The sequence below is a fragment of the Anomaloglossus baeobatrachus genome, chromosome 1 (genome assembly GCF_048569485.1).
Source record: "Anomaloglossus baeobatrachus isolate aAnoBae1 chromosome 1, aAnoBae1.hap1, whole genome shotgun sequence".
Taxonomy (NCBI): domain Eukaryota; kingdom Metazoa; phylum Chordata; class Amphibia; order Anura; family Aromobatidae; genus Anomaloglossus; species Anomaloglossus baeobatrachus.
Genome location: NC_134353.1, coordinates 238,861,712 through 238,933,800, shown reverse-complemented (window position 1 = coordinate 238,933,800; position 72,089 = coordinate 238,861,712).

The following is a 72,089-nucleotide window of genomic DNA, read 5'->3' as shown; positions in this document are numbered from 1 at the left end:
TGCAAAGATATTTGCAGCACCTCTGCCTGCATTGCACACTCAAACTCATTGTTACTAAGCCATTATACTAACAAACACTGCTGCCAGTTTAAGGGCCGTAGTTGCATTGTCAGTGATAATTATTGTTGTTTATTCTGCTGTCAATAAAGATAGACCACCGCTGCAATCTACACCACCTCTCAATTTTTACTACCACATTTTAAGTGCACAATCTTGTCGCAATCAAAATGAGTGGCAAAATGACAGATGCTGGTGGAAAGGGTATGAGGTGTGTTGGAAAAGGAAAAAAAGGGTTTGTCTGTGGGGAAGGTGGCAAAGCTCCATTAACATCTGCTGAAGATAGACCATCTTCCAGCAAAAGTAAGATGTCTACTACTCACCGTGGAAAATCCGATGTGCTCCCTTTTTTACGGACACGGACAACTGGAACAAAGGTAGATGATGGCCAAAAAAGGAAAATGCTTGAATGGATCTCAAGTGGTCCAACAAGTGCCCTCTCCGCCACCTCAACTACCGCATCCAAAAAACACCAGTCCTCTGAGTTGTCATCCCAATCAAACTTGCTTTCTCCCAGCTCTGAAGTCTCCATCCGCCCTGCACAGTATGGTGGAACTGAGATGGCTGAGTCTGCAGAGCTGTTCAGTCACACTATAGCCTGGGAATCAGAGGTCTGCTCCCAAGCCACAGTGAGTACAGACCAGGAAATGGTCTGCAGTGATGCCCAGAACCTTTGTGACTCTGATTCAGGCCGTGAGGACCAAGTTTCTCAGCATAATGTTGACCCTTTGTCACAAACTGTAACACCTGTGGTTATAGACAATGAGGAACATACTGATGAAGATGAGACACAGATACCCGATTGGGATGACAACTTAAATATTCGGTCAGGGCAAGAAGAGGCTCAGTCTGAGGGGGAGGGGAGTGCAAACACAACAATTGATGATGAAGTTCTAGATCCAACCTACTGTCAACCCACAGTCAGGCACTCGAGGAGGTCAACAGAGGTGGTGGAGGAGGATGCAACTGATGACGAAGTTACCTTGTGCCTTCCTGGACAGAGTCGGAGCACTGGTAGCATGTGTACAACTGCATCCTCAGCCACCACTCTGCCTCTGAGCACTAGTCGGGGTGGATCAGCAGGTCGCATGCCCTCTAAGCCTTGCCTAGCCTGGTCCTTTTTTGACATAGCAAAAGATCGCCCAAATTATGTGATCTGTAAAATTTGTCATGATTCTGTTAGTAGAGGTCAAAACCTCAGCAGTTTGACAACTTCTTCCATGAATCGTCACATGAATAAATATCATATGTCCCGGTGGAAAGCTCACCGTGCTGCAATGCGGCCTAGCGGAGCGAACCATCCACCGCCTGCCTCTTCTAGTGCATCCGCGCGCTCTTCATCTTCTAGGACTGTGGGGACAGCTGTCACACCTGGTTTTCCACGCACAACTTCCACCACTGTAACCACAACAGGCAGTTTGCTTGGTAGGTCGTCAGTTGGTTTGGAAGGGGAAACAAGTGCGTGTGTGCAGCTCTCTCAGACATCGATAGCACCAACGTTGGATGAAGGCAACATCATGTCTACACCTGCACTTTCCTCACAAAGCTGCATTTTTCCAGGGACACCCTACTCAACACCGTCTACACACAGCAGCCAGATCTCTGTCCCTCAGATGTGGACAAATAAAAGGCCATTTTCTGCGACCCATGACAAAGCTAAGAGGTTATTATGGGGAGATAAGGTACGCACACTAGTGACTATGTAAGGGGAATACATGAAATAGCAGAAACTGCTGTGTGAATACTGACTTGAAAAATCCAATAGCTATATGTAAGAGTGAAAATGTGAAAAAATGGAATCTGCATTACTGCCATGAACATATGAATCAAGAGAAATTTAGCTACTGAATTGATCAATGCAATAGAGCCCCAACACTACGCCAAAGTATTTCTCTACGTTTGGCTCCCTAGCTTGTGTGTGTCCTCTCATGCAGTTAAAAAACTTACCGTGTATGGGAAGCTGAGACCCAGGCTATTTATGCGTATGATATGGATTGGCAATAGGTGCGGTTGGGGAGGGTTCACAAACGGAAAACTACTAACAAATAAGGAATAACGTTTGGAACACCATTCTAAGTCTGAACTGGGTGCAAAAACCTAAAAAAACATCACTATGGGGAGATAAGGTGTGCACACCAGTGACTATGTAAGGGGAATACATGAAATAGCAGAAACTGGTGTGTGAATACTGACTTGAAAAATCCAATAGCTATATGTAAGAGTGAAAATGTGAAAAAATGGAATCTGCATTACTGCCATGAACATATGAATCAAGAGAAATTTAGCTACTGAATTGATCAATGCAATAGAGCCCCAACACTACGCCAAAGTATTTCTCTACGTTGGGGTCCCTAGCTTGTGTGTGTCCTCTCATGCAGTTAAAAAACTTACCGTGTATGGGAAGCTGAGACCCAGGCTATTTATGCGTATGATATGGATTGGCAATAGGTGTGGTTGGGGAGGGTTCACAAACGAAAAACTACTAACAAATAAGGAATAACGTTTGGAACACCATTCTAAGTCTGAACTGGGTGCAAAAACCTAAAAAAACATCACTATGGGGTTTTAGGTTTTTGCACCCAGTTCAGACTTAGAATGGTGTTCCAAACGTACACTGAATCGCATTAGCAATAGTGGAGCACATTTTCTAATGGGGATAGCACTAAACAAATGTTAAGTAATTAAACAACTAAATACAAACAATTCTACTCACACTTACTTTTGCTCACACTTTGCTCACTCACGCTCACAATGAAGAAGAAAGGCTAAAAGTCTTCCTTCCGGCTGTAACGGCCAAAACCCGGTTCTCCTTGAGCTCGCGGTGACTCTTCACTTATCCCAGAAGGCACTGGGAATATGCAAATTATCCTCGCAAGACTCCTTCCCTGGCTTTCAGAAGTCTTCCTTCCGGCTGTAACAGCCAAAACCCGGTTCTCCTTGAGCTCGCGGTGACTCTTCACTTATCCCAGAAGGCACTGGGAATATGCAAATCATCCTCGCAAGACTCCTTCCCTGGCTTTCAGAAGTCTTCCTTCCGGCTGTAACGGCCAAAACCCGGTTCTCCTTGAGCTCGCGGTGACTCTTCACTTATCCCAGAAGGCACTGGGAATATGCAAATTATCCTCGCAAGACTCCTTCCCTGGCTTTCAGAAGTCTTCCTTCCGGCTGTAACGGCCAAAACCCAGTTCTCCTTGAGCTCGCGGTGACTCTTCACTTATCCCAGAAGGCACTGGGAATATGCAAATTATCCTCGCAAGACTCCTTCCCTGGCTTTCAGAAGTCTTCCTTCCGGCTGTAACGGCCAAAACCCGGTTCTCCTTGAGCTCGCAGTGACTCTTCACTTATCCCAGAAGGCACTGGGAATATGCAAATTATCCTCGCAAGACTCCTTCCCTGGCTTTCAGAAGTCTTCCTTCCGGCTGTAACGGCCAAAACCCAGTTCTCCTTGAGCTCGCAGTGACTCTTCACTTATCCCAGAAGGCACTGGGAATATGCAAATTATGCTCGCAAGACTCCTTCACTGGCTTTCAGAAGTCTTCCTTCCGGCTGTAATGGCCAAAACCCGGTTCTCCTTGAGCTCGCGGTGACTCTTCACTTATCCCAGAAGGCACTGGGAATATGCAAATTATCCTCACAAGACTCCTTCCCTGGCTTTCAGAAGTCTTCCTTCCGGCTGTAACGGCCAAAACCCAGTTCTCCTTGAGCTCGCGGTGACTCTTCACTTATCCCAGAAGGCATTGGGAATATGCAAATTATCCTCGCAAGACTCCTTCCCTGGCTTTCAGAAGTTTTTCTTCCGGCTGTAACGGCCAAATCCCGGTTCTCCTTGAGCTCGCGGTGACTCTTCACTTATCCCAGAAGGCACTAGGAATATGCAAATTATCCTCGCAAGACTCCTTCCCTGGCTTTTCTACATAGGCTCCTAATTTCAGGAGCTCCAAAGTAATTGGACAAAATTACTTTACCATAAAAAAAATGTTCATTTTGAATCATTCATAGAGATTCATTTGCAGGCAATGACTGCCTGAAGTTTGAAAGCCATGGATATCTCTAAACATTGGTCTTCCTCTTTGCAATGCTTTGCCAGGCCTTTACTTAACCTGACTTCAGTTGTTGCTTGTTTGTGGGTCTTTCTGCCTTACGTTTTGTCTTAAGCATGTGAAATACATGCTCCATGGAATTCAGATCTGGTGACAGACTCGACCATTGCAGAGTATTCCACTTCTTGGCCTTAAAAGTCTCCTGGTTTGCTTTTGCTGTATGTTTTGGGTCATTGTCCATCTGTACTGTGAAGCGCTGTCCAATCAACCTTGTTGCACTTGGTGGAATCTGAGCAGAAACTTTAGCCTTGCACAGCAGAATTCATCCAACTGCTTTGTCTTTAGTCACATCATCAATGTCATTGGAAGCCATGCATGCCCATGCCCTCAAACTGCCTCGATCATGTTTTATATTGGATGTGGTGTGCTTTGGATCATGAGCTGCTCCAATCCTTCTTCATACTTTCTTGTTCCCTTCATTCTAGTACAGGTTAATTTTCTTGTCATCTGTCCACAGAATGCTTTTCCAGAACTGGGCTGGCTTCTTTAGGCTAAGTCTAATCTGGTCTCTCTATTTTCTGATGGATATATTTACTTTTTTTTTTCAGCCCAATGATGATTTATTTTTCCTCCATTGAGAGCTCCTTTTACCGCATGATTTGGGTTCACAACTACAGCTTCTAAATGCAAACGTCACACCAGGAATCAGCTTCAGACCTTTTAACGGCTTAATTTATGATGGATGAATAGCATATGCAGCTCATTAAAGAGCTTTTGAGATAACTGTACCATTACTTTTGGTCCCTTGAAAAAGAGGCAGCTACATGTTAAGCTGGTGTCACACACAGCGACAACGACAACGACGTCGCTGCTACGTCACCATTTTCTGTGACATTGCAGCGACGTCCCGTCGCTGTGTGTGACATCCAGCAACGACCTGGCCCCTGCTGTGAGGTCGCCGGTCGTTGCTGAATGTCCAGCTTCATTTTTTGGTCGTCACTCTCCCGCTGTGACACACACATCGCTGTGTGTGACAGCGAGAGAGCGACGAAATGAAGCGAGCAGGGAGCAGGAGCCGGCGTCTGGCAGCTGCGGTAAGCTGTAACCAGCGTAAACATCGGGAAACCAAGGGAAGACCTTTCCCTGGTTACCCGATATTTACCTTCGTTACCAGCCTCCGCTCTTGCTGCCAGTGCCGGCTCCTGCTCTGTGCACATGTGGCTGCAGTACACATCGGGTAATTAACCCGATGTATACTGTAGCAAGGAGAGCAAGGAGCCAGCGCTAAGCAGTGCGCGCGGCTCCCTACTCTCTGCACTGACATGTAGCTGCAGCACACATCGGGTTAATTAACCCGATGTGTACTGTACCTAGGAGAGCAAGGAGCCAGCGCTAAGCGCGGCTCCCTGCTCTCTGCACATGTAGCACAGCGACGTTATGATCGCTGCTTCTGCTGTGTTTGACAGCTAAGCAGCGATCATAACAGCGACTTACAAGGTCGCTGTTACGTCACCGAAAATGGTGACGTAACAGCGACGTCGTTGTTGCTGTCGCTTAGTGTGAACCCAGCTTTAAAGAGCTTTAATTCTTAACCTTTTACTCAAATTAGGATGTGAATACCCTCAAATTAAAACTGAGAATATGCACTTAAAAATACATATTGATTGCATAACTGTGTATTGAATATCTTTTGGTAAACAGGTTAACAGGTTGACTATGTTCACACGCAAGTGAGGATAACTCAGTACTTTGACGGTTAAGGGGAATGGCAATTAGTCTGTACTCTGGCTCCTTCAGTCTAGGGCTTCTCATTCAAGGGTCAGTCTCTAGCACTCTCATTATTCTTGTCCGATGCCTAAAATAACATTTGAAAATCACTCTATCTCCAGTCTGGTCTCTCTTTCTCCCTCCTGTCACAAGTCACCCAATGCATATGGCCTCTACAGCCTGTAGACTATGCATACATCAGTCCTTACTACGAACTAGGTCTTCACTCCACTTCTCCTTCTGCTATCTGAGGGACTGTCTACTTTCCATATATATTAACCCCTCCCATAGTGGGCTGGTCCAAACAATTGTTAGTGACCCTACAGTCTATCAGCTTCCTAAAAAGTACTCTGCAAGACATTACCATACACAATAATTACCGTACACTATACCTTACATTATACATTTCACAGCAACACATTACAATTCACATAACAAAAAATTCACAAAAGACACAGGACATTATTCACATTACACTACATTAACAATTTGATGATGCAATGGGTGTCTTCAGGGGAAGGAATGCAACAGCCATAGTACACCACTCTTACACCTACACTTACAGATCTGTTTGTGTGTATGGATATCGGTAGATCTGTCTGTCTATGCACGCAGAGAAAAATCCCCAGAGAACAGCCATTTGGACTCCTAGGTTCAGTATACCATACAAAAAACATTAATAATTATTAGGTAGTTACAAAGTACGTCCTCGAGTCCTAAAATTAATTTTAAAGCTTTATGTATTAGTGTAGCAGGCTAGAAACAAAATTTTAGATTTATGAAGTAAACCTAAAAGTTTTGTTTGGTTGCCAAAATGTGATAAAACAGATTGCAAAGAAAAAATGAATGTGTTTTTATTTCCAACAGGTATATTAGTGTGTCTGCTCTTGGTATTATCCTCTGTTTCAGCCAATTTAAAGCAAATAAAAATAAATATAAAATGCATGCAACATGGCACGTAACCAGCTAAGACTAAATTATTTTCCAATATCACTTAGAAACAAGAGAAATAAAATCATCATTTTATAAAACAGTTAATTTGCGACTTTACCCTGCTTTTCAGTTTAATTTAATTAAAATGCATTTTTTCATGTTCCTAAATGGTAAGTCATAGCCAAAAGTGTTGGCACCCTTGAAATTGTTCCAGAAAATGAAGAATTTCTTCTGGAAAATCATTGCAATTACACATTTTTTTATACACGTTTATTTCCTTTGTGTAATTGCAATAATTTTCTGGGACAAATTCTTCATTTTCTGGAACAATTTCAATAGTGACAACACTTGTGTCCATAACTGAATGCATATATCTAAGACAAAAAATAGTTTGGGTTGCTAATTTTATCAATTTTTATTATAAATAACTCTTTTTGTACCTGGAAAAATAAACATTATTTATTTTGTTTGATAAATTGTATATCTTTTCATATATTTTTCTAGGGGAAAATAAAAGGGAACTGTCCTTTCAAGAAACTTTGCATTAATCAATAGTTGATAGGAATACAGGAAGCATTTCTTCTCTCCCCCTGCTTTTTAAACATGTTATTTATTCATAGAAAAAGCTCAATTCTGTCTTTGTAAAAACAAGTCAGTATACCAGCATAGTGAGGTGTCTTATTGCAGTTTTATTACATATTATGGAGAAACGTGGAAGGAAGGAGGAGCAGTGAGAAAACAGGCAGAGCTTTTACCTCACCACAGAGCTTCATCTACTTCTACACTGCTCATGCCTGCTGTATAATTTTCTCTATGCTGCTTTTCCTTCTGTCTGTGACCTTGTCAAGTCTGGTGGTTCTGTCCCTGAGCAGGCCCATCACGCTCCTTCGTATGCTCTGGATACCTGACAGGTCACTTGTCACCCTTCGCTGGCTACAAAGAGCGGGATTTTAGCATTGAGGTAAACCGCTGAGTTTGCACGAGTGCCTAATCTGACCGAGCAGCTCGTACCTGGGGGGTTGCTTTGAGGTGGGACACCACTGCTTCCAGCGATGGTATCACTCAGGGGCCCTGGGACATCGGGTCCCCTGGTGTGAGTTGTTGCCAGCGGATATGGGATACTGTATCCTCTGACACAGTAACATAGTGGGAGGATCCCTCCATTCCACTCTTCTCCTCTCTTTCTGATGTTCTGTGGACAGAGGGTGGAGGATGGGGTTGCCTCAGCGAGTCACATGAGTTCAGGAAGGAAAATTTAAACCTGCAATCTGCCTTCCTTAGGTGCTCATTAAGCGTACTTTCACACTTGCGTTCAGCAGAGTCCGTCACTATGGAGAATAGCGCAGTCCGTTAACGCACTGCGCTATTCTCCATAGACTTGTATGAACGACGCACTGTAACGCAAGTGTCAGCGTTGCATCCGCTGGACGACGCAGCGTCGTTATTTTGATGCTGCGCCGGGTGGGAGGAACGCAGCATGTAACATTTTTTTGAGCAGCGCAATCCATTGTATTTCCCTGCGCATGCCCTCTCTGGCTCCCTGCACCCATAACAAAGGTAAATATCGGGTAACCAAGCAAAGTGCTTTGCCGATATTTACCCTCGCTACATGTGCAGGGATCCCGACACTTCCCCGCTTGGCTCCGCCCTTCCCACACTCCACTCCACATGTATGTACATACACACATACACACACACACATATACATACACACACGCACACTCACCTGTCCTCAGCGCCATGGCCTTGCTCGGCTCCACCCACTCCTCACTGCGCCCCCCACACACATTCTCGGCGGCCGAGCGATCAGCTGATCACCCGGCGGCCGGCTACTGTGAGTGATCAGCTGATCACCCGGCGGCCGGCTACTGTGAGCGATCAGCTGATCACCCGGCGACCGGCTGCTGTGAGCGATCAGCTGATCACCCGGTGGCCGGCTACTGGGAGTAATCAGCTGATCACCCGGCGGCCGGCTACTGGGAGCGATCAGTTGATCACCCAGCGACCGGCTGCTGTGAATAGTCTGCCGCCAGTAAACTGTAAAAAAAAAAAAAATCAAAACGGATTACGTTGTTTTGAAGCATCCGTTGCATCTGTTGTGCCACTATATGCAATACATCCGTTGCATCCGTCACACAACACAATGCAACGGATACCGTTCAACCCAAGTGTATAACTAGCTTAATTCAGCTGTGTCAGGTAATTTGGCTTTTTTTGTTTGTGCTGGTTCTCTGAGGTTTTCCTCTTGCTCTTCTGCTGTAGGTTATAGCTTATCTTTGTTTTCAGATGGGTTAAGCTCCCTTTTGGCTTTATGCTGTGTTATCAACCTTAGGTTTTGTTTCCTTTTCTGTTTATTTATTTTCTTGATGTGCTTGTCCCACCTGCCAGTGTCTGCCTGGTCACCAGCCACCGCACTGTTTGCTGCCTGGGAAGGGTTCTGTTAAAGTCCCCCCTTGCCAGGACCGTCAGGCGGGTGAAGGATATTCCCGGCCCTTAAGGGTGTGCAGTAGTACAATGGCTTGCACCAAGAATGACCACCACACTGCACTTGCTAGTGTGCAATAGGTCTTGTCCTATCATCCCGCATTACAGACCTAAGGTATAAAAAGAAGACATACATTCTCATCTGCACTGATGTATATGGGCAAGATAATTACAGCTAGTCTCTATCCACCAGCTCAGAGCAAATTGCAAATTAAAAGTAGCACTTGCAGGGGTGAAAACGGATGAAAATGCAGTATACAAGGTATATAATGGCCAGAAATTGTGTTATTTCTTACTAGAAGGTTGCCCGATTCTAACGTATCGGGTAGTCTAGAATGTGTATGTAGGGTAGCAGATTAAATAATAATATAATCAGCAAGTCTTGAATAATGATGGTTCATTTCTTGCTCGTTGGTCTCCCGCTGTGCAGCACGCATCGACGTATTTGACAGTGAGAGACCAACGATCTGAATGGGCAGGGAGCCGGCGTACACTGGTATCCATGTTACACAATTGGGTAACTATGCAAAGCACTTTGCTTAGTTACCCGATGTGTACCATGGTTACCAGCGTACGCCGGCTCAAGCACACATGTGCCGCGAGCTGGGGGTAAGGTGGTAACCATGGTACACATTGGGTAACTAACGAAAGTGCTTTCCATAGTTACAGGATTGTGTACCATTTGTTACCAGCGTATGTCGGTAAGCTGATAATCATGGTACACATTGGGTAACTGCAAAGCGACAGTGCTGGTTTATTTTTTGCTTGTTGGTCTCCTGCTGTGCAGCACGCATCGGCGTGTTTGACAGTGGGAGACCAATGATCTGAATGGGCAGAGAGCCGGGGTAAGCTAGTAACCATGGTACACATCGGGTAACTATGCAAAGTGGTTTCCATAGTTACTCAATGTGTACACTGGTTAACAGCGTACGCCGGCTCCGGCACACGTGTGCCGAGAGTCGGGGTAAGCTAGTAACCATGTTACACATTGGGTAACTAAGCAAAGCGGTTTCTATAGTTACCCGATGTGTACCATGGTTACCAGCATACGCCGGCTCCGGCACACGTGTGTCGGGAGCCGGGGTAAGCTAGTGATTTCACACATCCGGCTTTTCTTGACTTTGTCGGATGCTGCGTGCCCCAGAGAAAATATGGGTCTTTTTAATAAAAATATTCTCTAGATTTACTTCTCTCCAGCGATGTTGTCTCCGGCTCTGCTGCCTCCCGCTCCTTATCGCCGCTCATTATACTCACTGAATAATCAGTGCCCTGAGGAGCTGGAAGCAGGAACAGCGCTGGGGACTTCAGTGCCGGGGACCGCATCGCTGGGTGAGTGTACAGCAGAGTATGTGTGTGTGTGTGTACATGCATGTGCGCTATGTGTGTAAGCGCATGGTGTATCCATGTGTCTGCTGTGTGTGTGTGTATACATGCATGTGCGCTATGTGTGTATGCGCAAAGTGTATCTATGTGTGTCTGCTATGTGTGTATATGTGCTCAGTGTGTGTGTGTGTGTATACATGCATGTGCGCTGTGTGTATGCGCTCGGTGTATCCATGTGTGTCTGCTGTGTGTGTGTATACATGCATGTGCGCTATGTGTGTATGCGCTTGGTGTATCTATGTGTGTCTGCTATGTGTGTATATGTGCTCAGTGTGTGTGTATACATGCATGTGCGCTGTGTGTATGCGCTCGGTGTATCTATGTGTGTCTGCTGTGTGTGTGTATATACATGCATGTGCGCTGTGTGTATGCGTCCAGTGTATCCATGTTTGTCTGCTATGTGTGTATATGTGCTCAGTGTGTGTGTGTATACATGCATGTGCGCTGTGTGTATGCGCCCAGTGTATCCATGTGTGTCTGCTATGTGTGTATATGTGCTCAGTGTGTGTGTATACATGCATGTGTGCTGTGTGTATGCGTCGGTGTATCCATGTGTGTCTGCTATGTGTGTGTGTGTGTAACCGTACACTGTACAGGACAGTGGCTGCGCCGCAACTTCCTGGTCACATGAAAACACGTGATCGGAGGTTGTCGCGCGGCAACTGTAGTGTACACAGTGCACGGGAGCGCGCCGGATGCGACAAAGTGGAGAAAAGGTAAGCGACAGTGCTGACGTGTGTCGGGAGCCGGGGTAAGCTAGTAACCATCTTACACATCGGTAACTAAGGAAAGCGGTTTCAATAGTTACCCGATGTGTACTATGGATACCAGCCTCCGGCACACGTGTGCTAGTGGCTTTTCTCCACTTTGTCTTGCGGTGTGGGCTTCGGGTGCTGGAGCAGTCACCTGGGCGTCGGACGTCTCCGTGTGGGTTCGGGGAATGCGTGCGGGGGGACGGGGCCAGGGCGAGCATCCAATGCGTGATGGGGCAGGGCCTGGCCAAGCGGCCAATGCGTGCAGGGTGCCGGGGCGAGCGGCCAATCCATGGGGGGGCAGGGCCAGGGCGAGCCGAGTGGCCAATCCGTGCTGGGGGGGCGGGGCCATGCTGAGTCCAGCGGCCAATCCACTGGTTGTCACCGTAAGGACACAATTTTGGAGCAAGACAGACAGACAGACAGAATAAGGCAATTATATATATAGATGCTTACACACAGAAACGTTTGTATCGGAAAGTTGCATAAAAATTCCCTCTAAGAAAAGTGACAATTTTACATTATAAACCAAAGAGGCTTGGATGGTTAATGGAAACTAAATATCTCTTAAATAAGTCTTGTTACAATGTTGTATAGTTACAAATATATAATACCATTTTTTTATTATTTGTTGCTTTTTATTGTTAGCATTCTTATTAAAATGTATGTTGTATTCAGAGATTTTTGCAAGAAAACTTTAACACTATCATTTAAAATTATATAATTCTTTCAGGATTAGCCCACTTGTGACTAAATATTGTACTCTTCTTAAAGTGTATCTTACACATGCATATCTAATGCTTTTCATTTATATGTGACACATTGGATTAAAATAGTTGGACTCTTTCAATTATATGATGACTGAACAAAATTGAAAACAAAATTTTTTAATGCACGGAAAACTTAAAAAATTAATAAAAAGAGGGTGAAGAAAACAACTTCGCTAAAGACAGCCACCATGGAAAACAGCTAACTACTTTTCTTCTGGTTATCAACCAATTACCGTCCCTCTTAGCAGGCAGACTTCACTTACGTGGCCATGATCTTCAGCCTGGTACCCCCCTCATGACGTTGTTAAGCCTTGTGATAAGGCATTGCACAATGCCATGACATGTCACATTGTGATATCATGATGTCTAAGGCGGGCTTTGCACGCTGCGACATCGCAAGCCGATGCTGCGATGCCGAGCGCGATAGTCCCCGCCCCCGTCGCAGCAGCGATATCCTTGTGATAGCTGCTGTAGTGAACATTATCGCTACGGCAGCTTCACATGGACTCACCTGTCCTGCGACCGTCGCTCTGGCCGGCGACCTGCCTCCTGATTAAGGGGGCGGGTCGTGCGGTGTCACTGCGACGTCACATGGCAGGCGGCCAATAGGAGCGGAGGGGCGGAGATGAGCGGGATGTAAACATCCCTCCCACCTCTGTCCTTCCGCATATCCTACGGAAGCCGCGGTGACGCCGGTAGGAGATGTTCCTCGCTCCTGCGACTTCACACACAGCGATGTGTGCTGCCGCAGGAGCGAGGAACAACATCGGACTGTCGCGTCAGCGTAATTATGGATTACGCCGACGCTGAACCGATGATACGATTACGACGCTTTTGCGCTCATTAATCGTATCATCGAGCCTTTACACACTACGATGTCGCATGCGATGCCGGAAGTACGTCATTTTCAATTTGACCCCACCGACATCGCACCTGCGATGTCATAGTGTGCAAAGCCCGCCTTAGAGCCTAGTAACAAACAGGGGCACCAAGGCTAAAAGGAGATGCCGAGCCAAGATGCTTCAAAAATGAAGTCCGGCTGCAAGAAAGGTCTGGGTTAGAGGTGAGAACTGAGTATCATAAAAAAATACACATCTCTGTTACACGTCGTGGCTCTCTTGTTGCAAGGAATGAGGTGGTCCCCCATTCCTTGTCTGCCACGAGCCTTTCTGCTCAGCAGTGCCAAAGGTCTGGGAGACTGCGCAGTCTGCAGGAGTTGCCTCCTCAGAGACACAGCAGAAGGGTGACACCTAGTGGCTCTCCCCTTGCAAGGAATGGAGCAGTCTCCCATCCCTTGCCTGCCACGAGCTCTCCTGCTCAGCATCACAGAGGCTCTGGGAGGTTGCGCAGTGTGCAAAGAATAGATGCTCAGGGAAGCAGCAAGACTTCCCATGTCTCTGCACATTGTGAAACCGAGGATCCCGCCTTTATGACCCAGAGGCAGGAGGATGAGCATGTGCTCCACGTGACGTCTTCTGATTCGCTCACTGATATTACACGGCCCCATGACGAGGCTGGTGATGTGCTGAATCCTGACTGGCTGGGCCAGGACGTCACGAACCCTGATTGGGTCACGCCCGTCTCGCGCCCGCCCTTGGGTGGAGCTACACCTCCTTAAAAGCTCCCCCTGCCATCATGGCGGTGCGCGACCGTCCTTCTATGTTTGGATGTCTGGCAGCGTGCTGCCACGCCACTGCTCAGGCATTATTGTCTTTTGGGGGCTTGGCCCTTGCTGCTCCGGCAGTATCTCCTTCGGCAGGCCGTGTTCCTGCATTGCTGCTCCGGCAGTATCTCCTTCAGCAGGCCATGTTCCTGCCTTGCTGCTCCGGCAGTATCTCCTTCGACAGGCCGTGTCCCTGTCCCAGGTGAGCTCCTCGAGTCTCCACCGGACTCACCTGGTTATTGAAAGCACACGTGCGTGGGCACCTCTGTGCAACCCTCGTGCCATATCTTGTGACTCCCGCTGGCACACGTGCGTAGGCACCTCTGTGCGTCCCCGTGCAACACGTACACCGATCGAGAAGCCCCGAGCCATACAACCCTCACGGGTTAGGGCGGACCGGTGTACATAGATCGTCTGTGACATTCCAGACGATCATTAGTAGCAACCCGCTCACTCTTTCCTGACCATAGCAGCGGTCCCTTACACCGCACAGTGGACCTTGACCGGCGGAAGCTGTCCATTTCCCATCTTGGCACGCTTCCCCGGGTCTCCCTCGTAACACATCTCTATCTACAACTTATGTACCTATTGTAAAATGTGAGACTTGCTGTACCAGGGAAAATATTTTGGTACCTAATTTCTTACTGATTTCTGATCAATTTAGGTTTGGGAAAGGGAAATAGGCCTTTTCTTTTACCATTTCAATTATATTTGAAGGTTAATATCAGTTTAGAAAATGTAAAAATAACAGCTCTAACCATTTACTATTAGAAAAGGCTAAACTATAACTTTCACAATATACTGCATTCTTAATCCTTTTTTTTCTTAATGACCTTTTGTTACAACATTTTTAATAGAGTATTTATAAAACACAATTAAAAGAGATTTGAACTCCCAAATCAATTTGCTTTTACTCTGATTGCTTCTTCAAGTTAGCGTATATTTGTCAAGTATATTTGTCAAGTATGAGGAAAATACCCTTTGTGGCTTTTTGATCTGTCAATACGAAGCGATAAATCATAAACCTCTGGGTATGAAGTAACAAACTGGTTATACAGTTAGGGCGATTAATTTTGTTTTTAATACATGTTAAGGTGATGAAAATTGTTTTCTAATTTTACTAGTTAGGATACTAAATGTGAAAAATCCCCTATGGTAAAGTATGGATCTAAGTGTTTTCAGTTATAATTAAAACCGGTATCTTTTATAAAAATTGGATGTTGTGAAGTAGTGGTTCTCTGACTCAAATTAAAATCTAGATATTCAAGAATTATGTTAATGAGGAAGGGAATTCATTCTCTTTTTAATACAGATGAGCAGACTGTGTATGTTTGTTTTTGCTGGGTTCAGCTGGATTTTAGTTAACCCTCCGTCACATACAACATAGGTTCTAACGAGTTCACATACAATGTGACTGTCAGGCGCAGGCTAGAAAAATACCTATAATATCTAATGTTTGCAATTTCAGTGCTCTAAAAGTGATCAGTGACCTTCATAGGGATGTAATAAAATAGACTACACATAATCAGGTGAAAAAAACCCCATTTACTTAACATAAAACTAATAACTCTGAAATATAAACATTTCAAAACTCCCGCCAAATAGTCCCCAGTTCGACTCTGTCAAAAAACTCTACAAAGAAAATTTATGGAAACAAACTTAATTTTAAGGTACCTTAAGTACTATTAAACACATATTCAATCAGAATTAGATCCTGAAGTTTCCCCAGAAAAATTACACTTGCAGAGCATGTGATGAATAAAAACATAAAATACCAACCTTATTGAGTGTGACGTGTTCACATACAATGAGCCTGAAAGATTAGCGCAGTTATATCTGTCCTCCTGAAGCTCTGCAATCTAACTGTGGTATGAGGTTTCACAGAGCTGCTAGAGACAGGAGACTACCTGGAGGGAGGGGATTTCCTCACAATCTGATGAGGAAGGAGAAATGAAAGTAAAAGAGATGTGCCTGTCAGGCCTATTGTATGTGACGGAGGGTTAAAAGTTTGTTTTGGGACCCAGACTTGAGCTGAACTTGTGCCTGGACCCCAAATCCTATATAAGTCAATGGGGACTCGAACAAAAGGGCTCAACTTGTTTATCGAGTATTATGGAAGTCAATGATTGGGCAGTAAGAGCAATGCAGAGACTTCAAGTGATTCTCGCTGGGCCGAGCACCGAGCATACCCTAGCACCCCGATAGTTGATCGAGTGGTTAGCATCGGAACAGTACCTGAACTCAGACACAGACTTTTTAAAAGACCATATTTGAGTTCAAGCACTGGACACCCAGTGTTCTGTATGAAGCCCAGCCTTTACAGTTCAGGTTCACTTATCTCTACTCCAATCCAGTGCATAGCAATTACTGACTGCTCAAAGGCAAATATACATAAATGCACTTTTAAATCTTACTGTACATTACATCTAGTTTATGGAGGACAGTGTAATGGACATTTTTACAATGCATTGATCAAACAGCTAGCTCTCAATCTATCCTCCTAGTTCTTCTGCTGCCCTTGTTATCGCATTACTCATATTTGTCTCTAAACTTGTTGAACGGCATCTCCAATCTGCACTGTATTATATTTTTTCATGACACAAATAGCTACATTATATCTTTGGACTCATTGCTGGTCTCAATACATCATAATTAAGGCACCAATCATCTGCTAAGGCATACAAGGTTTCTTCTTCTAGATTTTCAACATTGTTTATAACACAATCTTGTTAAAAACTCTCTTATCAATCCTTTTAATAGACTTTACACTCTCCTGGATTGCTTCATTTGTCTTCTACAATTAGTGCTTTTCATTAAAACACAACCTATCATCTCAATTTCTCCATGTTAGTGTCCCTCAAGACTTTGTCCCAAGACCCTACATCTTCTCAATGTAAAACTATGGCCTAGAGCAACTCATAAAAACCCATCACTTTCAGAACTACTGTTACTCTTATACTTAAATGTATATCTCTGGCCTTAATAACAACTATCTGCTATCCAAAATTTCAGGTTACTTACCAGATATATCTTTACCTCTTCTTCCCTTTTCACTTTCTTAAGCCAGTCATGGAAAAAAAATATTTCACATCACACCATTTCTAACCCCATTCCACAAGATCTGTCAATAACTATTAATGGCTTTACACTTCCCCCAGTCCCAGAAGTTTGGGCAAACTTTGACTCTATCTTGTTGATGTACATAGCTTCATCATCTACAATCTAGACTACTATGACATACTTCTTTATGGTTACCCATTTAATATTTATGCTCTTTCAATCCACGAACAACTCTCATGTACAGGTAGTACACCTGGGCATCACTGTGGATCAGTGGTTAGCACTTGCTTTACAGTGCTGCGGTCCAGGGTGGAAAGCCTACCAAGAACAACATTTGCAAAGAGTTTTTATGTTCTCCCCTTTGCTTGTGCGGCTGTGGGTAAGGAGAACTGCGCACATCATCTGCCTGAGGTCTCTCATGCGAAAATCCCTGCAAAAGACCTGCATCAGCAGGTCGGAAGCGTCAGAGAGTCTCTCCGGTGCATATGGAGAGATTCCTTCGGAAGGACGGAACCTCAGAGGGAAAATCCCCCAGAGCTCAGAGGCCTGGCTATTTTAAAATGACGCTGAGTATGCTGAGAGTAGCAAAGAGCAGTAAAGCCCCTTTGGCAGCCGCACAATCACCCAGGAGGGATGGGGGAGAGGAAGAAGAACCCAGGCTGTCAGAGAGCCAGATATCATACAAAGCACTGGCTGCAGAGGTAGTCAAGAAGCTTGCCCCAAAAATTAAAAAAAAACCTTGTGCTCTACCTCAGCACATCAGACTCTCCACTACCGTGGAAAGCTTCAAGAGGAACCTCAAGACCCACCTCTTCCAACAAGCCTACAACCTACAATAGCCCTCAGTCCAGTAGACCACTGCGCAACCAGCTCTGTCCTCACCTATTGTACCATCACGCATTCCCTGTAGACTGTGAGCCCTCGTGGGCAGGGTCCTCTCTCCTCCTATACTAGTCTGTCTTGTACTGTTAATGATTGTTGTACATATACCCTCTTTCACTTGTAAAGCGCCATGAAATAAATGGCGCTATAATAATAAATAATAATAATAATAATAATAGACTGTTTCTGAATCTCTCCAGCAGCTGCAGGCAGCCATATCACAGCAGGCTGACAGGCTGGACACCACAGAGATCAGGATCAGCACAGCAGAGGATAATATAGAACGGGTGAAGGCAGAGCTCTCAAAAGCAACCAAGGTTAGCCAGCAGCTGCAGGAGAAAGTGGAGGACTGGGAGAATAGATCCAGGAGATATAATCTTAGAATCATAGGCCTCCCAGAGACTATCACTCCTGTGCAGCTAATGGAGATATGTATGGAGGAACTGCCAACAACTGTAGGAAAAGAGGGCTCCCTGAAGGTGGATAGGGCACACAGAGTCGGACCACCAGCACAGCAGCAAAATGAGCTGCCTCTCAGACCCAGACCTATTATTGTACACTATCTGGATTTTACAGATTAAGTCACTATACTGCAGAAGTATAGGAGAGCCACATCACCAGTACTGCTACTAGGTCACAAGATTTTATTATTCAGTGACTATTCAGTGGATGTCACCAACAAGATAAGGGCGTTCATTGAACTGTACAAAGACCTAGTGTGAAAGAAGGTTAGATTTGCCCTCCAGTTCCCAGCAACTCTCAAGATCTTTGCCCTGGGAGGAGGCGCTGAAACCTTCACAGCACCAGACCTAGTGGCAGAGTATGTGAAAAAAGCTTTTCTGGCTGTAAGGAATGACAAGCAAGGCACGTCCATGAAGAATTGAAGAAAGGACTTTCTACAAAGGCCCATGATTTGTGGAGATCGTGTGGTCATCCAGAAGGATTGAAAGGCTGGCGTTTAGGCTGCAGGGAGATGCATGTTTTCCTGATGTTTATATGCCTCAATTGTCTTTACACCCACTCCTCCTTTTCCTCCCCCCTTCTTTCTTCCCTTCCCGCCTTTCCTCCCTCCTTCTTATCCCCTCCCCTTTTTTTTAGATATATTATAGGCTAAAAACAGGGACCAACATAGCCTCTGTAGCAAAGGGGACATGAACAAAATTAATGTGTGGAAAATGAGGGCAGATGGGGAATCTGGTAATTGTGTTTCAGGGGGGAAACTAAGATACGTTCGGGACACGTAAGTCTGGTTTCACATCAGCGGTATTCTGCCGCAATGCCGGATCTGTCAGAAATGCGGTATAGTTCAATACAGTTAAATGGAATCGCAGCAAGATAAGGCCACATGCGGTCACATGTGACCGCATGTGTCCTTATCTGGCCACGATTCCACTGTATTGAACCTCATTTCTGACGGATCCAGCATTGCGGCAGAATACCGCTGATGTACGCGCACCTAAGAGTCCCATTAATACATGCATGAAAAAAGGAAGTCCAAAAACGATGAAGTCTTACTGTGTGTAGGGGGGTTAAGTTTTATTAGGTATTTGAACAGTTACATTAGAGCCAAGGTTGAAGGGTTTTGAAATTAAGAAAACAAAATGAGAATAGTGTCATGAAATGTAAAGGACTTGCAATCTCCCCATAAGAGGTCAGTGGTATTGAGGTATCTGAAGAAACTCAAACTGGATGTAGCCATCGTACAGGAGACACATCTGGAAAAAACAGATTTTGAAAGAATGCACAAAATGTGGGTGGGAGAGATCTTTGGATCTCCATCAAAACACCAAAAAGCTGGAGTTGCTAGTCTTGATACATAAGCAAGCACAGTGTAAAAATCTTATGAACGCACCGAAACCCCACATGTGGTCAGAAACCTTTGTTTGGACAAATTGGAGGGCTCGGAACAGAAGGAGCAATATTTGAATTTTGGAAAGCAAATTTGACTGAAATAGATTGCGGGCACCATGTTGCATTTACAGGTCCGCTAAGGTACCTAAACAGCAGAAACCCCTCACAAGTGACTCCATTTTGAAAACTAGACCTCTCAATGCTTCTATCTAGGGGTTCTAACTAGAGTTGAGCACGGTTCGTGGTTCGTGATTCTCCAGTTCGCGGTTCGAGTGATTTTGGGGGGTGTTATAGATAGAACTGGAACTCGAGCATTTTGCTAAAAGTTGGGCAGCTCGAGTTACGTTCGAGAACGGTTCTATCACTATAAATGTGGCTTTTCACAGTAAGGCTATGTGCACATGTGCTATCTGCATGTGTCCTGCGTCCCCAGCACAATCCCTCTCTTTTTCCTACTCACCGATCACGGGCGTCTCGATCCCCGGCTGTCACAAATCTGCGGGGTCTTTTACTCTTTAGAAAATGGCTGCCGCTCCCGGCTGTCACAAATCTGCGGGGTCTTTTACTCTTTAGAAAATGGCTGCCGCTTCATTAGTCAATTAGTTATTCTGTGCTTTCCCCACCCACCGGCGCTTATGATTGGTTGCAGTCAGACACGTCCCCAAGCTGAGTGACAGCTGTCTCACTGCAACCAATCATAGCTGCCGGTGGGCGGGTCTATATCGTGCATTAAAATAAATAAATAAATAAAAAAAAAAATGCGGTCCCCCCATATTTGATACCAGCCAGGATAAAGCCGCACGGCTGGAGGCTGGTATTGTCAGGATGGAGAGCGCCACGGTATGGGGAGCCCACCACCCTAACAATATCACCCTGCAGCCGCCCAGAATTGCCGCATCCATTAGGTGCGACAGTCCTGCGGGACTCTAACCGGCTCATCCCGAATTGCCCTGGTGTGGTGGCAATTTGGGTAATAATGAGTTTAATCATGGCAGGCGTCTCCTCGAGATACCGTCCATGATTAAACTGTAAGTGAAAGTAAAGTAACACACCGAAAAATCCTTTATTTGGAATAAAACACAAAAAGACAACCCTGGTTCACCCCTTTATTAATCCCAAAAATACCCCTCCAAGTCCGAAGTAATCCACACGACAAAGTCAGCTCTGCTCTCTCGGGATGTAGTGGCTCCGTAGCAATGAAGTGACTCATGCAGTTGGCAGAGACTTCAGTCAGCACAGCAGGCTTCAAGATTAGAAAATCTGCCTATCTCTTTCGTAAGAAGTAGAGTTGAGCGCGGTTCTAGGTTCGAGGTTCTCCAGTTCTAGGCTCGAGTGATTTTGGGGGCTGTTTGAGATCGAACTAGAACTCGAGCTTTTTGCAAAAGCTCGATAGTTCTAGATACGTTCGAGAACAGTTCTAGCAGCAAAAAGCAGGGCTTTTTACAGCTACAGTGTGCAGGAGCCATCGCTGGCAGCCTGCCAGAAGCTGGTAACCAAGATAAACATCGGGTATCCAAGCAAAGCGCTTTGGTTAGTAACCCGATGTTTATCCTAGTTACGTGCAGGAAGCCCACACTACCCCGCTCAGCTCGCTCCGCCCCCTCCTGCCCGCGGCATGTACACATACATACATACATACACACACACACACACACACACACACACATGGTCCCGCTCGGCTTACCTGCGGTGATGAAGTCCCGACCTCAGTGCTGTCACTGTCCTCCATGGCCGCTGCTTGTCACATCACCTTCTCTCGCTTCCGACCCGAGACTGACTAGCGGTGACGTCACGGGCCTCTCGCGATACTTGGTGTGAAGGCGCCGGTCATTGAACTCAGTGACAGGGGCTGTCAGTGTGCTGGAGATCAGCGCAGGTAATGTACCTCGCTGACAGAAGCACTTGTCATGCCCTGCAGTGACCTGGGCTGACCCATTGATGTTAGCTCAGGTCACTGCACTGCTCTCCCAGCCAATGGGGAACATCCTGCTCTTCATTGACTGGGACAGTGTGGATCGTCATGGAAACCCCTTGGATTACACCAGACCTGGATTTGTTTTTCTTTCTAATAAATTGGTTAAAGAGGGAATGTTTTGGGGAGTGTTTTTTCAAATAAAAATGTGTTTGTCATCTATTTCTTTTTATTACTGACTGGGTTGGTGATGTCGGGTATCTGATAGACGCCTGACCTCACCAACCCCAGGGCTTAATGCCAGGTGACATTACACATCTGGTATTAACCCCATATATTACCCCGTTTGCCACCGCACCAGGGCGCGGGATGAGCTGGGGCGAAGCACCAGGATTGGCGCATCTAATGGATGCGCCACTTCTGGGGCGGCTGCGGCCTGCTATTTTTAGGCTGGGGAGAGTCCAATAACCATGGACCTCCTTAATCTGAGAATATCAGACCCCAGCTGTCTGCTTTACCTTGGCTGGTGATCCAATTTTGGGGGGACCCCTACGTGTTTTTTTTTTAATTATTTATTTAATTTAAAATAACAGCGTGGGGTGCCCTCAGTTTTGGATTACCAGCCAAGGTGAGGTTGCCAGCTGTGGCCTGCAGGCTGCAGCCGTCTGCTTTACCCTAGCTGGCTACAAAAATAGGGGGAACCCTACGTCATTTTTTTTTTTTCATTTTTTTGGCTAAATACAAAGCTAAGCAGCCCTTAGTGCCACATGAAAGGCACCAAAGGGTGCAAAATGACAAAAAGCAGGAGAGTGGGACATTATGTGTCTTTCTGCCATTATAATGACAGAAAAGACTGATATGAAGTGCACAAGCACAAGAAAATCACCAGAGCGCTCTACGCTGTGAAAAGCAGTAGAAAATGGCACTGGAGTGAACATGTGACCGCCTCATGTAGGATGAAGCTATGGATCCTGGGTAAATTTATGCATTTACCCTCATTCAGTTTTTTTGCAGTACACAAAAAAAACAGAAGGCACACGGATGACAAACAGATGACATACGGACCGTCTACGGAATGAAAACGGATGCCACACGGATGCACCCGTGAAAAAAAACGGACTGTTTTTTGCAGACCACAAAAATGGATCGGTCGTGTTAATGTAGCCTTATTCTGATCTGCCGTTTATAAACAGCAGGCAGAAATAAGTGAATAACGCCCCCCAGCATCAGAATATCTCCGGGGTTTCAGGGCTAGCTGAGACCCTGGAGATCATGATTCAGGACGTTTTTTCCGGTCCCCGCTCACGTGATCACAGGTATACACCGTACACCGATGATCACATTACAGTAAATGACAGCGCCGGTAAAAAAATATTTATCTCCCATCTGGCATGAACAAACACTTCTAAACTTCTTCTCCACTTTTTCTCCACTTTTTCTCCACTTTTTCTCCACTTTTTCTCCATTTTTTCTCCACTTTTTCTCCACTTTTTCTCCATTTTTTCTCCACTTTTTCTCCACTTTTTCTCCACTTTTTCTCCTATTTTTCTCCACTTTTTCTCCACTTTTTCTCCATTTTTTCTCCACTTTTTCTCCACTTTTTCTCCACTTTTTCTCCACTTTTTCTCCACTTTTTCTCCATTTTTTCTCCACTTTTTCTCCACTTTTTCTCCACTTTTTCTCCACTTATTCTCCACTTTTTCTCCATTTTTTCTCCACTTTTTCTCCATTTTTTCTCCACTTTTTCAACACTTTTTCTCCATTTTTTCTCCACTTTTTCTCCACTTTTTCTCCACTTTATCTCCACTTTTTCTCCATTTTTTCTCCACTTTTTCTCCACTTTTTCTCCACTTTTTCTCCACTTTTTCTCCATTTTTTCTCCACTTTTTCTCCACTTTTTCTCCATTATTGCTCCACTTTTTCTCCACTTTTTCTCCATTTTTTCTCCACTTTTTCTCCACTTTTTCTCCACTTTTTCTCCATTTTTTTACGACTTTTTCTCCACTTTTTCTCCAGTTTTTCTCAATTTTTTCTCAACTTTTTCTCCACTTTTCCTCCACTTTTTCTCCATTTTTTTCTACACTTTTTCCCCATTTTTTCTCCACTTTTTCTCCACTTTTTCTCCACTTTTTCTCCATTTTTTCTCCACTTTTTCTCCACTTTTTCTCCATTTTTTCTCCACTTTTTCTCCACTTTTTCTCCATTTTTTCTCCACTTTTTCTCCACTTTTTCTCCACTTTTTCTCCGTTCTTTTTCTATGGTCGGTCTACCCATTAGCTCTGCCATGCATAGTGTAGCTCTACACCTACTGCACATGTTACTTTATGATTGACATCTCTTTCGTACCAGAGCTGTCTAAGCCTACTCTGACCCCATATTTGTCATTACTATATTGTCCTTGTACTGTATTATGACATTTGTATCATGTGTTTCATTTCTTTCTGTGTTGCAATTTTTTTGCTGCATCCCAATTGTACCTCTACATTGTTCGAGTTTATGTTATTGTTCTCTTACTCTTATGTGATACTGATTATTGTCATTTTTCATGATTACATGCAGATAAGTCCAATCTGACGAAGGCTCAGGCCGAAACGTCATTTGTAACTTGTTTTGAACAAAAACATATATGCTTATGAAAATTTTTTTTTTCTTAATACGGACCAATAAAGAGTGATTTTGCATTACTATCCGTTGTGACTTACTGACTTAGTCTGGGAGATTTAGAGTGCCGAGGTTACTCACTAATTTTATCTATTATTACCTCTGAGCACCTATATACCAGTGAGCAGAGCTTCCTCTACAGTAGTTCTCCTGATTAGGCATGCCCTTACCTCATGAGCAGGGCATTGCAGCTTTGGTAGCAACCATTACGACATGGACTCTGCTGCTGTGGTCCCGGGGAGAGTGAGTGCAGATTCATTGCACCCACACTCCTCACATGAAGGGTCCGCACTCCTAGAAAATGGGGGATACGTTCCCTGAGTGTCTCCCCCCCATATTCTATACGGTCCAGAGTCATCGTGGGACCCCTTTATTTTTTTCTTACAATAAATTGGTGAAAGAGGAAATGTTTTGGGGACTGTTTTTTCAAAAAAATTTCTTTTATCGATTTTTTGTTTTTGTTAGTACTGACAGTTTATGATGTTGGGTATCTAATAGACGCCATGACATCACAAACTGCTGGGCTTGATCTCAGGTGACTTTACAGCTAGTATCAACCCGATTTATTACCCCGTTTGCCACTGCACCAGGGCACAGGATGAGCTGGGGTGAAGCGCCAAAATTGGCGCATCTAGTGAATGCGCCACGTCTGGGATGCCTGCGGCCTGCTATTTTTAGGCTGTGAAGGCCCAATAACTATGGACCTTCCCACCCTGAGAATACCAGACCACAGCTGTCCGCTTTACCTTGGCTGGTGATCCAATTTGGAGGGGACCCTACTTTTTTTGTGTAATTATTAATATTTATAAAATAATTATAAAAAAAGAGCCTGGGGGGACCTCCACATTGGATCCCCAACCACGGTAAAGCTGCCAGCTGTGGTTTTCAGGCTACAGACGTCTGCTTTACCCTAGCTGGCTATCAAAAATGGGGGGACCCAACGTCAATTTTTTTTTAACTATTTTTTAAATAGAAAAAATTAATGGGCTTCCCTGTATTTTGATTGCCAACCAAGGTAACGACAGGCAGATGGGGGTGGCAACCCATATCTGTCTGCTTTATCTGCGCTGAGAATCAAAAATACCGCGGAGCGCTATGTCATTTTTTTTAAAGATTTATTTTTACAGCACTGTGATGTCCAGCAATCAAAATACAGGAAAGCCCATTTTGTTTTTAGTTATTTAAATAAATAATTAAAAAAAATATATATGGGCTCCCGCTGCATTTTTTTGTATTGCTAGCTAAGGGTAATCCAAGCAGCTACTGGCTGCTAACCCCCACTGCTTGGTGTTACCTTCACTGGCAATGGAAAATCCATGGAAGCATTTTTTAATTTTTTGGCCAAAAAACTACAATAAAAGGACGTGAGCTTCGCCATATTTTTGTATGCTAGCCAGGTACAGCATGCAGCCACGGGCTGCCTCCAACCCCCAGTTGCCTATTTGTACCCAGCTGGGAACCAAAAATATAGGGAAGCCCTTTTTTTTTAATTATTTCACTTATTTCATGAAATAATTAAAAAACAAATGACGTGGGCTTCGCCCCATTTTTGTGTCCAGCCGGGTACAACTAGGCAGCTGGGGATTGGAATCCGCAGCACAGGTTAGCCCGAGGTTTCCGGGCGCCTCTGCTGCAAATTTTAGTCCACAGCCGTCCCAGAAAATGGCGCTCTCATAGAAGCACCATCATCTGGCGCTGTATCCAACTCTTCCAACAGCCCTGGAGCCGGGTGGCTTGTTGGGTAATCATGAGTTAATACTGGCTTTGTTTTACCAGCCAGTATTAAGCCAGAGATTCTTAATGTCAGGCACGTTTGACCCGACCATTAAGAATCTCCAATAAGGGGTTAAAAAAAAGACACCACACAGAGAAAAATTACTTTAATAGAAATAAATACACAGACACATTAGAGACTCCATCTTTATTACCCCCTGTCAGCCCAATAAATCCCCAATAACCCAGCGCTGATAAAAGGTTTTTAATAGAGGCTTAAATTATAAGCAGCAATTTCAGCGTTCCAAGTGCCTTTAAATGAATTTGAAGAAACTGCACTTCAAGATTGTAGTGAGGATTGTGGTGAGGATGAGGTGCCCCAGCCCATTACTTGATGGGCTGGGGCACCTCATTCTCACTACAATCCTCACTAGTGTAGTAGTAGTGACGATTGTAGTGAGGATGAGGTGCACCAGTGCATCATGGGTTGGGGCACCTCATCCTCACTACAATCCTCACTAGTGTAGTAGTAGTGACGATTGTAGTGAGGATGAGGTGCACCAGCCCATCATGGGCTGGGGCACCTCATCCTCACTACAATCCTCACTAGTGTAGTAGTAGTGACGATTGTAGTGAGGATGAGGTGCACCAGCCCATCATGGGCTGGGGCACCTCATCCTCACTACAATCCTCACTAGTGTAGTAGTAGTGACGATTGTAGTTAGGATGAGGTGCACCAGCCCATCATGGGCTGGGGCACCTCATCCTCACTACAATCCTCACTAGTGTAGTAGTAGTGACGATTGTAGTGAGGATGAGGTGCACCAGCCCATCATGGGCTGGGGCACCTCATCCTCACTACAATCCTCACTACAATCGGGAAGCAGCGTGCAGCCTTCACTCCGTGAGTGATCAGTGCTGCTAGCGGTAACAGCGGTAACGCTGACAGATGCGTTACCATAGCAACGGTGCTCCCGGAGCCGCGGTTAGCGGTGACGTCACCGCTAACTGCGTTGCTATGGCAACGGTGATCTCCGTTAATTACCGGCTGTGTCAGCCGGTCCCTAACAGAACGGGGAGTCGACCGTGTGCTAGAGCATATCGCCGGTACACGGCGATACACAAATGTGCATAAATCCCCAATAACCCAGCGCTGATAAGAGGTTTTTAATAGAGGCTTAAATTATAAGCAGCAATTTCAGCGTTCCAAGTGCCTTTAAATGAATTTGAAGAAACTGCACTTAAAGATTGTAGTGAGGATTGTGGTGAGGATGAGGTGCCCCAGCCCATTACTTGATGGGCTGGGGCACCTCATTCTCACTACAATCCTCACTAGTGTAGTAGTAGTGACGATTGTAGTGAGGATGAGGTGCACCAGCCCATCATGGGCTGGGGCACCTCATCCTCACTACAATCCTCACTAGTGTAGTAGTAGTGACGATTGTAGTGAGGATTAGGTGCACCAGCCCATCATGGGCTGGGGCACCTCATCCTCACTACAATCCTCACTAGTGTAGTAGTAGTGACGATTGTAGTGAGGATGAGGTGCACCAGCCCATCATGGGCTGGGGCACCTCATCCTCACTACAATCCTCACTACAATCGGGAAGCAGCGTGCAGCCTTCACTCCGTGAGTGATCAGTGCTGCTAGCGGTAACAGCGGTAACGCTGACAGACGCGTTACCATAGCAACGGTGCTCCCGGAGCCGCGGTTAGCGGTGACGTCACCGCTAACTGCGTTGCTATGGCAACGGTGATCTCCGTTAATTACCGGCTGTGTCAGCCGGTCCCTAACAGAACGGGGAGTCGACCGTGTGCTAGAGCATATCGCCGGTACACGGCGATACACAAATGTGCATAAATCCCCAATAACCCAGCGCTGATAAGAGGTTTTTAATAGAGGCTTAAATTATAAGCAGCAATTTCAGCGTTCCAAGTGCCTTTAAATGAATTTGAAGAAACTGCACTTAAAGATTGTAGTGAGGATTGTGGTGAGGATGAGGTGCCCCAGCCCATTACTTGATGGGCTGGGGCACCTCATTCTCACTACAATCCTCACTAGTGTAGTAGTAGTGACGATTGTAGTGAGGATGAGGTGCACCAGCCCATCATGGGCTGGGGCACCTCATCCTCACTACAATCCTCACTAGTGAGAACAAGGAGAACAAAAAGGAGTGTATTGCAAAATAACAATTTATTGAAACAGGACTGGCACGAGAGAGGATGGGCGGCGACATCAAAGACATGTGTGTGACAAAATTGTATGGATGATATTACAACATACAATATAATATCAATGGGCCACCATAGAGTAAAAGATTTAAACAAACATGAGTAACTGTAAAAATGGCGACATGGGTTATAAATATGTATAACAGATACAATTACAACCAGATGCAAAAAAACAGAGGAAAAATTTATCATGAGCACAGGTTACGTGCCCCCCATTAAATCATGCATCGGAAGTAACCACGGCCATTCACATGATACCCATGATAAGTTATCATATAGCATATGCAAAAAATAATATACATGTGCACATGGGAGATGTAATAGTACAATTGCATGTAAGTAAGACCAGAGTCGTAGGTTATAAATGCAGTAAGGCAATACAGCGTCAGCAACACATGTATCCCATGATAGCACAGGCAATTGCTATATTAGACATAAAATTGCATATGAATAACAAAAAACAGGTGGCAATCACATTGAGCCTAAATCAGGCATATAGTGAAAAAACAATGGGCGCGAACCAAATTGAAAGCATACCCATAAGACACACACAGCCAATGAGTGGCAGCAAGGAGGTCCCCCTGGAGACCCCGACGTATACGTTTCACGATCCTGTGAGTAAGATCATTTCATCAGGGGGATGACCACGCTGTGGATGAAACATGCTTTTAAGCATGGCGCCTACCTCCCTGGTCACTCCCCCCACAGCGTCAGCGCAGACCGCATCATAGGAAGTCCCGGGCCCGGAGTCGTCGGCAATCAACGCCCATCAAGATGATTTGCGCATGCGCGGGAATGAAGACGTGTCACTCATAGCCCGCGCATGCGCAGAGGCGATTAAAGATGCCGAGGAGACCGGCTGTTACCCGGAAATGCGGCTGTCAGACGCGGAGGGGAGGGACCAGGGAGGGGGCATGAGAAAAGGAGTAATAATGGATCACATAGAAGGAAAATACGATGTAAACAATCCTGCAGTCATAGGTATAAGTCCAATTCTGTGATCCCAGATATAGAAATAATGAGAGGATGCCATGCAGAGGTATTCAGCGCTCCTAAGGAAGTGCCAGAAGAAATTTACAACTAAAATAAAAACAAAAATGTAAATGATTAAAAACGAGGCACTTAAAACCAGGGAGACAGAAAAGGTAGAGACAATGCATAATCACAAAAACGGTGCAAAGCTAAGATGTTCGTTTAACCCCTTAGGGGACATTGTCCCCAAGGTGTAAATCCAGCGGGTTTCACGTTGTGCTAAAATTTTACGTACATTCCCTCCACGTGCGCCCCCATGAATAACATCTATACCCCTAACAAGCAGGGATTTAGGATCACAAGCATGAAAGGCATGAAAGTGACGTGGAAGGGTCTTGAGGCTGGAGGTATCAACCACCGTCCGGGCCGCAGCGATGTCCCTCACATGTTCCCTCACGCGTTTGCGTAACTCTCTGCTGGTGAGGCCAATATATATCATGCGGCACCCGCAAGTGGCATAATAAACCACATTGCTGGTGCCGCACGATACATAATGCTGAATATCATAAGTACGGGCCCCGTCAGCAGAGGTGAAGGATGAACTGCGAAGGACATTGCTGCAGGCCAGACAGTGGCCGCAGGGAAAACAGCCCCTAAGGGGGCTACCAAGGTCCAAGAAAGTACTGGGCTGGCGTGGGATGTAATGACTCCGGACAAGAATGTCACGGAGATTACGTGACCTACGAGATGTCAGGAGTGGATAATCAGAAAGTAAATTACGGAGGGTGGAGTCCGATTGGAGGACCCCCCAATGCCTGCTAAGGATGGTTCGCATGTTGTTCCATTCATGATTGAATGTAGAGATGAACCGAATTGGACCGGGATTGGAGGAGATGCCAGATTTAGCTGCCCCACCATAGAGCAAGGTTGAACGAGAGGTATGTTTAGCCCGTAAATAAGCTCTTTTTATACTCCTATTACTATAACCCCGCTCTTGAAACCGAATTGTGAGGTCCGCCGCTTGCTCCTCAAACTTAAGGTCAGAGGAGCAGATGCGCCTCATGCGCAAAAATACCTTTTCTGTCTCCCTGGTTTTAAGTGCCTCGTTTTTAATCATTTACATTTTTGTTTTTATTTTAGTTGTAAATTTCTTCTGGCACTTCCTTAGGAGCGCTGAATACCTCTGCATGGCATCCTCTCATTATTTCTATATCTGGGATCACAGAATTGGACTTATACCTATGACTGCAGGATTGTTTACATCGTATTTTCCTTCTATGTGATCCATTATTACTCCTTTTCTCATGCCCCCTCCCTGGTCCCTCCCCTCCGCGTCTGACAGCCGCATTTCCGGGTAACAGCCGGTCTCCTCGGCATCTTTAATCGCCTCTGCGCATGCGCGGGCTATGAGTGACGCGTCTTCATTCCCGCGCATGCGCAAATCATCTTGATGGGCGTTGATTGCCGACGACTCCGGGCCCGGGACTTCCTATGATGCGGTCTGCGCTGACGCTGTGGGGGGAGTGACCAGGGAGGTAGGCGCCATGCTTAAAAGCATGTTTCATCCACAGCGTGGTCATCCCCCTGATGAAATGATCTTACTCACAGGATCGTGAAACGTATACGTCGGGGTCTCCAGGGGGACCTCCTTGCTGCCACTCATTGGCTGTGTGTGTCTTATGGGTATGCTTTCAATTTGGTTCGCGCCCATTGTTTTTTCACTATATGCCTGATTTAGGCTCAATGTGATTGCCACCTGTTTTTTGTTATTCATATGCAATTTTATGTCTAATATAGCAATTGCCTGTGCTATCATGGGATACATGTGTTGCTGACGCTGTATTGCCTTACTGCATTTATAACCTACGACTCTGGTCTTACTTACATGCAATTGTACTATTACATCTCCCATGTGCACATGTATATTATTTTTTGCATATGCTATATGATAACTTATCATGGGTATCATGTGAATGGCCGTGGTTACTTCCGATGCATGATTTAATGGGGGGCACGTAACCTGTGCTCATGATAAATTTTTCCTCTGTTTTTTTGCATCTGGTTGTAATTGTATCTGTTATACATATTTATAACCCATGTCGCCATTTTTACAGTTACTCATGTTTGTTTAAATCTTTTACTCTATGGTGGCCCATTGATATTATATTGTATGTTGTAATATCATCCATACAATTTTGTCACACACATGTCTTTGATGTCGCCGCCCATCCTCTCTCGTGCCAGTCCTGTTTCAATAAATTGTTATTTTGCAATACACTCCTTTTTGTTCTCCTTGTTCTCATATGCCTAGAGTGTGCCATGCAGGAAGGTGCATCATGTTGCCTCCTTCCTACTTATATTGTGTGGTTTTTTGCTTTCTAATACGTTTTTCTGTGGTTTCCACAGCTCATTCCACTTCCACCATGGATTTCCGCTCCCATGACGAATCATGGTTAAAAGAGCTGGACAAGGCACTTGCTGAGGTCGGCGGTGCTGCGGCAGAGACGGAGGGAGACTGTGCATTGTCCGAAAGCGTGCAAAGCTATAGGAACTTGCTCCACAGACGCACCAAGGTCTGGTGGAACCGGGCGTTTCTGGATAAATATATACAGAGGGGGCTTATACCAAGAGGCCTAAGGGTCCAAATTTTTCCTTCTTTCCAGGTGGATAATGATTCCATTAAATCCCGCTGGGAGGAGCTTTCTAATGCCTGCTCAAGGGGATTCCTCAGCCTTCTGAGCGAAATAGACAGTGCCTCGATCTCGGAGATGGAGGGGGAGATGGAGAAACTCTTGACCACAATCAAAGAGAGTATGTCAGCTGATGCTTTGGCCAAATTTACCAGTCAGAACGAATCTGACCTCGTACGCCTGGAGAAAGAAATCAAAACAGTCAAAATTAAAAAATTCCAACGGGATCAAAACGACTCCCATCATGATCGCGTTTATAGGTGGCGATCTAATACTGTTGGACGGCGATCTAGATCACGTTCGCTTCCCAGGATACGGAGTGCTGGTTCAGTTGGACGTCTGAATATGGTTCCCAGTGACACGGACGAATCAGATATGGAGATTGGCCAACCCAGTGGCATCTTGACAAGGCTTAAGTCTAAACAGCAACAACCTAATACAAGCAAGCGCAAAGCCTTACAGGTAATTAATCTGTCTAACCATACCCTCTCCATCTCTCAGATTAATGTTCTGTCTAAAGGATTATCCTTTTCACCCACCAATTCCTTTCACTGCTTTACAGCAGTGAAGGATTTGTACCTTTTCGCTCGGAAGGTTGTCTTAAGCAAACTCCATAACAAACGTAACCAGTCTGGTGAACCATTGGACCCTCGTGAACAGCAAGCTATACGGGATCTTGAGGAGCTGCTGGACGAGGCTGTGCCCACCATGCATGATAATTTTCCACCCATTGTTCTGCCAAGATCAACCAGGTTTCCCCCCTTGTCCGTTTGTCCCGCTGTGGAAATATTTACTAAACTTGTTATTAAAGATTTTGAACAACTGTCCAGGAGACGTCGCCATGATAATCTTACACACCGAGATAGATTGGCGATTGAATCCCTGGACAAGTTGGATGATGTTGTTATTAAACCTGCGGACAAGGGGGGAAACATTGTGATCTGGCCCACTAATATGTACGAGAGGGAGGCATTTCGCCAGCTACGTGATAAAGCTACTTACCATCGTCTCCACTATAACCCCGCTCTAACCTTCTCCGCCCAGCTTCAGTCCATCCTTGGCAGAGCATGTGATGATGGCATCATTAGTAAACAGGTTGTAGAGGGACTCACAGTACGCTTTCCTAAAATATCCACTTTCTATCTACTGCCAAAAATCCACAAAGATGCCCTCTGTCCTCCTGGTCGTCCCATTGTGTCCGGCATTGAGGGGTTGTGTGAGCCAACATGTCGATTTATCGACTATTATTTAAAACCCTTGGTTGAAACACTCCCCTCATATGTCCGTGACACCACGGACGTTCTCAGGAGGATAGACGGCATCTCTGTGGATGAAGGGACACTGCTTGTTACTGCAGATGTTGAGTCCCTCTACACCTGTATCTGCCATGAGGATGGACTTGAGGCTACTAAGTATTTTTTGTTGGCCTCTGGTCGGGATGGCTCGATGTGTGACTTAATCCTTGAGTTGCTCCGCTTTGTCCTTACCCACAATTTTTTCTTATTTAAAGATAATTATTATTTGCAGCAGCGCGGCACTGCCATGGGCGCGGCCTGCGCGCCTTCGTACGCAAACCTCTTCCTGGGATACTGGGAGAGGGGTTTGCTTTGTGACGGAGGCGGGCCGGCCGATGCCCGTGTGCAGTGCTGGTTGCGATATATTGATGATTTGTTTATTTTGTGGGCGGGCAAGGCGGAGCAACTTGACGAATTCATGGGAGGACTAGGCATGAACACCTGTAACATCAAATTAACCCATAGGAGTAGTGCAAGACGTCTGGATTTCCTTGATATTGACATTGAGATTGACGGTAATCAGGTTATCCAGACAGATGTTTTCCGTAAAACAACTTCGGTTAACTCCTGGCTTCATGCCTCGTCGTCCCATGATCGATCTACTATTCGAGCCATTCCGACGGGCCAATTTTTGCGCATGAGGCGCATCTGCTCCTCTGACCTTAAGTTTGAGGAGCAAGCGGCGGACCTCACAATTCGGTTTCAAGAGCGGGGTTATAGTAATAGGAGTATAAAAAGAGCTTATTTACGGGCTAAACATACCTCTCGTTCAACCTTGCTCTATGGTGGGGCAGCTAAATCTGGCATCTCCTCCAATCCCGGTCCAATTCGGTTCATCTCTACATTCAATCATGAATGGAACAACATGCGAACCATCCTTAGCAGGCATTGGGGGGTCCTCCAATCGGACTCCACCCTCCGTAATTTACTTTCTGATTATCCACTCCTGACATCTCGTAGGTCACGTAATCTCCGTGACATTCTTGTCCGGAGTCATTACATCCCACGCCAGCCCAGTACTTTCTTGGACCTTGGTAGCCCCCTTAGGGGCTGTTTTCCCTGCGGCCACTGTCTGGCCTGCAGCAATGTCCTTCGCAGTTCATCCTTCACCTCTGCTGACGGGGCCCGTACTTATGATATTCAGCATTATGTATCGTGCGGCACCAGCAATGTGGTTTATTATGCCACTTGCGGGTGCCGCATGATATATATTGGCCTCACCAGCAGAGAGTTACGCAAACGCGTGAGGGAACATGTGAGGGACATCGCTGCGGCCCGGACGGTGGTTGATACCTCCAGCCTCAAGACCCTTCCACGTCACTTTCATGCCTTTCATGCTTGTGATCCTAAATCCCTGCTTGTTAGGGGTATAGATGTTATTCATGGGGGCGCACGTGGAGGGAATGTACGTAAAATTTTAGCACAACGTGAAACCCGCTGGATTTACACCTTGGGGACAATGTCCCCTAAGGGGTTAAACGAACATCTTAGCTTTGCACCGTTTTTGTGATTATGCATTGTCTCTACCTTTTCTGTCTCCCTGGTTTTAAGTGCCTCGTTTTTAATCATTTACATTTTTGTTTTTATTTTAGTTGTAAATTTCTTCTGGCACTTCCTTAGGAGCGCTGAATACCTCTGCATGGCATCCTCTCATTATTTCTATATCTGGGATCACAGAATTGGACTTATACCTATGACTGCAGGATTGTTTACATCGTATTTTCCTTCTATGTGATCCATTATTACTCCTTTTCTCATGCCCCCTCCCTGGTCCCTCCCCTCCGCGTCTGACAGCCGCATTTCCGGGTAACAGCCGGTCTCCTCGGCATCTTTAATCGCCTCTGCGCATGCGCGGGCTATGAGTGACGCGTCTTCATTCCCGCGCATGCGCAAATCATCTTGATGGGCGTTGATTGCCGACGACTCCGGGCCCGGGACTTCCTATGATGCGGTCTGCGCTGACGCTGTGGGGGGAGTGACCAGGGAGGTAGGCGCCATGCTTAAAAGCATGTTTCATCCACAGCGTGGTCATCCCCCTGATGAAATGATCTTACTCACAGGATCGTGAAACGTATACGTCGGGGTCTCCAGGGGGACCTCCTTGCTGCCACTCATTGGCTGTGTGTGTCTTATGGGTATGCTTTCAATTTGGTTCGCGCCCATTGTTTTTTCACTATATGCCTGATTTAGGCTCAATGTGATTGCCACCTGTTTTTTGTTATTCATATGCAATTTTATGTCTAATATAGCAATTGCCTGTGCTATCATGGGATACATGTGTTGCTGACGCTGTATTGCCTTACTGCATTTATAACCTACGACTCTGGTCTTACTTACATGCAATTGTACTATTACATCTCCCATGTGCACATGTATATTATTTTTTGCATATGCTATATGATAACTTATCATGGGTATCATGTGAATGGCCGTGGTTACTTCCGATGCATGATTTAATGGGGGGCACGTAACCTGTGCTCATGATAAATTTTTCCTCTGTTTTTTTGCATCTGGTTGTAATTGTATCTGTTATACATATTTATAACCCATGTCGCCATTTTTACAGTTACTCATGTTTGTTTAAATCTTTTACTCTATGGTGGCCCATTGATATTATATTGTATGTTGTAATATCATCCATACAATTTTGTCACACACATGTCTTTGATGTCGCCGCCCATCCTCTCTCGTGCCAGTCCTGTTTCAATAAATTGTTATTTTGCAATACACTCCTTTTTGTTCTCCTTGTTCTCATATGCCTAGAGTGTGCCATGCAGGAAGGTGCATCATGTTGCCTCCTTCCTACTTATATTGTGTGGTTTTTTGCTTTCTAATCCTCACTAGTGTAGTAGTAGTGACGATTGTAGTGAGGATGAGGTGCACCAGCCCATCATGGGCTGGGGCACCTCATCCTCACTACAATCCTCACTAGTGTAGTAGTAGTGACGATTGTAGTGAGGATGAGGTGCACCAGCCCATCATGGGCTGGGGCACCTCATCCTCACTACAATCCTCACTACAATCGGGAAGCAGCGTGCAGCCTTCACTCCGTGAGTGATCAGTGCTGCTAGCGGTAACAGCGGTAACGCTGACAGACGCGTTACCATAGCAACGGTGCTCCCGGAGCCGCGGTTAGCGGTGACGGCACCGCTAACTGCGTTGCTATGGCAACGGTGATCTCCGTTAATGACCGGCTGTGTCAGCCGGTCCCTAACAGAACGGGGAGTCGACCGTGTGCTAGAGCATATCGCCGGTACACGGGGATACACAAATGTGCACCGTGTACCGGAGAGATGCACTCGCAGGTCCTACATGACGTGTCATAGTCATGTGACCAGTCTGTAGCCAATGAGATAATAGCCACGTGACTGGTCACATGGCTATTTTGACGTCACGATAGGTCCTGCTTCTCTGCTGGCAGTGCCGGTCACCGGGAGGATTCAGCGATCATCGGATGGAATAGCGGCAGGATACAAAGTGCAGGAGGGATCGCGGGGACCGGTAAGTGTTATGGCAATGTTTATTAACTGTTTGTGTACATTTATCATGCATTTTTATGTGTTTGTGATTGCCTCCCATTATAGCCTATTGGTTCGAGTTCGGTTCGTCGAACGTTCGACGAACCGAACTCGAACGGGACTCCCGTTCGGCGAACCGACCTCGAGCCGAACCGCGACCGGTTCGCTCATCTCTAGTAAGAAGCAATAGACTAGTGGATAAAGCACCCGCCTAAGAAGCATAACCCCTCCAGGTCCGACATAATCCACACGACACTGCCATCTCTGCTACAGAACACGAGTGCTCTGCATGAGCTTCACATAGCAATGAAGTGAATCACGTGGTCAGCTGAGACTTCAGCAATTCAGACTTCAAGACTACCAAATGTGCCATCATTCACATTAGAAGCAATAGCTGAGTGGATAGAGTGCTCACCTAGGGAGCATAAGGTCGGGAGTTCTAGACCTGGTAAATTTATTTATTTATTTTTTTAATAAATTATATTTATAATATATTTATAAATATAATTTAATTATGCACTGAGGGGAGGAGTCGGACATCAGCTGTGAGCTCTCTCTCTCTATCTCTCTCCTTTCTCTCTCGCTCTCTCTCTCTCCTTTCTCTCCTTTCAGCAAACCGATCAGATGATTTTGGATCCGGATTGGATGGTGCGGGACCCTTGACCCAGGATTACTGCGGAGGGGGGTTCTTTATTTCAATAAAGATGGAGTCACTAATTGTGTTGTGTTTTATTTATAATAAAAATATTTTTCTGTGTGTTTTGGTTCTTTTCATCGGTACTAGAAATTCATGCTGGCCATGTCTAATATTGGCGTGCCACCATGAATTTCGGGCTTAGGGCCAGTTGATAATATACAGCTAGCCCTAACCCCATTATTACCCAGCAAGCTACCATCACCAGGGGTGTTGGAAGAGTTAGATACAGCGCCAGATGATGGCGCGTCTATGAACGCGCCATTTTCTGGGGCGGCTGCAGACTGCAATTCGCAGCAGAGGGGCCCAGAAAGCTCAAGCCAACCTGTGCTGTGGATTCCAATCCCCAGCTGCCTAGTTGTACCTGGGTGGATACAAAAATATGGCGAAGCCCACGTCATTTGTTTTTTAATTATTTCATGAAATAATAAAAAAAGTGCTTCCCTATATTTTTGGTTCCCAGCCGGGTACAAATAGGTAGCTGGGGGTTGGGGGAAGCTTGTAGGTTCCTGCTGTACCTGGCTAGCATACAAAAATATGGCAAAGCCCACGTCATTTGTTTTTGAATTATTTCATGAAATTCATGAAATATTTAATAAAAAAAGGGCTTCCCTATATTTTTGGTTTCCAGCTGGGTACAAATAGGCAGCTGGGGGGTTGGGGGCAGCCCGTAGCTGCCTGCTGTTCCTGGCTAGCATACAAAAATATGGCGAAGCCCAAATAATTTTTTAGGGTGGCAAAAAGTCCTGCATACAGTCCTGGATAGAGTATGCTGAGCCTTATAGTTCTGCAGCTGCTGTCTGTCTGTATGGAGGAGAGCAGCTGCAGAACGGCAAGGCTCAGCATGCTCCATTCACTAGTGTATGCAGGAGAGCAGACAGCAGCTGCAGAACTACAAGGCTCAGCATACTCCATCCAGGACCGTATGCAGGAGTTTTTTGCCCACCAAAAAAATGACGTGGGCTTCGCCATATTTTTGTATGCTAGCCACGTACAGCAGGCAGCTACGGGCTGCTCCCAACCCCCAGCTGCCTATTTGTACCCGACTGGGAACTAAAAATATAGGGAAGCCCGTTTTTTTAAGTATTTCATGAATTTCATGAAATAATTAAAAAACAAATGACGTAGGCTTCGCCATATTTTTGTGTCCAGCCAGGTACAACTAGGCAGCTGGGGATTGGAATCCGCAGCACAGGTTAGCCCGAGCTTTCTGGGTGCCTCTGCTGCGAATTGCAATCCGCAGCTGCCCCAGAAAATGGCGCATTCATAGAAGCACCATCATCTGGCGCTGTATGCAACTCTTACAACAGCCCTGGTGACGGTGGCTTGCTGGGTAATAAGGGTTAATACTGGCTTTGTTTTACTAGCTAGTATTAAGCCAGAGATTCTTAATGTCAGGCAAGTTTGACCTGACCATTAAGAATCTCCAATAAAGGGTTAAAAAAAGACACCACACAGAGAAAAAATACTTTATTATAAATAAATACACAGACACATTAGAGACTCCATGTTTATTACTCCCTTGCATCCCTCCACGATCCGGCTCTTCTGTCTTCTTTCTCCTTCAACACATGCAGCTCTACTCCATCAGCAGCGCTGCATAGGAAGAAGGCGGTGCTATTCCCCGTGCAGTGTTCTCACTCCGTGAGTGAGAAGGAGCTGCTCCTTGTGAGCAGTGACGTCACCACTGAGAGGCGCGTTACTATAGCAACGGTGATCTCCGTTATTGACCGACTGTGGCAGCTGGTTTATAACGGAACGGGGAAGCAGAACGGGAACCCGACCGCGTGCCAGAGCATGTCCCCGGTACACAGCGATACACAAACGGTCACCGCGTACTGGAGAGATGCACTCGCAGGTCCTACATGACATGTCATAATCATGTGACCAGTCTGTAGCCAATGAGATAACAGACACGTGACTGGTCACATGGCTATTTTGACGTCACGATAGATCCTGTCATCACTGCTTGCAGTGCTGATTACCGGGTGGACGCAGCGATCATCGGATGGAATAGCATCAGGAGACAAAGTGCAGGACAGAATGCGGGGACCGGTAAGTATTTTGGCCACTGGTTGCTGGTGAGATCTGCCTGTTTGATGTACCTTCACCCCCTGACAGTGTTCTACCTTTCTGTGCAGAGTCTTTATCTTCTTTTGTGAAAAATTGTTCCATATTTAATACATCCTTTGATCTATGTGCTCCTACTGACTCTGCACGGTTACTTATGAACCACTGTTCATTCATGTTACACCATATTTTCCTTTACTTCTTCCCTTTGGTATTCCCTGTTTCATACAGGTTTATACATCTGGTCTTTAACCATTTTTGTTTTCTGTAGGCCACTTGTTCCATCACTGGCCTAATTGTTTCTCCCTTGGGTTACCCCTGTTATACATATAACCAGGCCTTATACACATATTTGTGGCCTTGTGATTTTCTATTTGGGTTTTACCTGTTACAGGGGCCTTTTGACTGGTTCTATAACTATTATTAACCAGAGGTATCCCCTGTTACAAATTTAACCTATTATGGTTTTATACATTTTGTATAAGATTTAGCAACACCTCTGGTGTTCCCCTGTTATACAGGCCCCTACAATTGGCCATTTATATACCCCCTGAACTCTTGTGCCTCTATTTTCTAATATTTGTTATATCCATCATATCGCCCCTCCGGGTTTTCTTCATTTTGGCCAGTACCCTGGTTATATATCTCTTTCATACATATTGTGGCATACTTACATTCTACTATTTCATGGAGTTTTCTTTGATTTTATGAAAATATAAAATATACAGAACATAAAACTATCATTCTGATCCATGTCACATATATTTTTATGTATTGCATAGTGGTGGCATGGGTTTCGTTATGTTATACTATGTCCCTATTTTATCTTTTAGTCCATCTATACCAATGTGACCTCAATATCTCACTTTCTTGAAATATTTTCTTGATATTGATATTAACTTTTTTGATATACTGTATATTTATTTTTCAATAAAATTCATAATATTTCTTGCATACAAATTTGTGCCTTTCTTCTTCCTTGTCCTCCTTGTTTATGCTTTCCTTTGAAGTTGGCACTATTCCTGAGGGATTCCACAGAGTTTTTCCCTCAGTGCATATATAATGTAGCCATATATTTTTTGTTTATAATATTCTATCTAGGGGTATAGTGAGCATTTTGGACCCTCAGGTACTTCATAGATTTTGTTAACGTACGTTGTCATATTGAAAATTTTCATTTTTTTTCTCAAAAATGATGCTTTAGCATCAATTTTCTCACTTTTTCAAGAGGTACTTCCAAACATTTGACCCCAATATTTGTTACCCACTTTCTTATGAGCGCGGTGATACCTCACATGTGGTCTGAAACCTTTGTTTGGACAAATGGGAGGGCTTGAAACGGAAGGAGCAATATTGAATTTTGGAAAGGCAATTTGGCTGAAAAAGATTGCGGGCACCATGTCGCATTTGGAGGGCCCCTAAGATATGTAAACAGCAGAAACCCCCCACAAGTGACCCCATTTTGGAAACTAGATGTTTGGTGAGTACCCTGAACTCCCAGGTGCTTCACAGAATTTTATAATGTTGAGCCATGAAAATAAAAAAATAAAATTTGTAAAATTTAACCACAAAATTGTTACTTCAATCAGGTAGCTGTTTTTTCACAAGGGTAAAAGGAAAAAAATCACCATGAAATTTATTGTGCAATTTCTCCTGAGTTTGGTGACACCTTATATGTTTTGGAAATAAACTGTTTGGGCACACGGCAGGGCCCGGAAGGGAAGGAGTGCCATTCGACTGCAAAATTAGCTGGAATAAATAGCGGACGCCATGTTGCATTAGGAAAGCCCCTGAGATGCCTATACAGTGAAGCTTCTCAACATGTGGCCACATTTTGGAAAATATACCCCTCATGGAATTTATCTAGATGTTTGTTGAGTACCCTGAACCACTGGGTGCTTCACAGAATTTTATAACATTGAGTCATGAAAATAAAAAAAAAATGTACCACAAAATTGTTACTTCAACCAGATAGCTTTTTTTTTTACAAGAGTAAAAGGAAAAACTCAGCATAACATTTATTGTGCAATTTCTCCTGAGTATGCTGATACCTTATGTGTGGTGGAGATCAACTGTTTGGGTGCACGGCAGGGCTCGGAAGGGAAGGAGCGCCATTTGACTGCACAATTGGCTGGAATCATTAGCAGACACTAAATCGAATTTGGAAAGCCCCTAAGGGGCCTAAAGAGTGGAGGTCCCCCACAAGTGACCCCATTCTGGAAACAAGACAACTCAAGGCTTTTATCTACGTGTATAGTGAGCATTTTGAATCCACGAGTACTTCCCAAAATTTAATAAGCTTAGGTTGCCATATTGATCATTTTCATTTTTTCACAAAAATGTTGCTTAAGCATCAAATGTCTCACTTTTTCAACAGCATTCAAATGGAGTAGAGAAGGGGTTAACGCCGTGCATCAGCCAAACGGAGATGTAGAGATGTTGATGAATAATATCTTTTTTATTTCATCGGTCTTCGCGTTTCGAGGTCAAAACCTCTTCCTCAGGACCAGACCAGGACCAAGTTGCTTTGTTGACGTCCTGGTCCTGAGGAAGAGGTTTCGACCTCAAAACGCATAGACTGATGAAATAAAAAAAAGATATTATTCATAAACATCTCTACATCTCCATTTGGCTGATGCGCAGCGTTAACCTCTTCTCTACTCCATTTTGAATGCTCATCCACGTGGGGCTGCAGCAGACGCCATTATCTCATGCTTATCAGTGGTTGTGACTCTCACAACCACAGTAGGTGAGTGTATATCCCCTGAATATGCTACACTTGTCATCTGGTGTTACATTATCAGCGCTTCTTATTTTAGATTTATCACTTTTTCAAGAGGCAACAACAAAAAGTAGATCCCACAGGTTGTTATCCAATTTCTTATGAGCCCAGGGATAACCCACATGTGGCCAAAAACCTCTGTTTGGATAAATGGGAGGGCTTGAAATGAAAGGAGCACTGTTTGAATTTTGGAAAAGTTGAAATAAATTGCGGGCACTATGTCACATTAGCAGGGCCCCTTGGGTACCTAGGCAGCAGAAACCCTCCCACAAGTGACCACATTTTGGAAACTGGACCCCTCAAGGATTTTATTCAGGCGTACAGTGAGCATTTTGAATCCACAGGTACTTCACAAAAATGTTGCTGTAGCAACAAATTTCACACTTTTAGGCTATGTGGCCATGATCCAGCAACACAGCGTCTAGTACATAGTATCAGCCTTCCTGCAGAGATGTGAGTGTTGTGAGAACGCAGCTGCCCATGCTCACGATTTGGGTTCAGGCTGCTGTGGACTTTAGTTCTATTCTACCAGCAGAGAGAACTCTCGTCTCCGCAGCATAAATTGACATGCTGAGGCTCGGGAACCTGCACCACAGGTCAGTTTATGCTGCGGAGAAGAGAAGCACAGTGGGCATGGGATTTCTAAAAATCCTTCCACTGTGCTTCTACTGCACAACGCAGCATTAGGGATGCAGGGAAAACACTCTGCGCCCAAAATGCTGCAAACACTGATTGTGGGCACACAGCCTAAAATGCTGCAATGCATAAATGGATAGATGTCAAACATACATATATATATATATAACATCTCACCCCCTGCATATTCTAAGCTGGCACCCTTTAGTGCCTTTCATGTGTCACTAAAGGGTGCCTAACCTTGTAGTTAGCAAAAAAAAAAATTAAAATAAACGACGTGGAGTCCCCCCTATTTTTGATAGCCAGCTAGGGTAAAGCAGACAGCTGTAACCTACAAACCACAGCTGACAGCTTCACTTTGGCTGGTGATCAATTTGGAGGGCTACCCAAGGTGGGTTTTTTTTTAAATTATTTATAAAAAATTAAAAAAACAAAGAAACGTGGGGTCCCCCCAAATTAGATCACCAGCCAAGGTAAAGCTGACAGCTGGGGTCTGGTATTCTCAGGGTGGGAAGAGCCATGGTTATTGGACTCTTCCCAGCCTAAAATCTGCAGGCTGCAGCTGCCCCAGAAGTGGCGCATCTATTAGATGTGCCAATCCTGGCGCTTCACTCCAATTCATCCCGTTACCCTCGATTGGTGGCAAACGAGGTAATAAATGGGGTTGATACCAGCTGTAATGTCACCTGGCATCAAGCCCAGCAGTTAGTGATGTCACGGCATAGCTAATTGACAGTAATAAAAAAAAAAATTGACAACAAAAAAAAATATTTGAAATAACACTCCCCAAAACATTCCCTCTTTTACCAATTAATTGAAAAGAAAAGAAAAAAAAATCGGGTCCGCCGTAATCCATTTTGGTGGTCCCATGACAATTCTGGACCTTTTAGAATATGGGGGAACGTTCATAAAATGTATCCCCCATTTTCTAGGAGTGCAGACCCTCCATTTGAGAAGAGTGGGTGCAGTATCACTCTCCCCGGGTCCACAGCAGCAGAGTGCAAGCAGCCAGCCATCGTGTCTGAAAACAGGAAGCTGGCTGACAGCCGCTCTCTGTGCATGCGCGCAGCATGCATTGTGAAGGAGGAGGGAGCTATGGGGGATAAGCTCTGCACAAGGTACGTGGGTCACTGGGGGACACTGGGGGGGTTTGGGGGTGACCTGGCAGGACCTGGGGAGGAGTTTTCTGTTGCATGTGTCATGGCACATGCGACAGTAATCAGAGGAAGAGGGTAAATGTGGCTGGTGCGCTAATGTGCGCGCCACCATCTTGGATTTTCGGTTGAAGGTTGGGGGTCGGGGGGCACATTGGCGACACCGGGGGACCAAAGGGGACCGGGTAGGAGATTTATCTCCCATCTAACATGTTTGATCATGCCAGGTGGGAGATAAATAATTTTTTACCGCCGCTGTCATTTACTATAACGTGATCATCGGTATACGGTGTATACCGGTGATCACGTGACTGGGGACCGGAAAAACTGGCCCCGGAGATTTTGCAATGCTGGAGGGCGCTATTTACCTTTTTCTGACTGCCGTTTTAAAACGGCAGATCAGAATAAGTACCCTTATTTGCTGCCATTTTAATACGTAAGGCGGTCATAATGGGGTTAAGCAGGGGAGGACTTTTATAGAAAAAAGCTATACACAGGACGAGATATCCAGAATAATGAAGATGTTCAAAGACACGGCTTGGTATAGCTGGGCAGAGTTGGAGGGTTCGTTGGGGAGGCTGAAGGTTCGGGAGTGATGCTGTCAAACCTTTTAAGTTCAACTGTTATGTTCTTGGCTCAGATAGGTTAGGGGTATGGGCAAGGGGGTTTTGATTGTGAACGCTGACAAAATACTGTTGTAACAAGAAAATGTTATTTTAAAAGGATGATAAATGTACAGTAAATTTACTACAATGATTGTCATACTTTGTTAATGTAATCATCAAATAAAAAATTGTTTAAAAAATAAAAACAATAACTTATATAGTTCTCAATTATCTGTCTATAATGTAAATTTCTGACTACTTTTTTGCTTTCATCTTGCCTGTCCCTCACAAAACCATCTCAATGACTTCTGTGCATCCCACATATTCAGAAACTACCTACCAAAATTGGACAGACCCCCTGACACTATTGGAACCTTTAAAAGCAGCCAGAAATGTCTTTTCAAAATGGCCTAAAATATACAATAACCTATGCTGTGACTACAAAGCTATTTGAGATACTGTTACCCTTAACCACTGTCTCTTTGCCTCATTCTCTGTATTAATCTGCTACTTATTTTTTCTTGTAAGTTATACTGATTTTCTACCCAATCATATATATAGTAATATATTGATATATGTATGTCTGTTTGCACCTATTACAAAGTACATAGTATAGACTGCATATTGAAATAAACAAAAAAATACTGTCAGGGATGACAGTGGTGCATTTTTAAGCTACAATCCTTCTAGGAAAGAGTATTATAGACAGATGAGTCCAACATAGAGGTTTTTAGTAAAAAAAACACATCATTCTACTGTTTACCAAAAATACAAAGAGGCCTACAAAAAAAACACAGTACCTACAGTCACATATAGTGGAGGTTGAAAAATGTTTTGGGGTTGTTTTGCTGCCTCTTGTACTGAATGCTTTGACGGTGTGCAAGGCATCATGAAATATGAAGAAGATTCCAAAAAAGATTTTGGGTTTGCGTCATTGATCATGGGTCTTCTAGAAGAACAATGACCCCAAATATATTTCAAGAAGGACCCAGAAATTGGTGTAAGCAAAACTCTTGAGAGTTTTTAAGTGGCCAGCAATGAGTCCGGATCTAAATTCCATGAACACATGTGGAGAGATCTTAACATTGCTGTTATGAGAAGACACTTCAAATTTGTCAGACCTAGAGCAGTTTCCAAAACAAGAGTGGCCCAGAATTCCAGTTTAGAACTGTAAGAAGCCTGCTGATGGTTATAGGAAGTGATTTACTGCAGATATTTATTCAATATGGTATGCAACCAAATATTAAGTTGAGGGTAGCAACAAATTTTTCCAGCCTATTTTTGGGGTTTGTGTCAAATTTTGTCCAGTTTGCCTTTTTTCTTTGCTTTTTTTTGTTGTTCCAATACATACAAAGAAAATAAATGTATTACAAAATATGAAAAATTGCAATAATTTTCTGGGTGTAGTACTTCATTTTATTGAACAATTTTAAGGGTACCAACACTTCCGGCCATGACTATATACTGTGCTTCATGTAACTATACATTCCTGCTTCTTAGAAGGAATCTGTCAGCAATTTTTTGCTATTTATTCTGAGGACAATGTAATGATGTAGGGGTTAAAACTCTGCATTCCTAGATGTGTCATTTTTCATGCTTTGTGCTGTTGCTTACTTACAATGAAAGTTTTGTAACCATAAAATTGTCAGTGTCCATACTACAGCTGACATGCCTGATGGATCTACCATGCCCATCCTCTGCTAAGCAGCTCACTGTCAATAGAAAATTTACATAAAGAGACTTGTGTTTGCAGGGTTCGGTTTCTAAGCTCTGCTACATGTTACATTTAAGAACGCTAAATGTGTCACTACGGCTGCAGCCAGTAGAGTTGAGCGCAGTTCGTGGTTCGTGGTTCTCCAGTTCTAGGCTCGAGTGATTTTGGGGCATGTTCTAGATCGAACTAGAACTCGAGCTTTTTGCAAAAGCTCGATAGTTCTAGAAACGTTCGAGAACGGTTCTAGCAGCCAAAAAACAGCTAAATCTTAGCTTGGTTTCTGCTGTAATAGTGTAAGTCACTCTGTGCATCAAACTATTATCACATTTCAGTGTATAGTGTGCGTGAACAGCGCCTTCAGATCACTGCTGTTTCTATAATGGCGATCGCCATTTTTTTTTTTTTTTTCTTGTCTTCCTTCCCTAAGCGCGCGCGTCTTGTGGGGCTGGCCAGCATGTCAGCCAATCACAGACACACACACACCTAAGTGGACTTTGAGGCAGAGAAGCAACGGCATGTGTGATAGGATCTGCATGTCACATGTCCCTGCATTATAAAACCGGACATTTTCTTCACGATCGCCATTATCTGCCTTCTGCGTCTTTGGTGTCAGACATCACTGTCGCAGTTCCGTCCTTTGTCCTATCGCCGATACAGCTGTATGCGCTGCATACACAGCGTTAGACAGCTTAGGGAGAGCACATTCTAGCAGTCCTTTTAAGGGCTCGTACCGGCAGGGTCAGAGAGCCATAGGTGACAGGTCCTGCAAACAGCAACAGCGTCTGTGTAGCCCAGGTCAGGGATTTCCTCCCTGCATTTCACCATTAGGAGGGAATAGAAAGGCAGGCTTCCATTCCTCTACCCAGAGCACCACAATCCTGCCACTGTACCCTCTTGTCCTCTGCACACTCCAACTCATTCTAACTAAGCCATTATACTAGCAAACACTCAGTGTACCTAGTGGCATCCTATCTGTGGCTATTGGACTTTGCTATAGTCCCACTAGTGCAAAGACATTTGCAGAGCACATCTGCCTGCATTGCACACTCCAAGTTTTTTAAACTAAGCCATTTTACTAGCAAACACTCAGTGTACCTAGTGGCATCCTATACGTGGCTATTGGACTTTGCTATAGTCCCACTAGTGCAAAGACATTAGCAGAGCACATCTGCCTGCATTGCACACTCCAAGTTTTTTAAACTCAGCCATTATACTAGCAAACACTCTGTACCTAGTGGCATCCTATACGTGGCTATTGGACTTTGCTATAGTCCCACTAGGGCCAAGACATTTGCAGAGCGCATCTGCCTGCGTTGCACACTCCAACAAATTATAACGAAGCCATTATACTAGCAAACACTCAGTGTACCTAGTGGCATCCTATACGTGGCTATTGGACTTTGCTATAGTCCCACTAGTGCCAAGACATTTGCAGAGCACATCTGCCTGCATTGCACACTCCAAGTTTTTTAAACTAAGCAATTTTACTAGCAAACACTCAGTGTACCTAGTGGCATCCTATACGTGGCTATTGGACTTTGCTATAGTCCCACTAGTGCAAAGACATTAGCAGAGCACATCTGCCTGCATTGCACACTCCAAGTTTTTTAAACTCAGCCATTATACTAGCAAACACACAGTGTACCTAGTGGCATCCTATACGTGGCTATTGGACTTTGCTATAGTCCCACTAGTGCCAAGACATTTGCAGAGCGCATCTGCCTGCGTTGCACACTACAACAAATTATAACGAAGCCATTATACTAGCAAACACTCAGTGTACCTAGTGGCATCCTATACGTGGCTATTGGACTTTGCTATAGTCCCACTAGTGCCAAGACATTTGCAGAGCGCATCTGCCTGCGTTGCACACTCCAACTAATTATAACGAAGCCATTATACTAGCAAACACTCAGTGTACCTAGTGGCATCCTATACGTGGCTATTGGACTTTGCTATAGTCCCACTAGTGCCAAGACATTTGCAGAGCGCATCTGCCTGCGTTGCACACTCCAACTAATTATAACGAAGCCATTATACTAGCACACACTCAGTGTACCTAGTGGCATCCTATACGTGGCTATTGGACTTTGCTATAGTCCCACTAGTGCCAAGACATTTGCAGAGCGCATCTGCCTGCGTTGCACACTACAACAAATTATAACGAAGCCATTATACTAGCAAACACTCAGTGTACCTAGTGGCATCCTATACGTGGCTATTGGACTTTGCTATAGTCCCACTAGTGCCAAGACATTTGCAGAGCGCATCTGCCTGCGTTGCACACTCCAACTAATTATAACGAAGCCATTATACTAGCACACACTCAGTGTACCTAGTGGCATCCTATACGTGGCTATTGGACTTTGCTATAGTCCCACTAGGGCCAAGACATTTGCAGAGCACATCTGCCTGCATTGCACACTCCAAGTTTTTTAAACTAAGCAATTTTACTAGCAAACACTCAGTGTACCTAGTGGCATCCTATACGTGGCTATTGGACTTTGCTATAGTCCCACTAGTGCAAAGACATTAGCAGAGCACATCTGCCTGCATTGCACACTCCAAGTTTTTTAAACTCAGCCATTATACTAGCAAACACTCAGTGTACCTAGTGGCATCCTATACGTGGCTATTGGACTTTGCTATAGTCCCACTAGTGCAAAGACATTAGCAGAGCACATCTGCCTGCATTGCACACTCCAAGTTTTTTAAACTCAGCCATTATACTAGCAAACACTCAGTGTACCTAGTGGCATCCTATACGTGGCTATTGGACTTTGCTATAGTCCCACTAGTGCCAAGACATTTGCAGAGCGCATCTGCCTGCGTTGCACACTCCAACTAATTATAACGAAGCCATTATACTAGCAAACACTCAGTGTACCTAGTGGCATCCTATACGTGGCTATTGGACTTTGATATAGTCCCACTAGTGCCAAGATATTTGCAGAGCGCATCTGCCTGCGTTGCACACTCCAACTAATTATAACGAAGCCATTATACTAGCACACACTCAGTGTACCTAGTGGCATCCTATACGTGGCTATTGGACTTTGCTATAGTCCCACTAGTGCCAAGACATTTGCAGAGCGCATCTGCCTGCGTTGCACACTCCAACTAATTATAACAAAGTCATTATACTAGCAAACACTCAGTGTACCTAGTGGCATCCTATACGTGGCTATTGGACTTTGCTATAGTCCCACTAGTGCCAAGACATTTGCAGAGCGCATCTGCCTGCGTTGCACACTCCAACTAATTATAACGAAGCCATTATACTAGCAAACACTCAGTGTACCTAGTGGCATCCTATACGTGGCTATTGGACTTTGCTATAGTCCCACTAGTGCCAAGACATTTGCAGAGCGCATCTGCCTGCGTTGCACACTCCAACTAATTATAACGAAGCCATTATACTAGCAAACACTCAGTGTACCTAGTGGCATCCTATACGTGGCTATTGGACTTTGCTATAGTCCCACTAGGGCCAAGACATTTGCAGAGCACATCTGCCTGCATTGCACACTCCAAGTTTTTTAAACTAAGCAATTTTACTAGCAAACACTCAGTGTACCTAGTGGCATCCTATACGTGGCTATTGGACTTTGCTATAGTCCCACTAGTGCAAAGACATTAGCAGAGCACATCTGCCTGCATTGCACACTCCAAGTTTTTTAAACTCAGCCATTATACTAGCAAACACTCAGTGTACCTAGTGGCATCCTATACGTGGCTATTGGACTTTGCTATAGTCCCACTAGTGCAAAGACATTAGCAGAGCACATCTGCCTGCATTGCACACTCCAAGTTTTTTAAACTCAGCCATTATACTAGCAAACACTCAGTGTACCTAGTGGCATCCTATACGTGGCTATTGGACTTTGCTATAGTCCCACTAGTGCCAAGACATTTGCAGAGCGCATCTGCCTGCGTTGCACACTCCAACTAATTATAACGAAGCCATTATACTAGCAAACACTCAGTGTACCTAGTGGCATCCTATACGTGGCTATTGGACTTTGATATAGTCCCACTAGTGCCAAGATATTTGCAGAGCGCATCTGCCTGCGTTGCACACTCCAACTAATTATAACGAAGCCATTATACTAGCACACACTCAGTGTACCTAGTGGCATCCTATACGTGGCTATTGGACTTTGCTATAGTCCCACTAGTGCCAAGACATTTGCAGAGCGCATCTGCCTGCGTTGCACACTCCAACTAATTATAACAAAGTCATTATACTAGCAAACACTCAGTGTACCTAGTGGCATCCTATACGTGGCTATTGGACTTTGCTATAGTCCCACTAGTGCCAAGACATTTGCAGAGCGCATCTGCCTGCGTTGCACACTCCAACTAATTATAACGAAGCCATTATACTAGCAAACACTCAGTGTACCTAGTGGCATCCTATACGTGGCTATTGGACTTTGCTATAGTCCCACTAGTGCCAAGACATTTGCAGAGCGCATCTGCCTGCGTTGCACACTCCAACTAATTATAACGAAGCCATTATACTAGCACACACTCAGTGTACCTAGTGGCATCCTATACGTGGCTATTGGACTTTGCTATAGTCCCTCTAGTGCCAAGACATTTGCAGAGCGCATCTGCCTGCGTTGCACACTCCAACTAATTATAACGAAGCCATTATACTAGCACACACTCAGTGTACCTAGTGGCATCCTATACGTGGCTATTGGACTTTGCTATAGTCCCTCTAGTGCCAAGACATTTGCAGAGCGCATCTGCCTGCGTTGCACACTCCAACTAATTATAACGAAGCCATTATACTAGCACACACTCAGTGTACCTAGTGGCATCCTATACGTGGCTATTGGACTTTGCTATAGTCCCTCTAGTGCCAAGACATTTGCAGAGCGCATCTGCCTGCGTTGCACACTCCAACTAATTATAACGAAGCCATTATACTAGCAAACACTCAGTGTACCTAGTGGCATCCTATACGTGGCTATTGGACTTTGCTATAGTCCCACTAGTGCCAAGACATTTGCAGAGCGCATCTGCCTGCGTTGCACACTCCAACTAATTATAACGAAGCCATTATACTAGCAAACACTCAGTGTACCTAGTGGCATCCTATACGTGGCTATTGGACTTTGCTATAGTCCCACTAGTGCCAAGACATTTGCAGAGCGCATCTGCCTGCGTTGCACACTCCAACTAATTATAACGAAGCCATTATACTAGCAAACACTCAGTGTACCTAGTGGCATCCTATACGTGGCTATTGGACTTTGCTATAGTCCCACTAGTGCCAAGACATTTGCAGAGCGCATCTGCCTGCGTTGCACACTCCAACTAACTATAACGAAGCCATTATACTAGCACACACTCAGTGTACCTAGTGGCATCCTATACGTGGCTATTGGACTTTGCTATAGTCCCTCTAGTGCCAAGACATTTGCAGAGCGCATCTGCCTGCGTTGCACACTCCAACTAATTATAACGAAGCCATTATACTAGCACACACTCAGTGTACCTAGTGGCATCCTATACGTGGCTATTGGACTTTGCTATAGTCCCTCTAGTGCCAAGACATTTGCAGAGCGCATCTGCCTGCGTTGCACACTCCAACTAATTATAACGAAGCCATTATACTAGCACACACTCAGTGTACCTAGTGGCATCCTATACGTGGCTATTGGACTTTGCTATAGTCCCTCTAGTGCCAAGACATTTGCAGAGCGCATCTGCCTGCGTTGCACACTCCAACTAATTATAACGAAGCCATTATACTAGCAAACACTCATTGTACCTAGTGGCATCCTATACGTGGCTATTGGACTTTGCTATAGTCCCTCTAGTGCCAAGACATTTGCAGAGCGCATCTGCCTGCGTTGCACACTCCAACTAATTATAACGAAGCCATTATACTAGCAAACACTCAGTGTACCTAGTGGCATCCTATACGTGGCTATTGGACTTTGCTATAGTCCCACTAGTGCCAAGACATTTGCAGAGCGCATCTGCCTGCGTTGCACACTCCAACTAATTATAACGAAGCCATTATACTAGCAAACACTCAGTGTACCTAGTGGCATCCTATACGTGGCTATTGGACTTTGCTATAGTCCCACTAGTGCCAAGACATTTGCAGAGCGCATCTGCCTGCGTTGCACACTCCAACTAATTATAACGAAGCCATTATACTAGCACACACTCAGTGTACCTAGTGGCATCCTATACGTGGCTATTGGACTTTGCTATAGTCCCTCTAGTGCCAAGACATTTGCAGAGCGCATCTGCCTGCGTTGCACACTCCAACTAATTATAACGAAGCCATTATACTAGCACACACTCAGTGTACCTAGTGGCATCCTATACGTGGCTATTGGACTTTGCTGTAGTCCCTCTAGTGCCAAGACATTTGCAGAGCGCATCTGCCTGCGTTGCACACTCCAACTAATTATAACGAAGCCATTATACTAGCACACACTCAGTGTACCTAGTGGCATCCTATACGTGGCTATTGGACTTTGCTATAGTCCCTCTAGTGCCAAGACATTTGCAGAGCGCATCTGCCTGCGTTGCACACTCCAACTAATTATAACGAAGCCATTATACTAGCAAACACTCAGTGTACCTAGTGGCATCCTATACGTGGCTATTGGACTTTGCTATAGTCCCTCTAGTGCCAAGACATTTGCAGAGCGCATCTGCCTGCGTTGCACACTCCAACTAATTATAACGAAGCCATTATACTAGCAAACACTCAGTGTACCTAGTGGCATCCTATACGTGGCTATTGGACTTTGCTATAGTCCCACTAGTGCAAAGACATTAGCAGAGCACATCTGCCTGCATTGCACACTCCAAGTTTTTTAAACTCAGCCATTATACTAGCAAACACACAGTGTACCTAGTGGCATCATATACGTGGCTATTGGACTTTGCTATAGTCCCACTAGTGCCAAGACATTTGCAGAGCGCATCTGCCTGCGTTGCACACTCCAACTAATTATAACGAAGCCATTATACTAGCACACACTCAGTGTACCTAGTGGCATCCTATACGTGGCTATTGGACTTTGCTATAGTCCCACTAGTGCCAAGACATTTGCAGAGCGCATCTGCCTGCGTTGCACACTACAACAAATTATAACGAAGCCATTATACTAGCAAACACTCAGTGTACCTAGTGGCATCCTATACGTGGCTATTGGACTTTGCTATAGTCCCACTAGTGCCAAGACATTTGCAGAGCGCATCTGCCTGCGTTGCACACTCCGACTAATTATAACGAAGCCATTATACTAGCAAACACTCAGTGTACCTAGTGGCATCCTATACGTGGCTATTGGACTTTGCTATAGTCCCACTAGTGCCAAGACATTTGCAGAGCGCATCTGCCTGCGTTGCACACTCCAACTAATTATAACGAAGCCATTATACTAGCAAACACTCAGTGTACCTAGTGGCATCCTATACGTGGCTATTGGACTTTGCTATAGTCCCACTAGTGCCAAGACATTTGCAGAGCGCATCTGCCTGCGTTGCACACTCCAACTAATTATAACGAAGCCATTATACTAGCACACACTCAGTGTACCTAGTGGCATCCTATACGTGGCTATTGGACTTTGCTATAGTCCCACTAGTGCCAAGACATTTGCAGAGCGCATCTGCCTGCGTTGCACACTCCAACTAATTATAACGAAGCCATTATACTAGCACACACTCAGTGTACCTAGTGGCATCCTATACGTGGCTATTGGACTTTGCTATAGTCCCACTAGTGCCAAGACATTTGCAGAGCGCATCTGCCTGCGTTGCACACTACAACAAATTATAACGAAGCCATTATACTAGCAAACACTCAGTGTACCTAGTGGCATCCTATACGTGACTATTGGACTTTGCTATAGTCCCACTAGTGCCAAGACATTTGCAGAGCGCATCTGCCTGCGTTGCACACTCCAACTAATTATAACGAAGCCATTATACTAGCACACACTCAGTGTACCTAGTGGCATCCTATACGTGGCTATTGGACTTTGCTATAGTCCCACTAGTGCCAAGACATTTGCAGAGCGCATCTGCCTGTGTTGCACACTACAACAAATTATAACGAAGCCATTATACTAGCAAACACTCAGTGTACCTAGTGGCATCCTATACGTGGCTATTGGACTTTGCTATAGTCCCACTAGTGCCAAGACATTTGCAGCACGTCTGCCTGCGTTGCACACTCCAACGAATTATAACTAAGTTACATTGTCAGGGATATTTATTCTTTATTATTCTGCTGTTAATAAAGCTAGACCACCACTGCAATCTTCACCACCTCTCAATTTTTACTACCACATTTTCAGTCCACAATCTTGTCGCAATCAACATGAGTGGCAAAATGACAGATGCTGGTGGAAAGGGGAAGAGGCGTGGTGGAAAAGGCAAAAAATGTTTTGTCAGTGGGGAAGGTGGCAAAGCTCCATTATCATCTGCTGAAGATAGACCATCTACTAGCAAAAGTAAGATGTCTACTACTTATTGTGGACAATCCGATGTGCTCCCTTTTTTACGGACACGAACAAGAGGAACAAAGGTAGATGATGGGCAAAAAAGGAAAATGCTTGAATGGATCTCAAGTGGTCCAACAAGTGCCCTCTCAGCCACTTCAAGTACCGCATCCAAAAAACACCATTCCTCTGAGTTGTCATCCCAATCACACTTGATTTCTCCCAGCTCTGAAGTCTCCATCAGCCCTGCACAGTATGGTGGAACTGAGATGGCTGAGTCTGCAGAGCTGTTCAGTCACACTATAGCCTGGGAATCAGAGGTCTGCTCCCAAGCTACAGTGAGTACAGAACAGGAAATGGTCTGCAGTGATGCCCAGAACCTTTGTGACTCAGATTCAGGCCGTGAGGACCAAGTTTCTGAGCATAATGTTGACCCTTTGTCACAAACTGTAACACCTGTGGTTATAGACAATGAGGAACATACTGATGAAGATGAGACGCAGATACCCGATTGGGATGACAACTTAAATATTCGGTCAGGGCAAGAAGAGGCTCGGTCTGAGGGGGAGGGGAGTGCAAACACAACAATTGATGATGACGTTCTAGATCCCACCTACTGTCAACCCCCAGTCAGGCACTCGAGGAGGTCAACAGAGGCGGTGGAGGAGGATGCAACCGACGACGAAGTTACCTTGCGCCTTCCTGGACAGAGTCGGAGCACTGGTAGCACGTCTACAACTGCATCCTCAGCCACCACTCTGCCTATGAGCATTATTCGGGGTGGATCAACAGGTCGCATGGCCTCTAAGCCTTGCCTAGCCTGGGCCTTTTTTCACATCGAAAAAGATTGCCCAACTCATGTGATATGTAACATTTGTCATGATTCTGTTAGTAGAGGTCAAAACCTCAGCAGTTTGACAACTTCTTCCATGAATCGTCACATGAATAAATATCATAAGTCCCGGTGGGAAGCTCACCGTGCTGCAATGCCGGCTAGCGGAGCGAACCATCCACCGCCCGCCCCTTCCAGTGCATCCGCGCGCTCTTCATCTTCTAGGACTGTGGGGACAGCTGTCACACCTGTTTTTCCACGCAAAACTTCCACCACTGTAACCGCAACAGGCAGTTTGCTTGTAAGGTCGTCAGTTGGTTTGGAAGGGGAAACAAGTGAGTGTGTACAGCTCTCTCAGACATCGATAGCACCAACGTTGGATGAAGGCAACATCATGTCTCCGCCTGCACTTTCCTCACAAACCTGCATTTTTCCAGGGACACCCTACTCAACACCGTCTACACACAGCAGCCAGATCTCTGTCCCTCAGATGTGGTCAAATAAAAGGCCACTTCCTCCGACCCATGACAAAGCTAAGAGGTTGACTCTATCCCTCTGTAAGCTGTTGGCTACCGAAATGCTGCCTTTCCGCCTAGTGGACACACAGGATTTTAGAGACCTTATGTCTGTCGCTGTGCCCCAGTACCAGATGCCTAGTCGCCACTACTTCTCTAAGAAAGGTGTGCCCGCGCTACACCAGCATGTCGCACACAACATCACCGCTTCCTTGAGAAACTCTGTGTGTGAACGGGTGCATTTCACCACCGATACTTGGACCAGTAAGCATGGACAGGGACGTTACATGTCGCTGACTGGGCACTGGGTAACTATGGTGATAGATGGTGAAGGGTCTGCTGCACAAGTCTTGCCGTCCCCACGACTTGTGTGTCAATCCTCTGTCTGTCCAAGTTCCGCCACAGCTTCTGCATCCTCCACCTCATCTGGGTCCTCCACCTCCGCCCCAAGCCTGCCTAGTCAGGCCACCAGCGTTCTCACTGCGCAGAAAGAATCACGCACGCCTCATTACTATGCTGGCAGCCGAGCGCAACGGCATCAGGCGGTCTTTAGCTTGACATGTCTTGGTAATAAGAGTCACACAGCTGAGGAGTTGTGGTCAGCTCTGCGGTCCGAGTTTAATAAATGGTTGTCTCCACTCAACCTGCAGCCTGGTAAGGCCGTGTGCGACAATGCTGCAAACCTGGGTGCGGCCCTTCGCCTGGGCAAGGTGACACACGTACCTTGTATGGCTCACGTGTTGAACCTTGTCGTGCAGCAATTTTTAACACACTATCCCGGCCTAGATGGCCTTCTGAACAGGGCACGAAAACTGTCTGCTCACTTCCGGCGTTCAAGCGCCGCAGCTGAGCGACTTGCATCGCTCCAGAAGTCTTTCGGCCTGCCGGTTCATCGCCTGAAATGCGATGTGGCGACACGCTGGAATTCAACTCTACACATGTTACAGCGACTGTGGCAGCACCGCAGAGCCCTGGTGCAATACGTCATGACGTATAGCCTGGGCCAACGAGATGCAGAGGTGGGGCAGATCACCCTGATGGAGTGGTCTCAGATCAAGGACCTATGCACCCTTCTGCACAGTTTCGACATGGCGACGAATATGTTTAGCTCTGACAATGCCATTATCAGCATGACGATTCCAGTCATTTACATGCTGGAGCACACGCTAAACACTATTCGGAGTCAGGGGGTGGGACAACATGAAGGGGAGGAACTACAGGAGGATTCATATGTGCAAGGGACAACAACATCACCAAGATCCAGACGTTCATCATCACCAACGCAGCAGGCATGGGACCATGGGGAACAGGGATCGACAAGGGCGCATAGTAGCAGGCGAAATGTTGAGCAAGGTGCAGGAGAACATGAAGAAATGGAGGACGAACTGTCCATGGACATGGAAGACTCAGCGGATGAGGGAGACCTTGGTCAAATTTCAGTTGAAAGAGGTTGGGGGGAGATGTCAGAGGAAGAAAGAACGGTTAGCACCTCTATGCCACAAACACAGCGTGGACTTGGTCCGCATGGCTGCGCAAGACACATGAGTGCCTTCTTGTTGCACTACCTCCAACATGACAGTCGTATTGTCAAAATTAGAAGTGATGATGACTACTGGATTGCCACACTATTAGATCCCCGGTACAAGTCCAAATTTTGTGACATAATTCCAGCCATAGAAAGGGACGCACGTATGCAGGAGTATCAGCAGAAGCTGTTACTCGATCTTAGCTCGGCTTTTCCACCAAACAACCGTGCAGGTGCAGGGAGGGAATCTCCCAGTTGTAACTTGACAAACATGGGACGGTCTCGTCATCTTCACCAGTCTACCCGTACCAGTAGGACCGTATCTGGTGCCGGTAACAGCAATTTTATGGAATCTTTTCATAATTTTTTTAGACCCTCTTTTGCAAGGCCACCAGAGACAACAAGTCTGACACATACTCAACGGCTGGAGAGGATGATACAGGAGTATCTCCAAATGAACATCGATGCCATGACTGTGCAACTGGAGCCTTGCTCCTTTTGGGCTTCAAACATAGAAAAATGGCCAGAGCTCTCCAGTTACGCCTTGGAGATTTTGTCGTGTCCAGCTGCCAGCGTTGTCTCTGAACGTGTATTCAGTGCTGCTGGGTGTGTGCTGACAGATAAGCGCACGCGTCTGTCCAGTGACAATGTGGACAGACTGACGTTCATCAAAATGAACAAGTCATGGATCCAGAAGGAATTTACTACCCCTGTGTCATCCTGGGGAGAGTAAATGCTTGTGGATTTGGAATGTGCTTGATGCAAATCAAAACATCCTGTTTGCAACTAGGGCCCAGGTGCTGCCACTGATGGGGTGGGTGTCTGTGTGGCCCAATTTTTGGAAAAAAGGGAGACTCCGCTTGGAGTAACCCTTGCTTGCTGTGTTTTTAAAAGAAGCCAAGATGAACAGAGCTGGGATCAGGAAAGACTTTGCTACCTACCCCGGTGTCATCCTGGGGACGGATAAGAATGGCGTATTTTTGAATGTGCTTGATGCAAATCTAGCTGTGAAGTGTACAACTGGGGCACAACTGCTGCCACTGAAGGGGTGGGTGTGTGTGGGCCCAATTTTTGGAAAAAAGGGAGACTCCGCTTGGAGTAACCCTTGCTTGCTGTGTTTTTAAAAGAAGCCAAGATGAACAGAGCTGGGATCAGGAAAGACTTTGCTACCTACCCCGGTGTCATCCTGGGGACGGATAAGAATGGCGTATTTTTGAATGTGCTTGATGCAAATCTAGCTGTGAAGTGTACAACTGGGGCACAACTGCTGCCACTGAAGGGGTGGGTGTGTGTGGGCCCAATTTTTGGAAAAAAGGGAGACTCCGCTTGGAGTAACCCTTGCTTGCTGTGTTTTTAAAAGAAGCCAAGATGAACAGAGCTGGGATCAGGAAAGACTTTGCTACCTACCCCGGTGTCATCCTGGGGACGGATAAGAATGGCGTATTTTTGAATGTGCTTGATGCAAATCAAAACATCCTGTTTGCAACTAGGGCCCAAGTGCTGCCACTGATGGGGTGGGTGTCTGTGTGGCCCAATTTTTGGAAAAAAAGGGAGACTCCGCTTGGAGTAACCCTTGCTTACATTGTTTTTAAAAGAAGCCAAGATGAACAAGTCATGGATCAGCAAAGACTTTATCTACGTACCCCGGTGTCATCCTGGGGACGGATAAGAATGGCGTATTTTTGAATGTGCTTGATGCAAATCAAAACATCCTGTTTGCAACTAGGGCCCAAGTGCTGCCACTGATGGGGTGGGTGTCTGTGTGGCCCAATTTTTGGAAAAAAGGGAGACTCCGCTTGGAGTAACCCTTGCTTGCTGTGTTTTTAAAAGAAGCCAAGATGAACAGAGCTGGGATCAGGAAAGACTTTGCTACCTACCCCGGTGTCATCCTGGGGACGGATAAGAATGGCGTATTTTTGAATGTGCTTGATGCAAATCTAGCTGTGAAGTGTACAACTGGGGCACAACTGCTGCCACTGAAGGGGTGGGTGTGTGTGGGCCCAATTTTTGGAAAAAAGGGAGACTCCGCTTGGAGTAACCCTTGCTTGCTGTGTTTTTAAAAGAAGCCAAGATGAACAGAGCTGGGATCAGGAAAGACTTTGCTACCTACCCCGGTGTCATCCTGGGGACGGATAAGAATGGCGTATTTTTGAATGTGCTTGATGCAAATCTAGCTGTGAAGTGTACAACTGGGGCACAACTGCTGCCACTGAAGGGGTGGGTGTGTGTGGGCCCAATTTTTGGAAAAAAGGGAGACTCCGCTTGGAGTAACCCTTGCTTGCTGTGTTTTTAAAAGAAGCCAAGATGTACAGAGCTGGGATCAGGAAAGACTTTGCTACCTACCCCGGTGTCATCCTGGGGACGGATAAGAATGGCGTATTTTTGAATGTGCTTGATGCAAATCAAAACATCCTGTTTGCAACTAGAGCCCAAGTGCTGCCACTGATGGGGTGGGTGTCTGTGTGGCCCAATTTTTGGAAAAAAAGGGAGACTCCGCTTGGAGTAACCCTTGCTTGCTGTGTTTTTAAAAGAAGCCAAGATGAACAGAGCTGGGATCAGGAAAGACTTTGCTACCTACCCCGGTGTCATCCTGGGGACGGATAAGAATGGCGTATTTTTGAATGTGCTTGATGCAAATCTAGCTGTGAAGTGTACAACTGGGGCACAACTGCTGCCACTGAAGGGGTGGGTGTGTGTGGGCCCAATTTTTGGAAAAAAGGGAGACTCCGCTTGGAGTAACCCTTGCTTGCTGTGTTTTTAAAAGAAGCCAAGATGAACAGAGCTGGGATCAGGAAAGACTTTGCTACCTACCCCGGTGTCATCCTGGGGACGGATAAGAATGGCGTATTTTTGAATGTGCTTGATGCAAATCAAAACATCACGTTTGCAACTAGGGCCCAAGTGCTGCCACTGATGGGGTGGGTGTCTGTGTGGCCCAATTTTTGGAAAAAAAGGGAGACTCCGCTTGGAGTAACCCTTGCTTACATTGTTTTTAAAAGAAGCCAAGATGAACAAGTCATGGATCAGCAAAGACTTTATCTACGTACCCCGGTGTCATCCTGGGGACGGATAAGAATGGCGTATTTTTGAATGTGCTTGATGCAAATCAAAACATCCTGTTTGCAACTAGGGCCCAAGTGCTGCCACTGATGGGGTGGGTGTCTGTGTGGCCCAATTTTTGGAAAAAAGGGAGACTCCGCTTGGAGTAACCCTTGCTTGCTGTGTTTTTAAAAGAAGCCAAGATGAACAGAGCTGGGATCAGGAAAGACTTTGCTACCTACCCCGGTGTCATCCTGGGGACGGATAAGAATGGCGTATTTTTGAATGTGCTTGATGCAAATCAAAACATCCTGTTTGCAACTAGGGCCCAAGTGCTGCCACTGATGGGGTGGGTGTCTGTGTGGCCCAATTTTTGGAAAAAAAGGGAGACTCCGCTTGGAGTAACCCTTGCTTACATTGTTTTTAAAAGAAGCCAAGATGAACAAGTCATGGATCAGCAAAGACTTTATCTACGTACCCCGGTGTCATCCTGGGGACGGATAAGAATGGCGTATTTTTGAATGTGCTTGATGCAAATCAAAACATCCTGTTTGCAACTAGGGCCCAAGTGCTGCCACTGATGGGGTGGGTGTCTGTGTGGCCCAATTTTTGGAAAAAAGGGAGACTCCGCTTGGAGTAACCCTTGCTTGCTGTGTTTTTAAAAGAAGCCAAGATGAACAGAGCTGGGATCAGGAAAGACTTTGCTACCTACCCCGGTGTCATCCTGGGGACGGATAAGAATGGCGTATTTTTGAATGTGCTTGATGCAAATCTAGCTGTGAAGTGTACAACTGGGGCACAACTACTGCCACTGAAGGGGTGGGTGTGTGTGGGCCCAATTTTTGGAAAAAAGAGACTCCGCTTGGAGTAACCCTTGCTTGCTGTGTTTTTAAAAGAAGCCAAGATGAACAGAGCTGGGATCAGGAAAGACTTTGCTACCTACCCCGGTGTCATCCTGGGGACGGATAAGAATGGCGTATTTTTGAATGTGCTTGATGCAAATCAAAACATCCTGTTTGCAACTAGGGCCCAAGTGCTGCCACTGATGGGGTGGGTGTCTGTGTGGCCCAATTTTTGGAAAAAAAGGGAGACTCCGCTTGGAGTAACCCTTGCTTACATTGTTTTTAAAAGAAGCCAAGATGAACAAGTCATGGATCAGCAAAGACTTTATCTACGTACCCCGGTGTCATCCTGGGGACGGATAAGAATGGCGTATTTTTGAATGTGCTTGATGCAAATCAAAACATCCTGTTTGCAACTAGGGCCCAAGTGCTGCCACTGATGGGGTGGGTGTCTGTGTGGCCCAATTTTTGGAAAAAAGGGAGACTCCGCTTGGAGTAACCCTTGCTTGCTGTGTTTTTAAAAGAAGCCAAGATGAACAGAGCTGGGATCAGGAAAGACTTTGCTACCTACCCCGGTGTCATCCTGGGGACGGATAAGAATGGCGTATTTTTGAATGTGCTTGATGCAAATGTAGCTGTGAAGTGTACAACTGGGGCACAAGTGCTGCCACTGAAGGGGTGGGTGTGTGTGTGGCCCAATTTTTGGAAAAAAGGGAGACTCCGCTTGGAGTCACCTTGCGGTGTTTTACATGATTTTAGAAGGGCGTGCCATGCCTATATCTGTGTGTCCTCCTCTTTTTCCTTGTCCAGCTGTTTTGTTTTCGCATGAGTATATGTCCTTGTCACTTTCCAATGTGTTTGAGTTGTTTGTCACCTTTAGGACACCTTTGAGGGTGTTTTCTAGGTGTTTTTCTGTGTTTGTGATTGCCTGCCATTGTTTCCTATGCAGTTCGAGTTCGGTTCGTCGAACGTTCGACGAACCGAACTCGAACGGGAGGTCCGTTCGGCGAACCAACCTCGAGCCGAACCGCGACCGGTTCGCTCATCTCTAGCAGCCAGTAAACTAAGTGATACATTGTTGGATTCAGGGTCTCTTTTCATACATTTTACTGCTCTCAAATGAGGTAGCAAAAACCTGGTTACAGATTCCATTTAAGTAAAAATACTAACTTGTCAAAATCTCCAACTTATCACAGATTTGACTATCTGACCTTTTTCGACAAGAGTGTCTGAGAATAAACAGGAAACATAATGGTATACAGTATTGTCGTTGAGTTTGCTTACATAGCACTTGCTGTATGGGTGTCATTCCTAAAATTGAAATGTCATTACTTCAGCTACTTATTGCACTCTGATGTCACATGATGGACAAAACAATAAAAAAAGCTCACAAGTGCTAAAGATTGATGTGTAAAGTGTCTATTGTCAATGAATATTTTATTGTCTTACAGTAGAATTGTAAGGCACCATTCCAACTTATTTTTTATTTTACCAATAAGGTGGTGATTTAAATCCAAGTTCCATGTCCCTAGTCTTAAACTCACCCTATACCATCTTCATCTGTTAATTGAGCCAATCCCATCACTTTCCAGCAGTTCGTGAACTGTCAACTTCTCAGGGGTTTCATGCAGCAAGCCAGAGGTCATTCTCTGTAACAGGGTGAAAATGTACATAAGATAAACTTGCATGTTTGTTAATGTATTGTATAAATTTATGCTAGAATTTAAAATGGCCACTAGGTGTCACTAGAGGGCAGGCACACTGCTAGACAGTAAGGGGTTATATTCAGTTTCCCTGGTAACGTAGACTGAGAGAGATGGTTGAAAAGTTCTGTAAGGATCTGAGGGACTGTGCAAGAGAAAGACGGCTGTCGTTTTCCCGTGTTTGGATTTATAGGATTGCCTGTTTTTTATTTCCTTTTGTGGACTGCTTACTCATTTTTTTTTCTTTGGAGCTCCTACTGCCCCTGATGAGGTGAATTCATCTGAGTGAATTTTTCTCCAGAAACTGTTTAGATAAAATCATCTAAGAGTGAATCAAAAGCAGTCCGAGGGGATGGACGCCATCTTGGGTGAAGACTTCAGTGAGTAACAATTGACCTGAGACCGGTCGGTGTATAATAGTCAGTCAGGGACAAACAGATAGATAGAATAAAGAAGAAGGAAGATTATTCTTCGACAGATTACTCACTGAGAAAGAGCTGTGTTTCTTGTTTATCCTGAGGCGTTTGCTCTGAAGTTATTAGAGGTTAAGCTGTGTTGGGCTGATGATAACAGACTATTCTGCCTTTGCTTCATCACACTATCTGGGGGCAGTGAGGTACTGAATAGGGAATAGAGGTATATGTACAAACATTGACTTGTTGCTGACTGTATATAGGAAGGTGGCCGGGTACCCTGATTGAATTGTTAACATAAGGGGAGGTGGTTCTAAGATTATATCCTTGGAGGGATCACGTGCCATTATCTGTAGTAGTGTACCTGGGTAAGCCCCATTAATAGATAAGGGAGGGAGTGGTATAGTGGGGGGAAATATAGTCCAGTTCATCCCTACAGACTGACACTTGAAGTCCTCCAAGTTGCATAAAACTGTTTTTCCCCATCTTTGTGTCACTGGGTTTTCCATAATGCCATCGTATCTTAATAATCATAACGACCGGCGTTCAGTTGTTACATCTCCAATAAAGTCTATGAAAGCCTCATTCTGGTTCTCATAGACTTGCATTGAGAGATTGTAATGTAACTTCTGACTATTGGCAATTCAGAACTTGTGTTCATAAGATGACGCTGCTGGCTTCAGTAAAAGAGGGTGAGTATATTAATAGGGTTGGGAACCTTAGATTAAAGGAACAACCTATTACTGAAAAAAGCAAAATGCTGGAATAGCGCTTTAAAGCAGCCCTTTCATTTGATGAAGTTGACATTGAAACTAAAAGATAAAACTCTATTTCATGGGACTTCAATATATACATTTAACCTCCAATTAAAAAAAGGGAGTACATAATAAGATTTGTGAGTGTATTTATGTGGGTGCATGTGAATCGCTACACTATATACTATATCATACACACACTCGCACACTTTTCTTTCAATTATTTCTAGAAATAAACTCAAAGAATGTTTACAAACCTCCCTTTCTCTTTTCTTTTGGGTGACTGTTTCATCTTTTTTTCCAGCACTGTACCAGTACACGATGTGTTATTTGACAGATTTTTTTTTTTCAATAAGCTTTTGATAATTGAAAAGGAGAATCCACTAATGGCCATTTGGATAGAACAATTTCACTTTTGGGAAGTTACAAAAAAAACAGTCAATCTCATCCTATTCGTCAGTGTCTTCGAATTGTTTGACAGGTTTGATAGCCCATTACAACATATAAAATTTATAATTCTGGAACATTTCAGCAAATATGACAAAGTTATAACAATAAGTCAAACACAATAGATCTTTTGTGCATTGTCTCTGTTTATAGATCATTATTTTGGTACCTATGATACCTACTTTTTATGATAATATGCAGTTAACAGACTTTTATTTTTCTAAGCTTTTTTTAAAATCTCCTTAGTTACAAGTCTGTTGCTATGAAGTTATGAGAGGCTCTGAACAGTTTTTGTAACATTCCATATTTCTACATAATTGCTAAAGTTTTGTGCACACTAATACTTCATTGGACATTATTTATTTATTATTGAGTGCTAAAATGTGTTCTTTTTTTTCTAAACTGACAATTGATGGATTTGCTTCTCTAACTTGGGTTCAATTTTAAACACAATATTTCCAGTGCCACTGATGTTTACTAGATTGTGGTGCAATTCCTTGTGAAATGCTAGCAGTAGGATGTAATTATAGGAATATAAAAATGCTACTGTACATTAGAATGGTAAAAAAGAAAGCTGCATCGAAAAACCAAATACCGAGTGAAAAACACATATCAGGGAATTATGTAAAAAATATTATAGATATACATTAAATCTGGGTAACTAGTCCTGAATGACTATTATATATTCAGCATGTCAAATATATTTCACCTATATTCTAAGTAAATATATTTCTAAAGGTGCTATTGACATGAATTTCTCACCAAATGATGGTACAACCCATCAAATTCAAAACGGCAAAGAGATCAAATCATAGATGTCCATAAATTCATTTGTGTGATAATGAGAAATAACACAGAGAAAAAGTATTGAGTACATGAAGAAACAAAGGTGAAAAAAGCCATGGAAAGTGATGATACCAACTTAAATCTATCATTAATTATAAAGCAGGCCTGTCACTTAGTGAAAAAATGTTAGCAGCTGGTTAAACCAATGGCCTAGTAAAAGGTGTTTCATTACCACGGTGTCACACAAAAAACATCTCATGATGGGTAAAACCAGCTAGCTGGACCTTTGCAGTCTTATTGTTGCAAAACATAGTAATGGCATTGGTTACTAAACCTTTTTTAAACTACTGAATGTTCCAGTGAGCAATGTTGGGGCCATAATCTGGAAGTGGAAAGAACATTATCTCACCATAAACCAGCCACGACCAGGTGCTTCCCAAATTATTTCAGACAAAGGAGTGAAAAGAATTATCAAAAGAGTTGTCTAAGAGCCAAGGACCACCTGTGTTGAGTTATATAAAGACTTAAGGCTACTTTACACACTGCGATATCGGTCCCGATATCGCTAGTGTGCGTACCCGCCCCCATCTGTTGCGCGACACGGGCATATCGCTGCCCGTGCCGCACAACATCGGCCAGAGCCGTCACACATACTTACCTGTCCGGCGACGTCGCTGTGACCGGCGAACCGCCTCCTTTCTAAGGGGGCGGTCCGTGCGGCGTCACAGCGACGTCACTCAACCGCCGCCCAATCGCAGCGGAGGGGCGGAGATGAGCGGGACGTAACATCCCGCCCACCTCCTTCCTTCCGCATAGCGGCCGGGAGGCAGGTAGGGAGACGTTCCTCGCTCCTGCGGCGTCACACGCAGCGATGTGTGATGCCGCAGGAACGAGGAACAACCTCGTTACTGCTGAAGTAACGATAATTGGGAATGGACCCCCGTGTCGCCGATTAGCGATTTTTCACCGTTTTGCAACGATGCAAAATCGCTAATCGATGTCACACGCAACGGCATCGCTAATGCGGCCGGATGTGCGTCACAAATTCCGTGACCCCAACGACTCCGCATTAGCGATGTCGTAGCGTGTAAAGCCCGCTTTAGAATCAGCAACTACAATTGTGTCAAAGAAAACAATAAGTAACACACTGACTCTCCATGGCTTGTATACACACTCACCACGCAAGACTCCATTGCTAAACCAAAAGCATTTTTAAGTGCTCTTAAAATTTACACAACAACATTTAAACAACAAAAGGAAATAATGGGAAAATATAGACTGCTCAGATGAGACCAAAATTAACTGTTTGGCTCCCATAATGCACACCATGTTTGGGGCCAAAAGGCACTGTATATCACCCAAAAACATTATACCAACAGTGAAGTTTGGAGGTAGGAACATCATGATGTGAGGCTGTTTTTCAACACTGCCAAACATCATATAATTGAGGGATGGAGGCATGGAGAAATGTTCATTCTTGATTAAAACCCACTTCCATGTAACAGAATAATGATTATGAAGAAGAAATAAGGCATTTCAGGAAGACAATGATCCCAAATAATTAGCCAAAAAAACTCTCAATTGGTGTCAGAGGAAGAAAATAAAGCCTCTAAAATGGGCCAGCCCATTACCTGACCTTAATCCAGTAGAAAATGTATTACAAGAAACTAAAGTTCAGAGTTTATAGAAGGAGCGCATAGAACCTTCATGATTTGAAGTGTGTTTGTGTAAAAGAACTAGTTAAAATCACACCTGCGCAATGCATGTGATTGGTTTTCTACAAAATATTAGATTAATTTCAGTAAACATGTTCAATACTTTGTCCCTGTGTCATTTCTCATTATTAAACATTGCTAAATTTATCTTCATTTATGGTTTGATTTCTTTGCCTGTGTGGATTGGATGAGTTATTACTGACATCTGGTATTCATGTCATTCATGTCAAAAGCACATTTAAACATTTTTTTATTCTGAAAATTGGTGCCCTGTTCAATACTTATTTCACCCACTGTAGTATTCAAATTGTGTCTTCAGGGAGAAAGGAGAAAAACTCTAGTGCCACTTATTGGAAGTAGCAATCCTAAAAGTGAAAAGTAGCCCTTTAAGAAGCATTTTCATATGACCTAGGAATTATGCCAGATCATAATTTCAATTTGACATGGTGTTTCAGGCTGATTGTCCCCCGTCAGTGCAAAGTATGAGATCTGATCTGGTTTTATGAGAAGCTATAGAGGGGTCTAAGGGGAAAACGTTTCTCATTGCGGAGACTGACTAACCAAGCTGGCTGTCAATGGTGAGGGTTATAGCTGCAATACTCCTCTGGGAAATATTCAAATTTTTTTCTTCACGGAGAAAGGAGACAAACTCTAGTGCCACCTATATATTTTACACAGACGAGGGACAATCATCCCGAAACACCGTGTCTGCAAATTGAGGTTCTGATCTGGCATAAATCCTAGGTCATGTGAAAAGGCTCGTTAAAAGGCCACTTTTGACTTCTGGATTGCTACTTCCAATAGGTGGCACTAGAGTTTGTCTCCTTTCTCCCTGAAGAGACAATTTTAATATTTCCCAGAGCAGCATTGCAGCTATAAGACTCCTCACCACTGAAAGCCAGCTTGGTTTGTCAGTCTCCACAAGGAGAAAAGATTTCCCCTTGTACCCTACAATAGCTTCTCATAAAGCCAGATCAGATCTCATACTTTGCACTGATGAGGGACAATCATTCGCAAAACCGTTTCTGCAAATTGAGGTTCTGATCTGGCATAAATTCTAGGTCCTATTAAAAGGCTCATTAAATGGCCAGTTTTGACTTCTAGGATTTCTATTTCCAATAGGTGGCACTAGAGTTTGTTTCCTTCCTCCCTGAAGAGACAATTTGAATATTGAAGACTCCTCACAACTGACAGCCAGATTGCTTTGTCAGTCTCCACAAGGAGAAAGGTGTTCCCCTTAGAACCCACTGTAGTAAAGTTTACATATGCCCTCAAAATGATCCATGTTAGAATTGGTCAAGATTAGAGATTAGCAAACTTGTTAGGAAAAGTTTTGCTAATCTCAAATGCTGTATGAGCCTTGCCCATTCAAATTCACATTTGGAAGCCCAAGCACTTTTCTCAAAAATCGTCACTATTCATCTTTGTATGGTAACTGTTTGCAGTTGCAGCAATGCTTTTCTTCTACATTATCATGACTTTGGCTAGGACAGTGGTGCTGGAAGATGAGCGGGGAAGATGTTAGATGAGGTGAGGAGTTTGCTGGAGGTCAAAGAAGCTGCATACTTTTTTTCTTAACTTAATGTATGGATGTTTCATCAGCAAATAAGAGTACAGAAACCATCCACAATGTTCAAACACAAGAGTGTGTGTCATTAGCTGCCTAAGTAACATGTCCCTCTGCCTATAAGAAGCAGACATGCGGCATCGGTGTGATGTTGAGAAATCTACAGATTGATGACGGTGCGCTGCTGCATGTAAATACAGATTAATACATATTCATAATAGCTCTGTGCTCCTGGCACCAATCAACATTTCTCCATTTAAATCCTGATTGCTATTTCTGTGGTCCTGTCAGCGATTTAAATTTCAGCATCTAGATCCTGATTGGTAATTTTGTGGTCCTGCCAGCGATTTAAATTTCAAAATTTCAAATGCGTTGTACAAGTGTGATTTATCTGAGGAAGGAGATGTGATCTCTGAAATGCGTAATAAAATCACCTTTAACTATTAATACTGACCATCTTCTTACAACAGTGCCGGAGTCCACTTCTATTTGAAATTTTGATGCTAACTCCTCGTGGTGCCTACACACTTTCAATAGCAGTTGTGACTGCTTTCACAACTGCATCAGGTGAGCACATCTGATATTTATTTCATTAAAGTTTGTAGCGTTAGCACCTTTTGTCCTGTCATTCTCCTTCATATCGATTTAAATTTCGGCATCTAAATTGGTAATTCTGTGGTCCTGCCAGCGATTTAAATTTCAACATTTAAATTCTGATAGCTTAATCTGTGGTCCTGCAGCCTGACCCAAATTGATATTTCAGCATCAAATTCCTATCTGCTAATTCTGCGGTTCTGCCAGCAATTTAAATTTTCTGCATCAAAATTATAGTAGCTAAATAAATATATGGTCTTGCCACCTTCCCCCAAGTCCCCTTCAGCATCTAAGTCCTGATTGCTAATTCTGAGGTCCTGTCATAAATAGACAATTTAGCATTGGTAAAGGAGGAGGAAGATGAGGAGGTTATGTTGCATTTCTACCTTAAACATTGATCATTATGAGGTGCATGAATGAAAGCTGTAGGCATGGTGTTCTGAGAGCCCTGCCAAAGTCAGGCAAAACACAACAAAGGGGACTCAACTTGAAGTCTACACATTTCAAAACATTTGGGGCATATACCAATACAGTGGCATCAATTGCCCCACAGGCCTGGCTCAGCATTTCTACCTTAAAGATTGATCAATAACAAGTGGATGAGTGACAGGTGTAGGCCTTTTGCTCTGAGATCCCTGCTACTACAGGCAACACAGAACAAGGAGAACCGAATTGGAGTCTCTATTTCCCAAACATTTGGCTTGTTGTGACTGAGGAGGAAGCAAAAGGAGGAGGAATAGTATTAATATTTGGTGCTTCATACATAAAAAGAAGCCAAATTGTAAAAGTAGCAGTGGTGGACAGACTTTTTGATTGTTGCACCACCAAGGTACTTGTTAGTAACATTATCAGCAGTAGCAACAGCAGCCACAGAAGCCACAAAAAAGGTGTTACAGACTGCAATAAGGCAAGATCCATGTAGCACACTAAAAACTACACCATCGCCTAGTCTGCACAGTCTGTGAATAAAGTGGAAAAGTCATTGGAGATTCATGATTTGTTTATTTGATGAAAGTTGGGCAGTCTACACTTTTAGGAGACAGCTGGATGGCTTTTCAGCAGGACACCACCAGTAGCACTAAAGACAAGTTCTGAGAGACACGCTGGCATAACCGCCAAGGTGTGACTGGCAAGCTCAGGTCATTGTTCTATTTTTGAATCAAAATGCTTAAGGTTCCACCCCCTTGATGGCATCGATATTGAGCTATAGATACTAATGCACCATCCTCTCCAATCTTTCACTATGTGTCAGACTTGTACTCTGTTCGGCTGGTGCACAGGTTGGTCTAAAAAATATGAATAAAAACAAGAATTTTAATAAAAATTGAATGCTTGATTTATCCATTTTACGTGTTCTAAAAGATGTGTACCACAAGTCACAGAAACTGCTTCTGCCACTTAATCTGCTGCTAAGGTTTCTGCAATGACGACTAAATGATCCCAGGGTTCGAAGTCTAGAACTGCAATGCACACTGTGTGCGTCACTGCTGTCTTGGGGAAAACCATTCTTAAGATTGTGTACAAGGCTATGCTAGGTTCATAATGTATATAGGAGGCTATGTTGTGTTCAAAGAGTATATAAAAGGCTATGTAGGGCTCATATATATAGGAGGCTATGTGGGGCTCATGCATATAGGAAGTTATGTGGGGCTCATTTTAGAGGATGCTATGTAGACATCATGAATTTAGGATGCTACGAGTGTGTCCCACTCTGCCAAATCTGGGATCAGAAGATCATAATGCCTCATTGCTTACAGGTCCACTAGTTGTATTTGAGTAAAATTTACGTGCTTTTAGTGCTATAGGGTTTAAGGATTCTTTTCATTTAGGCTGTCCTTTGTAGCCTTAATTCCAGGTGCAGTTCTTTTGTGACCACTCCCCTTCACTGTAAAAAATTACGTGTCTTAACATCTGATGCTGGGTATAGAATCTTCATTCGTATGCTGAACATGTTGTAATGAGCTAGTTTCTGGAAAAAGCTGAGGAGTCCTTACAATTGCCACTGTGGTGTTTAGCTGCATTTGAGGAGCTTGGAGTGTTTACTTTTTGTGTCTATTTTACCCCGTCTGTCTTGCTTCCCTTGTGTTGTATTATTACTGTGCTGAGACTAGTCCTCTCACCAGCCTTCTCACTAGCCAGGGTGAATTCAGGGAAAGTAAGGGCCAAGGCATGTTATTGGCAACACTGGAAGGACCAGTATAGTGAGGATAGTGAGTGCAAGTATCAGGCACAGGTGATTGTCTGGAGTTGACCCCACTCCTTTCTCCCTAGCTCCTGGGCTCACTGTTGTATTGTGTTCCTTGTGTACCCTTTCTGCTGCAGCGCTCACTGGGCATTACCTTATACCTGGCAGAACCCAGATTGTCACTGCGTGACAATTTTATTCTAAATTGAATTGTGTCATTCAAAACTACAACTCACCATCACAAGAAAAAAAAACACTTCTACAGCTCTGTCAATAGAAAATTAAAAAGTTAAGAGGTTTTCCACTACTAATTTAACTATTTCTCATTTGACCTGATTCTTCTTAATAATCATTTTCATAATGTACTTTTATTACTTGCCCTGCTCCTGTAAGTT